At 34.3% G+C, this 72,089-nt stretch overlaps 2 long non-coding RNA genes across 2 annotated transcripts; one reads left to right on the top strand and one right to left on the bottom strand.

Annotated features, from left to right (window-relative positions):
• Positions 1-5,394: 5,394 nt before the first annotated feature.
• LOC127860513 (uncharacterized) lies at positions 5,395-7,563 on the bottom strand. The gene is made up of 3 exons (XR_008039826.1): positions 7,374-7,563; positions 6,706-6,816; positions 5,395-6,086 (listed from the first exon to the last, which is right to left on the bottom strand). It is a non-coding gene; the product is annotated as an uncharacterized LOC127860513 (long non-coding RNA).
• Positions 7,564-17,796: 10,233 nt separating this feature from the next.
• Positions 17,797-31,977, top strand: LOC127861133 (uncharacterized). Its single transcript, XR_008040090.1, has 2 exons — positions 17,797-17,973; positions 31,208-31,977. It is a non-coding gene; the product is annotated as an uncharacterized LOC127861133 (long non-coding RNA).
• Positions 31,978-72,089: the final 40,112 nt, after the last annotated feature.

The following is a 72,089-nucleotide window of genomic DNA, read 5'->3' as shown; positions in this document are numbered from 1 at the left end:
TAATACGATTATAGTACAACAGATCTGCTATTCGAAGTATAATATGATAGCATACACTCATTAGAATAAAAGGTTTCATAAATAACAATTTGAAACATTTTCAATAAATATCGAAATATCTTATACAATATTTATTACACAGCATGAATTATTTGTTAAAAACATAATATAAATACCAAATATGGTGTTCCCCATTTAACGGACCTCGCAAACCAAAAAATGTTTCTTTAAAAAAATCTATGACGGTAAAAAGTGAACGTGCCACATCGCGGAAAATATACTTGACAACGTCATACAATGACGCGACTTTAAACAATTTAAGATTTTAAATTGAATCACATTAATGATTGTAAAAATGAGTTTTGATAATACATTGTATAAATGCCATTTAACAGAAAATTGACATAAATGTAAACATAATTAATTTTTACAAAATAGCCGACAACAACCGATTTAGTGTTAAAATTCCCGGGTATGTTTTAGTATATTTACCGTACCCAGGGTACGAGCCTTACTAACTGTATTATTATTATATCTCACCGACTACCTTTACCTTGTTGTGTTTCAACCTGAAATTTATGTAAAATCCGGCTTTCTTTACTTTTATTTTTCATTCATTTGATTACGCAATTGTTGACGTATCTCGTGGAAAATTATTTGAATCTTTGGATTTTAGTGACGACAAGCTGGAAGTGTCAATTTATTTTTTACAATGAATCTAAGATGTATTTAATTTTTGTGTGTTTGTCATGCATAGTTCAGTGTTTTCCAGAAAAAATTGAGTAGCCAGTTATATGGCCGGCAACTATGCAGTAAAACCAAAGCATTTGTGACATTTACTTGATATATTTGGGAAAAGTAGCCGGCATCAAGAGTTAATGTAACCGGCAAGATCGCTAGCAGCCGGTATTTAAAGAGAACACTGATAATAGTAAACTAAATCTCTACGACGGGATTACAGCTTTGTAAAATTGTTTTTTGGGTGATAATGGTTAGTAATTCATACTAATGTTATTAAAAATATCGGCTTTAAATTTAATTTTGAGAATGCGATGGAAGAACAGAAAATGAAGAGCATACAGGGATGGAAATAAGTGGTTTACCGTGAACCCGGGGCAAGTAGATTTTGGCCTGGGCAACTCAATTTCAAAAGTTGGTAAACTTCTTTTTTTAAAGCTTAAAACAATTCACTGCAATAAAAATTGAAAAACAATTGATCACCATGGATCAATACTAGTTAAATAACATTCATTATTTAGGAATAGGACATGATTCAATTCAGGCTCATAATAAAACATCATGCATTGAACATGTGTTGTCAGCAAATGTATTTAATTATCTATTATTTTATTAAAAGAATGTATAATATTCACATGTTCATATTTCTGGGCTCGTTATTCTTTATCTGGGCAACCAAAATACTAAAGATGGTTGCCCACAATAGTAAACAGTTAGTTTCAATCCCTGGCATATCATTGTATCTCTATTGTTATAAGCATTGCATTAAAGTTGTGATTGAGGTTAGCCTGTTGTTTATGGTATATTTACATTTTAGCTTGACTGTTATATATGAAATATATATAGTCGAGCTATCCTACTCAACCCGGGCGTCGGCTTGCGCATTGGAATGTTTGCGTACCACCTCAAATATATTTCCTATGTCCATTGACATATTGCTTTTATATTTTGCATACTTCATTACCGACATAAACCAATCTATAAACAAGAGCAGACAACTCATTTACTGTATCAAGCATTTTAACAGAATTAGGCCCTTTTTCACTTAGAATAATATGCATATTATTGATAAATCTATGTTAAAGTTTGCATATGACCTCAAATATTTTTTATGTCCCTTGACATATTGCGTTCATACACCATGTATTTTGCTTATTAACCAACATGACCCCAATGTATAAACAAGAGCAGATAACTGTATCAAGCATTTTGTAACAATTATGGCCTTTTTTTCACTTAGAATAAGCATATAATTGATAAATCTATTATTAAGTTTGCGTACCACCTTTAAATTGCCATAACTTGTTTATTATGCTCCCCCCCAAATTTTTAGGGGGAGCATATAGTCGCCGCTTCGTCTGTCCGTCGGTGCACAAATTTGTTTCGTACCCAATTTTTTTTTTACCCAAATTTATATATGTACCCTTTTTTTTCGTACCCAAATAGTTTTTTGTACCCTAATTTTTTCGTTCCCTATAGGTTTTCATAACCAAATTTTTTTTCGTACCCAATTTTTTTTTTACACAAATTTGTTCGAACCCAAATTCCTTTGAACCCATTTGTTCGTACTCAAATTTTTTTCGTACCCAAATTCGTTTTGTTCCCAATTTTTTTTGTACCCAAATTTTTATTTGAACCTTTTTTTCGTACCCAAATAGTTTTTCGTACCCTAATTTTTTTCATAACCAATTTTTTTTTCGTACCCACATTTTTTTGTACCCAATTTTTTCGTACACAAATTTGTTCGTACCCAAATTTCTTCGTACCCATTTGTTCGTACTCATTTTTTTTTTCGTACACAAATTTTTTCGTACCTTATTTTTTATTTGTACCCATTTTTTTCGTACCAAAATAGTTTTTTTCGTTCCCTTATTTTGTTTGTACCCTTTTTATCGTACTCAAATTTGTTTTCGTACCCAAATTTGTTTTTTTTTCCTACCCGCATATTTTTTCGTACCATTTTTTTTTTAGAAATAATCGATTTTCAATTTGATTTCATCTCTCCACTCATTCCATCCCGCGAAACCCTTAAGGTGTCGCAACTCTAGTATGGAATGAGTGATGTATTGGACGTCATCATTGATGACGTTCATTCGAATGAATGATAAAGGGGGCTAAGTTTCGTTAAGTTGAGGCATATAGCCGCGATTTGAGTTTCTTGAAAACTGGCCCAGCACGTTTGCTGAAATTTGACATGTATATGGTCAAGAATGCGATCTACCTGTTGGCGTAGGCGTTATACCTGGCAAAAATCAAGTTTTCGAGTATTTGTGTTTAAATACTTTTATGGGAAAGGGCACGCGCACAGATAAACATTGTGACGTCACTTCACAAACAGCGTTAGACATCCGCCATCTTGTAACGCGACAAAGAAACTCAGTGTTATTAATTCAATAAACACAGAAAATATTATTGTGTTTAATTATCATTAATACAAATGTCTATATTTTGTGCAGCGGATGTTTATTCAGACGGATACGACAGAATTACGTAGTATCATTGTGTACTTTACAGTAGATTTTACTACGGAAGAAATTTATTATATCTCACTCAGTCACTGACAAAATGAGCTTGACACATAAACAACAACCGGATCGGATTTACATCCACATAATATTGTGCGAATCCGATGCAATTCAAATTACTAATGTTTGATAACGTTTGATGAATTCGTTATGTCAATATGCATTAACTTTCAAGGGGAATAATTATAATTGAAATGTGCGATTCAATGACAGTGTTATATTGGGATAATTAGTCGTTAAGCCGTAACAGATAAGTATTTAGTTGTTGTGTTTCATTTTCAACATAGTTTTACCGTTTTTTCCTTAAAGTAAAACAGTTCAGTCGTCATTATATCTTGAATTTTAAATATTGAAATACATGTCGGATATTTTATATTTTCGGACGTTGCTACGTAAGCTAGTTGTCAACATAATTATTAAGATACATATTTATCTTTTACCATACAGTTGTGCAGCTGTTGTCTACTTAATGACGCGCTGTTTAATGTCTATAATGTTTTTCTGCCCGTGATGATAATAAGTCTTCAAATCAACAAACCCCAGCAATGTGAATGGTCTGTCAACATTAGAAAAATATTAGCTAAAGAAACTTCAGCGTACAATTTATATGGTATTGACATACCTGTACTCTGAAGCCAACTCTGTATCGAAAGTCAACCAGAGTCATAACATATTTATGTCACGCTATAAATCAAAGAATACTCATTTTCTTGGATACATTTCTACATATATTGGTGGATGAATATAAATTACTGCATCGAGGAATATTTTAAGGTTTAAATGTTTCAAATGCATCTAACAATAGATGAAAATAACTCTCATCAGTCTGAAATTCACAATTTTGAAGCCATTGTCGCTTTGTCCAAGACTAGTTTTCATTTGGATACTGTCGGATCATCCTTGACATCTTTTGCTGATATTGTAAACATTACCTTTGTTTTCTGAAATCTATTATTTGTGATTAACAACATATGTCTGGTGGATTATAAAACTGATTTCAGTGTGAATCGGGTAGTTTTAAATATTTACTTTGAGTTTGTATTTACACTACAATTTGTTAACCAAACAAGCCAGAATATTCTAAAATACCGGGAAATGTCATTCTGAATTTGAAAACACTTGAGCACATGGTATACAAATATACAAATACAAATTTTATTTTAAGTCAGTTTGTACATAACAAGTATAACATTAACATCTACATTTTCACAACAATAACACGTATACTGAAAGCGCTTGGACAAAGCGGAAAGAATCCGGGTATTTCAGACCAGGGTATTTCCGGGACAGATTTACTCGTTATGCAAAGGAAAAATATGATATGCGTAATCGACAATTTCAATTGGGTTTCGGAACGCATGGTTTTATTTTTCTATGCGTAATCGGCAATTTTACATTGGGTATTTACACAAATGCGCACCTAATCTGTAGCTCTGTTACAGTAATCTGTGAAACAACGTCATTCATAAAACAAAAAAATATGTTTGACCACAACGGTGGCTAATAATGTTTAGGAAAAATACAAACAATATAGATTTATCTATAACATAACATTTTAGAATTTTATCATGCATTTATAATCCCGGGTGTACTTTGTCCAGGGTTTTCCATGGAAATCCATGGAAAATATGAGGCTGGAGTATTCGGACTAAGTTTCCAGCCTTTTCCAGCGTCAATATTTAAAAAAAAGGGTGGAAAATTGTCCATGGTATGTGGAAATAGCCTGGAATAGTTTCCATGGTTTTCCAGGCTCCCTGGAATAATTACCATGGAACAATTTCCAGGGTTTTCCAGCCAGCATGGAATAAATACCGTCCGAATACTCCATGTAATCTGGAAAACCATGGAAAACCATGGATTTTTTTCCAGGGTTTTCCAGATTACATGGAGTATTCGGACGGTATTTTTTCCATGCTGGCTGGAAAACCCTGGAAAATGTTCCAGGTTTTTTCTTTGTTTAATATTCCATGGATGCCTGGTATAACATGGAAAATTGTCCAGCGTTTACCATAGAAAAAGAAATTTCTGGTCTAAAAACAATATTCATGTATTAATGAATACAATACTCACAGCTTAAATAAATCATAATTTAAGGTTAGATTAAAACAAAACAAAAAATCAACATAATGCCTTAGTTTCTTCGATGTATTATTTTGTTCACAATTCATCAAAATATAACATCAGATTACAAATTGTGTTACATTTATTTAACAAATTATTCAGATCAAACAAGTGTTGTTTAATACATGCTTACAAAGCCTCTAGGTCCATTATCATAAATCAGGCCCTTACATAACAGAACAGGCGCTACTTTAAAAGTTAAAAAGTATAATGCAACCTTAACAACATGTATTCAAAGTAACAAAATACAAGCAAGTCAAGTAATATACAGTAACAATTCACGAACCCTGTACAAACGATATACAAGAAACAAAATGAAAAATTTAAGTTATTTTAGCTACTTCATGTTTGTCACAATATATGTAGCTGCCCATGAGAACAATTAAGGATACTATTTTTCTCAGCTACTTTCACTTTAATGCAATTTAGGTGCTCAATTTCATTAAAATACTTTTATATAATTTTATTGTTCAAAGAAATTCAGAACATGAATGCATGTACATGTATTACTTTCCAAGTGACAGTTTAAAATATAATTGCAAGTCTAAAACTTGTGAAGGCAGCTTAGTAAATTATAAGTACCCAGGTGGGATAAAATTACAGTTTTTAAAAACTTTTTTGTTAATTAGCTGGGCTTCAGTAGGTCGTGGATCTTTTATAGAACTTGTACTGCTGTTATACTGTACGGCTCCTGCATGATCTCTGAAAGAAAAACAAAGCAAACAATATTACAAGAAAGTCATAAGTTTTTTACATTCATCTGTAAAAGTAAATGTGCAGCAATCATATGATTGAATATCTATACTTCAATGCTCATTCATATTTTAATCTATTTTAGATATTTCATATCACTGCTCAATTCGGTACATCTGGCTTTTTTGTATTTGAGCGAACATTTACGATCCTAAGTAGTTAGCAGTTATTTCTTTTCCATTTACTGAAATTTATTCTCTTAAAGTTTGCAAGCGGGCTTTAATCTACTTGCAAACAGGCAACCACACAGGAAAACTGAGACTTTCAAGTGAATAAATTGTTGATTTAACTTATATTTTTATATGACTCTCTTTTATTTTGAAATTTATATTGTTGTTTTCTTAAATGCCCCAAAACGGGGTACACTAGCATGTATCTGGAAACTCAAACATATATAGGAATTTTATATTCAGATATTGCTATATGAAAGATATGCTAATTTGCTAATTCATATAAAAATAACCTGTAATTGAAACTAGATCAAAATATTGGATACCAAAAAGACAAAATACTTTCAGGTGGTTAACACTAAATTACTTATATGAGCCCGGGGCATAACAATATTTACCATGAATTTGTGGCCATGTTAGTCCTCTTGGTAAATGCGCCAAAAGAGCCGCTTTGCTGTCTTGGGTTATTTCCCTGCCAAACTCTGCAGTATCTTCCATCAACTGGTCAGCTACAGTTAAAGCACATAATGAAAATGTATATAGAAAATAATTCAAGTATTGTTTTAAATATTTAGTAAAATTGTCTTAAAATAATAACTTACAATGAAGTTAATACATCACAAAGCATAGCATAACAAAATTTGTAGGTATGATTAGTACAAATTTATTATTGCTATAATTAGAATGATGTGTAATTCTATTGGTATGAAAATGTACAGTGAAACCTAAAAAACAATGCTATTGGTTTAATTAATTTATTTATAAACATTAACAGCATTAATGAGCATTGAGTTCTCATCATGCACAGCACATAACTCCCTTAGCCTCAGTTCCCTAGCCATGCATTATAAACTTCCGATACTACATTCAAGCTTATTAATATCTCCACATAGGACTTCCTTTATCAAGCTGCAAACTGCACTTAGTGAAAATGTGTGTGACAGCTGCTTTTAAACTTCTATATTTGCCATACTTTTACCTAAAATGTCACATAAAAAAGGTCTACAATGATGACATAAGAAGAATAAATTTAAAGGAATATTTAGAAATAATGAAAAGCACAAACCTTCAGTTGTTGTTCTATTCCTAGACAGACTTCTGAAACACTTGTATGCATCACTTTTTAACAACATTTCATGTCACTTTCCAAATGATATCCATACATTATTATTTTAAGAAATTCTTGTTAATGGAAAAACTCATTAAGTTAAACTCTACTGTTTGTGAAATTACATTAACTTCATTTTAACAACAAGTTTAACCATCATTTTTTCTTCAATACGCCTTCTCCATAATTTCAATCTAACAGGTAAACTTTCTGTATTTGAACTCAGCCAATCAGAAAAGGCTGTGATATTTTATAACCAATAGATTAGCCGCAGACACATCTGACTCACACACAGGCTTTTCAGATAGTTTGTTAATTGCAAACCTGGACTGTAGTTAAATATTGAGTGTGTATACACCTTGAACAGGGTTAAGGAATTTAAACTTGTAGACATTGCTTTGAAAGTTACTACTTTTACTTCTACTACTAGTACTACTACTACTACTACTACTTCTGCAAAACTACTACTACTATTACAACAGCCACAACAACAACAACAACTACCTACTACTACTACTACTACTACTACTACTACTGCTACTACTACTACTACTACTACTACTTCTACTTCTACTACTACTACTACTACTAAATCTACTACTACTACTACTACTACTACTACTACTACTGCTGCTACTACTGCTACTACTACTACTACTACTACTACTTCAACTACTACTACTGCTTCAACTACTACTACTACTGCTACTGCTGCTGCTACTGCTGCTGCTGCTACTACTCCTGCTGCTGCTGCTACTACTACTACTGCTACTGCTGCTGCTGCTACTATTACAACTCCTGCTGCAGCGACTACTACTACTACTGCTGCTGCTGCTGTTACTACTACTACTACTTCTACCACTACTACTGCTGCTACTTCTACTTCTACTACTACTACTACTACTACTACTACTACTACTACTACTACTACTACTACTAGTACTTTAACTACTACTGCTACTACTACTGCTACTACTACTGATGCTGCTGATGCTGCTACTGCTACTACTGCTGCTGCTGCTACTTCTACTACTACTACTGCTGCTGCTGCTAATGCTACTTCCTTAACTACTACTACTACTGCTGCTACTAGTATTGTTATTATTATTTATACTACTATTGCTACCATTACTGCTACTATTCCTGTAAATGCTAAAACAACAACACAATAGTAACTGCTACTGTCACTTAAATTTGCACCAATAGTATAATTATCAGTAGTTTAACTGCTTGTACAACTTATACAACAACCACTTTTACTTCTACTCCTACAACATATTCTACTGCCAGCACCAGCATTACTACTTCTACTACTACTACTACTACAACTACTACTATTTCTGCCCAAACTATGCACATCGTTTTATGTTTTATTCATATGTTGTGTATATTGTTGAACTCTGATTTACTTTGAATAAAATGTGTTGCATTTTTATAAGTTATTTTCTCCTCTTATAAAGTCTAAGTTTTTTCCAGGGTTAGCTGAAAATGTTAGAGTCTTTTCCATGCTTAAAAAATTCTATGTTCCACTTTCCATGCTATCTGGAAATATTTTCCAGGGTTATCCAGCCTAAATCCAGCGTTTTCCATACCTTTTCCATGCTTTTCCATCCAAGGCTGGAAAATGCTTGGAAAAAAAGTCCACGTTTCATGGACATTTCTAGAACAAAACCCTGGAAAACCCTGGAAACTGTTTCAAATTCCAGGGATTACCATGGAATTCCATGTTATACCATGGATTTCCAGCCTAAGTTCCATGATTACCCTGGACAATGTACACCCGGGATCACTCATAATGAGATTTCAATATACAGTTACATGCATAGACAGTTTTTTTAAGCCAGTGCCTTTTGAATTCAGAAAATAAGCAAGATAAACCATAAAATTGGGAAAAATAGAAAGTAAACCATAAAATGGAGAAAAATGAGGCATTATTAATATGATTATAAATAACAGAATCACAATAATATTGTTTTCAAGTGCATGATTTAGTGCATTTTTAAATTTATATTATAAAATGCTGCTTGAATTTCTTTTTACCTTTCATATGTAAAAAAAGAAATATCATCTGCTAGTGCAAAATATGACTGGTCATTTCGTAGCAAAAGAGAAGAAAATAAGTGCATTAAATAAATGAATTAATATTTTTGTATCTGGAATAGTTGTATTTTAAATCGATCCTCCACCCTATTATGGCCGAATAAGGGCTAAATTGCTTTCCAACTTGAAATGAAAAGGCATATTGGTTGATCGTGTAGCGTTTATGTGCAAAATTTGAGGGCCAATTGATAAAGCTTGTTGATGCCAAAACAGGTAATAATAATAATTTATTATCAGGTACATGTACACAAGCAAATAAGTATATTTAACCCTTTCAGTGCGGGAACCGAATTTTAAAGGCCTTTGAAAACAGTTTGGATCCAGATGAGACGCCACAGAACGTGGCGTCTCATCAGGATTCTAACTGTTTGCTATTTTGATAGTATTCTTTGAAAAAAAATCGAAGAAAATGCTAATTTTAGAAATTCAGCAGACGACATTTTAGCAGACGACAAATTTCCCAGCATGCAAAGGGTTAAGATGCTTAAGGTGTGGAAGACTCATAATCAGGTTTGTTGTCCCTCAAACCCTAAGCGTCTTGTTATTTCTTATGCAGTTTGTATAGATAGTGCCACATCCTGACACGTAAAGCTTGTGCTTTGTTGGCAGCGTTAGTTGGCTGTTAACAGGTTCATTGTGGTTATCTCCACCATCAGTCTGTCCGTCTGTCCTAGCCACTATCTCTTACACCATAAGCACTAGAACCTTGAAACTTAAACACATGGTAGCTATGAGCATTATGTGCGACCCTGCACTATTTGGAATTTTGATCTGACCCCTGGGTCAAAAGTTATAGGGGTTGGGGTGGGGACGGGTCAGAGATTTTCACTCATTTTTAGCTCGACTATTATATATGAAATATATATAATGGAGCTATCCTGATCACGTCGGCGTTACCGTTAGCGTGAACATGTTAACGTTTGTGTACTACCCCAATTATTTTCTTTTTACTTTAACAAATTATTTATATATTTTTTTATGCCCCCCCCCTTCGAAGAAGAGGGGGTATATTGCTTTGCACATGTCGGTCTGTCGGTTGGTCAGTCCGTCCACCAGGTGGTTTCCGGATGATAACTCAAGAACGCTTAGGCCTAGGATCATGAAACTTCATAGGTACATTGATCATGACTCGCAGATGACCCCTATTGATTTATAGGTCACTAGGTCGAAGGTCAAGGTCACTGTGACCCGAAATAGTAAAATGGTTTCCGGATGATAATTCAAGAACGCTTATGCCTAGGATCATGAAACTTGAAATGTAGATTGATCATGACTCGCAGATGACCCCTATAGATTTTCAGGTCACTAGGTCAAAGAGTAAGGTCACGGTAACCCGAAATAGTAAAATGGTTTCCGGATGATAATTCAATAACGCTTATGCCTAGGATCATGAAACTTGATAGGTACATTGATCATGACTCGCAGATGACCCCTATTGATTTTGAGGTCACTAGTTCATACATGTACTTCTTTACCAACATGACCCTAATCTATAATCAAGAGCAGACAACTGTATCAAGCATTTTGACGGAATTATTGCCCCTTTTATACCTAGAATATGCATATTATTGATAAATCTATGTTAAAGTTTGCATACCACCTCAAATATTTTCTTTGTCCTTTGACATATTGCTTTCATATTTTGCATACTTCATAACCAACATGATCCCAATCTATAAACAAGAGCAGACAACTGTATCAAGCATTTTGACAGAATTATTGCCCTTTTATACTTAGAATATGCATATATAATTGATAAATCTATGTTTAAATTTGCATACCACCTCAAATATGTTCTATGTCCTTTGACATATTGCTTTCATATTTTGCATACTTCTTTACCAACATGATCCCAATCTATAAACAAGAACAGACAAATGTATCAAGCATTTGACAGAATTATTGCCCCTTTTATACTTAGATAATTGAACATTTTGCTTAAATTGCCATAACTTCTTTATTTATGATCACATTTGATTCATACTTTGACAAAGCAACACTTACCTGACATACCACAATGCACTGCACCCAAACTATCCCCCATGCCCCACCCCAGAATCCCCCCCCCAATTTTTTTTTTTATTATTATTTTTGAAAGTTCATCTTTTTAATTACCACCAAACCACATAAACCCCCCGCTCTCTATGATGGCTTACAGTAACCTGTCAAGCACTCAAAATCTCTTATGACAATACGATCAATCTCAACCATGCATGGCCGCATTACCAACCCTTGGGGCGCCCCCTGGGTCAAACATGCGGCTTGGGAATACGCGTCGGCCTCTGCCGCACCATTTTTCACTAATTGACCTCAAATTAATACTTAAGATTTCTTATGACAACACAGTCTATCTTGACCATCCATGTTCACATTACCCACCCCAGGGCCCCGCCCACTTTGGTGGTAAAGATCCCAAGCTATTTCAGCATAATTAAAATCCAAGCCATTTTTGTGGTCAAGACCCGAGCTTTCTCACCATAATTAAAATCCAGGCCAGTTTGGTGGCAGAGACCCCGAGCTATTTCAGCATAATTAAAATCCAAGTCAGTTTAGTGGTCAAGATCCTGGACTATTTCGGTATAATTAAAATCCAAGCCAGTTTGGTGGTCAAGACCCCAAGCTTTTTTAGCATAATAAAAATCCAAGTCAGTTTAGTGTTCAAGATCCTGAACTTTTTCGGTATAATTAAAATCCAGGCCAGTTTGGTGGTCAAGACCCCAAGCTTTTTCAGCATAATTAAAATCCTAGCCAGTTTCGTGGGGGAGACCCTGAGCTATTTCAGCATATTTAAAATCAAAGTCAGGTATAATTCGGTATAATTAAAATCAAGGCCAGTTTGGTGGTCAAGAACCCGAGCTTTTTCAGCATAATTTAAACCATAACCAGTTTCATCGCCGAGACCTCGAGCTATTTCCGCATATTTAAAATCCAAGCCAGTTTGGTGGTAAAGATCCTGAACTATTTTGGCATAATTAAAATCCAAGCCAGTTTGGTGGTCAAGATCCTGAGCTATTTCAGAATAATTAAAATGCAAGCCAGTGTGGTGGTCAAGAACCCAAACTATGAGCATAATTCAAATCCAAGCCAGTTTGGTGGTAAAGATCCCGAGCTATTTCAGCATAATTAAAATTCCAAGCCAGTTTGGTGATCAAGACCCCTAGCTTTTTCAGCATAATAAAAATCCAAGCCAGGTTGGTGGTCAACATCCTGAGCTATTTCAGCATAATTTAATTCTAAGCCAGTTTTGTGGTCATGACCCCGAGTTATTTCAGCACAATTAAAATCCAAGCCATTTTGGTGGTCAAGACCCCAAGCTATTGTAGCATATATTGTTTTCGGCATAATTTTTTCTTACCCAATTGTTTTTTTACACACATTTTTTCGTACCCATTTTTTTCTGTTTTTTGACAGAATAATGCCCCCTTTTATAGTTAGAAAATTGAAAATTTGGGTAAATTTTGTGTTCAGGTCTACTCTTATCCTATTTGTGTTAAGGTCTACTCTTATCCTTAAGTATCAAAGCTATATCGTCTACTTAATGTTATAAGTCATGTAAATGACATTTTTATACATTTTATTTCGTTCCCATTTTTGTGTTTTTTATTAAGGTGACATACATCAAATGTTTAATAATATTAAGTCTACCTTTTTGGTAAAAATAATGTTTTTACCAAATTTTCAAAATTGACATTACTGACACATGTCATTTGCTGAATGTAAAAAGTAGCATAACTGTCATTTAGTTAAATTTTCAGGAGAAGGAAAAACTGCTTTATTGAAATAAAATAGGGATACTTACAGAGTAAAACAAACACATGGGATATTTTCAGATTTGAAAACTGGTATTTTACGCATCTTTAGGCAGTTCTGTGTACCAAGGATAAATACAATACTTAAACATTCATGTACAATGCACAATACTAAAAACCTGAATTGTAACTGTAATGTATTTCAGATTCAGAGATGTCTGTTTTGTTTCTAAGGTCATGTGAAAAATTAAGTTTATATGTTTACAGGTTTAAAATTGCAAATTGTCCTCTTACTTGCCCTTGTATTTCAAGATAGAATACTTTCCTTCCCAGAGGAAAGAGATCTGGGTTTGAATCCCAGTGGGGGCTTCAGAGGATGATTCATTTTAAGAAAAATGAATATATTTGCTTTACTTTGTCTCTAACTTAACCAATTAACTCTGACAATGCCTTTAAAAGTATGCAGTTTTTGATAATTCAATTATGCAAAAAAACATGTATAATTTTAGGGTAGACTAAGACAGCAAACTAAGAACGGGCATCCATTTTAGTTTTTTAAGTCAATACAACAATAAATGCATATAGGAACACATATTTAAATTAAAAATGCAACAATTAGAGGACATAATCAATTAAATAGTAAATGACTACTTAAAATATTCTTTAGCACTGTTTGTTTTCCAGAGATTTGTGTATATGCCGTTTTATGTTCTTCTCCTTGAACTAATGCAATATGTGCTACAGTGCTTTGGAACTGGAATCATATAGTGTTGGAAAGCTGGTGTTTCACGTCCAGAGGGTCCTTGCGTCCGGAAGCTGAAAATTGTAAAATATGATCTCCCCACTCATTCCATCCCGCGAAACCCTTAAGGTGTCGCAAGTCTAGTATTTGAGAACTTTGTCAAATATGGAATGAGTGATGTATTGGACGTCATCATTGATGACGTTCAATCGAACGAATGATAAAGGGGGCTAAGTTTCGTTAAGTTGAGGCATATAGTCGCGATTTGGGCGCCTTGAAAACTGGCCGAACACGTTTGCTGAAATTTGACATGTATATGGACCAGAATGCGATCTACCTGTTGGCGTAGGCGTTATACCTGGGAAAAATCTAGTTTTCGAGTATTTTGTGTTTAAATATTTTTTCTGCGAAACACAACGCGCGTAGATAAACATTGTGACGTAACGTCATGAAAAGCGCTTAGGCTAGCTTCCATCTTGTTAAGAAACAAAGAAACTAAGTTATGCGTTATTAATTCAATATATATACAATTAGGCGTTAAATCTATAAACAACGACGTAATAATTGTGTTTGAATATCAATACGAAGTACACATGCATGTCTTTTGTGCAGATCGAGTGTGGTTGTTTAGATATTCATGACATAAATTTATGTTATTTTGTGCTAAGAGTTGAAGAAAGGTTTACACGGCGAGGCTTTCCGAGACGTGTCGGATAAATGTAAGTACACACTGGTATTAACATGGTATTCTATTTATCCGATAATATCTTTAATATACATGATAATCATGAGACAAATAAATTATTAATTTATGGTTTAATTATTGAATCAATCAATAAACGTGAGCAGCAAATCAATTTAGTATAAACAACACGCTTACCTTAATGACGACAATAATCCAATATAATATAACAATTACAATTATGTATGATAAACACACAATCCGAAATACGTTTTTGCATTCGTTTGATGCTTTAAACAAATAAATAACTGTTAAAAACATCCAGAGAATTTAACTTAAAATTGTTTGTTTTGACAAATAAATTACGTCACACAACATACGTCATAAATTGCGCAATCAGTTGCATGCAAAATAAAAGTACGGAAAGCCGGTTTTGAGAAATGTTTATATAGTGGAGCAAAATAGTATGATATAAACAATAACAAACGATAGAGTGGTGACGGACTTCTCAAAATAGCATTAATTGAAATAGTTTCATGTATATTAAAATCTCTGTGATATCTAAGGTTACCATCATCAAATACACAGAAAAAATAAAATACAATGTAAGTATCACGTGTACTTGAATTTGTCCGACGAGTTGAAGAAAGGTTTACACGGCGAGGCTTGCCGTGAGCAACACATCATTAGCAGCATAAAGTGCGTAACAAATAAACTATATAATCAAACATAATTATAATTTCACATAGCACATTAAAATATCTATTGCAACTGACACCGTTTTGTAGCGAAATTTGATGACTCAATTTCAGCTGTAACAAGAGTTATAAAAAAACTTAATTTAGTATAAACGTCACGCTTACCTAAATGACATCGTTAATCCAATGTTTGTAACAATAAGTTGACTACTTTAATCCAAAGTTTATAACAAACAATTTGAAACGATATGCACTTTCACCTTTATTAATCCATGTCTTTATCGAAACTTAGTTCAAACCACACAATTGTATTGTATTCCTATCTATGTTTACATTTATGCATGATGAACACACAATCCGAAATACGTTTTGCATTCGTTCGATGCTTTAAACAAATAGTTTACAGATGAAAAACACAACGACATGTCCTTAAATTCCAGAGAGTGTAAATAAAACCATTGTGTTTCGTCACCGAAATGACGTCACACAATGTACTGCGTAGTACATTTCGTAATATAAAATCAAAGCGCTGATTGCATTGCAAAATGAATTCAACACTATCTTGAACGCAAAGCTATAATAATGTTTCAATCAAATACACAGAATTTTGTAGACAAAGAAAAAGGCTTAATGCTAGTCGATAGTGTTTAAGATGGGGATGTCCGACACACTGCAGTTGTTTGCTCTTTTCACGTTTTTAATATTATAGTCATGGGAATTGAAGTTCTACTTTTTAAGGTAGCTTATCGAACGGCCTCGAAAAAATAAACATGTCTGCGAGTATTATGGTTACTATCAAATGATATGTATATTAATTTTTTGCGAGAACTTTGGTTACAATCATTAAATGCACAAAAAGAAATAGGTTTTCAATTTTATTTCATCTCCCCACTCATTCCATCCCGCGAAACCCTTAAGGTGTCGCAACTCTAGTATTGAAGTTGATTAATTAGTTTCATTTAATTCTTAGAATTTTACATTATGACAATTACTTATTTATTCATGTTAGATTGGATAATTAATTTAATAAAATATTATGGTTTAATTGATAAGAAAACCTTAATTAAAGAATGGAAATTTAATCTGGTTGGAAGCGTGCTATTAATGGGTATTACAATCAAGCAACAACAACAACATAACCTGTATTAAGCTCAAATCACAAATATAGTGACGCATGAGTATACAGTGACAATGCATCTTTTACAAAGAGTTATTAACAATTGTGACATGGTGTTAAACTTTACATAGAAAATAGAAAAGAGAAAGAGAAGTGGAGATGAAAAAAGATATGAGACATTCATTTGAATTGAGTGGGGGAATGATGATGTTGACCTGAGAAATAAACATTTTTTATTCCTTTGGCCTGAATAACCTGTTTGTTTACATGGATTACTGATGCAGACTCAGTCTTCGAAATTAGCTTTGAAGAGTTACATGCCAGTCGGGCCAGTTACTTAAGAATTTTTACATGCCCAACATATTTTTTACATGCCCAAACTTTTTTAACCAAAATTATAACAAATCACAACATTTATACACTTACATGCTACACATAGTAAAGCAGAACATTTGTTTCAATAGTAGTGAATACAACTACATCTAATCAGTCACTAGAATTAAGACGGTCGATCGTTACACCAGTGCTCTTGAAAAGAGCGTTCTCTGGTGTCCTCGTACCATTTCTTGGCTTCCTTTTTCTCTAAATCATTGTCAATTTTCTATTTTGGAAGTGCTTTATCGGGCTTAGCTCCATCAACATACCTAAGATACTTCATAGCCTCTATGTCGACAATGACATTTGTTTACATTGACAAAAACGGAAGCGTATTACTTGATTGAAATGATCGATTCTAAAAGCATCTTCTCGATTAATGTCTAGAGAAACCGTCGATAAGAACCGAATGTGACCGAACTGCATCGGTCAAAAACTATAACGATGACGTGTGCAAGCAGGTGTGTGTTGTTAAACCAATCGAATTTCATTGTTTTACAACTTACGACAAGGTGTTTGTTCGCAAAATTGAAAAATAGATCTGTAAATATCAAGAACCGCTTACGATTTTTTTTATAAACTGTCAATTGGCTTCAATAATTTACATGCCCGGCGGGCCACAAACGTGAATTTTTGTATGTGCCCGGCAGTAATTTTACTCGCCACGGGCGATCGGGCGTGTGCTAATTTCGAAGACTGCAGACTATAGTTATGGTTTTTCCATTCGGTTCTATTTAAAACCCGGTGAATTTGATTGGTTAATTTATTTTTGTCTGCAGCGCTTCGCTGATCTGTGTGTAAACCCTGGAATTAGGTCAGAAATGTGCGTATTGTTTGTGTTTCCTCTATAGAATAATCGTGGAGAGTGTTTCATTTATAGATCGCATATTAACTAAACTTTCAAACGTGACGTATAAATTTACATTTTGTAGACCGAAATTGTCTGATAATGTAATTCTACTTGGGATTAATTGGTGTGTTTAAATTAAGTAATGATCAAATGTGAAGTGACCCATTCACGTGACATTGACCGATGTTGTGTCAGGCCAGATTAACCATGCCCATGTTTGTCCTGTGTCAGTGACCATGTGATTCGTAAGTAAAGGACTTTATGTTATTGTTTCAGCAAGTAGCTTTATAAAATCATGTACTAAATTGTGTCGATTTGACCTGCAGTAGTGAGATTGCATGACAAAAAGTACTTTACTGTACATGTATTTGTGAAGTTGTGTAAGTTTACACATGGCACATGAAATCAATGGTGAAAGGCATGGATGGGTGATGGAGAGGGGGGATGAGTAGAAGTGCTGCAATAAGTAATAAGTGTCAAGTGTCATTGATTAAAAAACATATTCCAGCAAGGTTAACAATAAGTTTGAGATACAAACATACATGTACATTGTTTATAATTTGGCTAGTGCAAGGTTTAAAATATAAATCACAATTTGCTAACAACATTTATGAGTAAATCAGTAATTTCAAATTTGTGACATTGATATTTGTTGCCAGATTGAAAAAACATGCGTAAAAATATTTTAAACATGTGTAGTGAATGAAGTTAGGTATTCAACATGAACTATGATGTAGTAATACCAATATGTAAGATGATTTATTCATCTTATAAAATATTAATTGATTGATTGAGACGAAATGCAAAAAGTACTGCATTAGACATGATTTTGTTCTCTACATAAATAAATTTATCAACGTGTTAGCGTTTAAAGTAATATTTTTTGTGGATATGAATTAGTCTTATGAGGTTTAATTGTTGAAATACATAAAAGATTACAAACATAATATAACATATACACCAAGATAAACTTATCAGCGGGTTAATGTTTGAAATAATACTTTTATGAATTTACATAATTTTTTTATATCCTTTAAGGACCTTGTTGTCAACAATTCTTTAAATTTTAGCGTTTTTGTTCTACAGTAGTAGTATTTTTTATAAACTTCCTTCTATGTTCATTAAAAAAGGGACATATAAGCATGTAGTGAAATTCATCCGCCACATCTCTGCATGTACAATGAAGGCATGTTCTCTCATTTATGTCTTGATTGGTCCATCTACCTGTCTCATTTGGGAAAAAGTGATTACCAGTTCTAAGTTTAATAAATAAAGATGATTCATATTTAGTTAGTGTGATTAAATATTTCTCTAATTCAATCTTATCCTTAAATATTGAATCAAGTTTAAGCCTTTTGTTGAGTTTTGAAGTGAGGTATGCCAGGTTTGCTGGTATTGATCAAGTAATATGCCCTTTATAGTGTACTTTATATTTTTATTTTGGATTTGATCTTGATTTAGCCATATGTAATTTCTGCCAGTTTGTGTGAAGATATTTTTTACATAATTTATCCATTTAGATTCAAAGTTAGGAAGGTTTAACATGTATTTATATATGAGATATGCTAATTTATCCGGTTTCCCAGTTATTAATCTATTCCAGTATGCAATCATTCTGCATTTTATAGTGAGATCTATGGGGTATCTTCCGAATTCTGCGTATATCATATAAAGTGGGGAGCTTTTTCTTAGATTGAAAATTTTTCTCAGAAATTCATTGTGTATTTTCTCTAGTAAATCAATGCTTTCATAGCCCCAAACCTCTGCTGAATATGTCAATATTGGCAGGATAGTGTTATCAAAAAGTTTTAATATCAGATATATTGGTAAATTAAGGTTATTAATTTTTGAATAGAGTACGTGCATTGCTTTCCTTGCTTGTTGTGCAAGATGTTTCTTTGCAGTTAGGAAGCTACCAGATTTTGCTAAAAAAACACCTAGATATTTGTATGAGTTAACAATTTCTAGAGACGTGTTGTCTATTTTAAAAGAGAAGTTTCTATTTTGCCTTGATCCGAAAATAATTACTTTTGTTTTATCCTTATTTATATTTAACTTCCATGTTTTACAGTAATCAGCAAAGTCATTCAGACAGTTTTGTAGTGTTTGGGCATTTTCAGCAATTAAGACTGTGTCGTCTGCATATAATAGTACAATTATTTTGAGAAAAGTAGCAATATCGTTTTCTGGATTTGTAAGTTCTATACTATGGTGGCCTTTAGATTCTAAGTAATTCCCAAGGTCATTTAGGAAAAGGTAAAAGAGGATGGGCGATAAATTTTCTCCCTGACGCACGCCGCAGTTACATGAGAAAAATGAGGAGTTTTGAGTTCCATTAGAGTTACATGATGGTACATGATAAGCATTCACACACCTGACAAGGCTTTATCAAAGTGTCAACACAGATAAACAAAGACTTCAGTTACACACATTGACAAATAATTATGTTGGGCTGGGCAATTCTAAGACCTGGTATTGTATTAAAAAATTCCATTGTTGTTCACCTGATATTTTGATTATTATTTTTATTTAACTGCCTATAAACAAAAGTGTTTCTTTAAAAAAATTATTATTTTTATTCTTATTATCCATTAAGTTGTTGGATTTTCTCTCATTGAAGGATTAGTGATAGAAGTTGTGTTTTGTAATGTAGTGTATTGAAACATATTTTAGTCTGCAATTATCAGTATTCATTTCAAAGCCAGTATCAAATTCACACCATTTTATGTTATAATTTTTTAAAATGCTACTTATACACGAATACCTCATGATTTATTAAATCTACTATAATACCACTAGTATGCTCCTCTTAAAAATGTTTTGAAATGGAATGTACTTTTTACAAAAATTGTACTCAATTCAAGTCCACTTCAATCATACAGCATGTTAACTCATTCCATACTACAGCCTTATCTCTAAGCAACCCCAATCAGTAATAGCCTTATCTACCATTAGATAATCAGTACCCTCATCAGCTCTAAATGCCTGACAGATTATCTGTTTATTGATACCTTTATGGGTGTGAAAAAGGTTGTTTTTTAGGTGTTGTTACTTTGTTGACTGATTATGTGACAAATATTTTATTATTATATTTCCCATTTAAAAATAAATATAGTAATTTTATAAAAATTTCGAATCTTGCATAACTTATCAAATAAAACAATTAGATTATTTCCAAAGAATGTATCCAATACCATTATTATTTATTTATACACTTTTTACAAATATAAACTGTTTTAATGAATAAAATCAATTTTAAATAAAACATAAACACATAATAAATTATTTAATGGCATAAAAACAATAATAAGATATTGTTAATAATAAGATATTGTTAATAACAAAAACAAACATCAATAGATAAAAAGCACAGTTATGTTTCAATTGCAAGTAATTTTATGAAAAAAAGAAAGAAATTCTGAGAACATCTTAATATGCTTTTATTAGAACTTCATAAAAATAAAAAAGAATACAAATACCTATCCTTAGAAAACAGATATTTGTAATTACTAAATCCTAAACAAACAGCAAAAGATAAAAAAAAATTGTCTAGAGAGCAGGGGTGAATTGTCTAGGGGGTGAATTGTCTCCTCGGGGTGAATTGTCTTGGGGGTGAATTGTCTCGCTTCCGGGGGGAAGATCAAGGGCAATAGTTTCACAAGTGAAGAAGCTGGCCTTGTCTTTGGTTTTATTTTCAATGCATGTTGCCTTAGCGCTATGTTATGACACTGACACAAATAGGCGTTCTTGTGTCACTTTCTGTTTTGATGAAATGGATTTGACTGTTTGCTGCCTTTCGGAACTTGAAATTTGGGCAAAAATATATCCCCTTCCCCCTTAACCCTTTGCATGCTGGGAAATTTGTCGTCTGCTAAAATGTCGTCTGCTGAATTTCTAAAATTAGCATTTTCTTTGATTTTTTTCAAAGAATACTATCAGAATAGCAAACAGTTTGGATCCTGATGAGACGCCACGTTTTGTATAGGCCTTTAAAATTCGGTTCCCGCACTGAAAGGGTTAATGAATGTTATCCACTTTTACAATTGATTTTTTTGTTGTTGGTATTGAATGTATTTACTACAACAAAAATTTTGTTGGTCAAATGTTGAAAAAAATCCATTAATTGAACAATGATGAAATTATTCACATACTTAAGTGCAATTCAGTGTCGTTACAGTACTGTAGATTTCGTCTGTGTGGTTAATCAAGTGTATCTACTGTAGATTATTTTAAATTTATTGAACATCATTTTTCACACCTGAGGATGTTTACGTCTGCTGCATCTTTTAGGCTTGAAAGCCAGAGGTTGTGAACAAATGTGTGCATGTGTGCATATATTTTATTTCTTAGTTCCTTCCTCACCTGAATAATTACATGACAGTGTGTAATGATGAATATGTATTATCATGTTTATGACAATGTGTTGACCTGGAGCTCCTGCAGTTAAGACTCAAAATGTGGGAAGAATTTTCAATATTAAGAGCTTAATTCTTTGCATTAATCTCTGACTCACTGAAAAACATATTTTAAAGTTGACATGGTCATGTGCCATGTGGATCAACCAGAGTACCTAATTTAAGCTCCACCTATATCGTATTGTCACCACCAAAACAATTTACATGGACCCTGGTCCCAGAATGGAAATCGAATACTGGTTGCTGGTGTGACTGCACCAAATTGGCCTTTATTATCAGGCGATCAATTACTTGTAAATGAAAATCTACGGTGGAAACTTTTTCGCATTATAATTATTATTAATATTTATTATTGTTACAGTTACATGTAAGTTGTGTCAATACCATCAGTGAATTCGTAGAAATATGGGATATTACGTAACCAAATGCATTGATGGTGTGTACATCACAATTTCAGCAAGAAAAGATTTTTCAGATACCAAATAGACAATTTTATGTGTTAAGATTCTTTTTGATAAATTAATGCAGTTGTTTTTTACTAACAATATAATATCACCACTATTGAATGCCCATAATCTATGAGCTGTTAGTTTGTTAGTTTCCATTTTTATTTAATGTCATTTATTAATATAAAAAATCCAAATAGTGCCTTATGCCCTCTTAAATACATGCATCTAGTCTTATCTTATTTTGTCACCTTAGACCCCTAGAGAGCACAGTCACCCACGGTTTATTAGATTACAATCAGTAACACAGTAACTGATAAGCTGAAGGACACACTCCACACAAATATCTTATTATCTCCAGGTCAAACAATCTTGAGATTTGAGGGTTTTTTATTAATTTTAAATGAATACGAAATAAGTTGTTTTTTTATTGAGGAAAACAAGTATTATAATAGTTGTTTTAAACAATGTGTTGGCATGGTAAATCTATCAGTTGTAATTGATTTAATTATTGAGAACAATGGGCTAATGAATCTGCAGATTAATTTCACAAAGACAATATTATCAGTTTTAAATACATAGTTTTATTTGTTTGTAATATTACTGGCAATCTTCTTAGTTTTTTACTACAAATCCTTACTTTTTGTTTATCCCTTTACCCCTTAGATACGTATTTTGACGCATTTGTAGTCACTTAGAAAGTTATATTTAATTCAAGACCTTTCTTACTAGATCCAAGTTTTAAAGGCTTCATTTCCAACCCTTAGATACTGATGAGCAGCAAACAGCATAAAACCTGAACAGCCTGCGTTTTATTCACAGGCTGTTCTGAAGTTATACTGTTCGCACATAGCCACTTCCACTTTGCTTTTGTGTGGGAAAGGGTTAAACAAGTGTTATATTTTTATGCTGCCCGAAATAAAATTTTGGCGGAGCATATAGTGGTCAGTTTGTCGTTCCTTCCTTACTTACTTCTTTCCGTCACACTTTTGTTACGGTTTCTCATAGCGCCTTCAACACTTTACCGATCTCTTTCATATTTGGCATGTAGGTACCTTGCATGGACCTCTACCTTTTGATGAGGTTTGAGGTCACTGGGTTCAAGGTCAAGGTCACCGAGGCTAATAATAGATTTTCTGTCACGCTTTTGTTACAGTTTCTCATAGGGCCTTCACTACTTTACGGATCTCTTTCATATTTGGCATGTCTAAGGTACCTTGCATAGACCTCTACCTTTTGATGAGGTTTGAGGTCACTGGGTTCAAGGTCAAGGTCACAGAGGCCTTATAATAGATTTTCTGTCACGCTTTTGTTACAGTTTCTTATAGGGCCTTCACTACTTTACTGATCTCTTTCATATTTGGCATGTAGGTACCTTGCATGGACCTCTACCTTTTGATGAGGTTTGAGGTCACTGGGTTCAAGGTCAAGGTCACCGAGGCTAATAATAGATTTTCCGTCACGCTTTTGTTACAGTTTCTTATAGGGCCATCCGCCTTCACTACTTTACCGATCTCTTTCATATTTGGCATGTAGGTACCTTGCATGGACCTCTACCTTTTGATGAGTTTTTAGGTCACTGGGTTAAATGTCAAGGTCACCGAGGCTAATTATATATTTTTCCGTCACACTTTTGTTACAGTTTTTCATAGCGCCTTCAATATTTTACTGATCTCTTACATATTTGGCATGTAGGTACCTTACATATATAGACCTACCTTTTGATGACGCTTGATGTCATTTGGGGTCAAGGTCACCGAGGCTAATAATAGATTTTTTTTAGGTGGTTATTAACACATAGATTGACAAAGCGCATCATCGGGGAGCATCCATCGTTTTCAACGATACTTGTTGTTAGGAGTTTACTAAGGAGTTATAATGCTAGGGTCAAAAATGATTGAAAAAGTACCAAACAAATATTTGTGCAAATGGGGTGTCACTGGGCCAATTGTTGTACTGCTCATTTGACACTTTACAGTTAAACTTATTGTTCAATGTCATAAGTTGGCAGTCATTTAGTCCAGCCCAAAAAAGGGACCTTTTACACAATTCAATATTCAGACTCATAATTTAAGATTCAATGTGACATACTTTCAATTGATTTAAGGGCTTCTAAATGCTCACACCTCACATCAAAGATGATAAATAGTGTCTGGAAAAAACACAATGGGATTTCAATCAGGCAACATTCATTTTAATTTGTTCCCAGCATTTCAAAAGCACTTTTTATATTGATCATTAAATTGTTCATCATAATCCATAAATAAACATTAAAAATGTATTTACAATTTCTTTTGAACATTCTGAGAATCTCCAAATGCTTTGTGACACTATTTCCAATATTCTATCAGAAATTGTGTTTTTGTTTTGTCTCTTTTTAATTCACCCTAGGGTGTGATGAAGATACAAAAAAGTATGTCAAGGGAAGCTCTGATTTTCTCATTAATTATTTCAAGATAAAAGAGTTGTACATTTCATGCAAATTAAATATGCTTCAAAACATTAAGGGTATTGCACATGCTTGATAATAGTTTCTTTGTGTCTCACATCACTGAAGCACAAGCTGCTATCTACTGTTGTGCAAATGTCAAATTTTAAATCTAACTTTCATTTTTACCTGAAGTATTTAGTACAAATACCATTTCATAATTATTTGATGAGTTGATAAAACTTTTTACCTGAGAAATGTGGTTATATTTTCAATAAGTTGCCAGTAGCAGACATGGGGTAATCATAATTGTTAATCTGTTATCATCATGATTATTAATTGATTACTTTTTTCATTAATCATGGATTGATCATTAATTATAGCTTTTGTATTACTTAAATTATAATTTTATAGATTACCTCTACAAGAGGTCATAACTCATTATTATTTTATGATTATGATTACTTTTGACCAAAAAGCAGATTCAATTTCAATTCATGAAGACAAATGACACATTAACAACATCAGATACTTGCCAACTTATCATGTAGTTAATTACTCAAGTGGTGTAGATCTCTGATAGCTCTCGGTCCAAGGGGTATTTCAAGGGATTAAGTCTGAACAATAGTTCTTATTTGGAACTTGCCTACAACTGGTTTTTCCGCTAATTTACATGAGGTACAAATAAAATTGACCTAGATCCACGGGAATGCGTATTGTTATTCCCCCTACAGGTGAAAATGGAGGGGACTTATGGTTTTTGCTCTGTCTGTCAGTCAGTCAGTCACACTTTTCTGGATCCTGTGATAACTTTAAAAGTTCTTCATATTTTTTCATGAAACTTGAAATTATGGATAGATGGCAATATGGAGATTATGCACGTCATTTCATTTTGTTCCTACGTCAAGAATTCTGGTTGCTATGGCAACAAATAGATTAGAAATATTGCTGAAAATAGTGGATCCTGCGATAATTTTAAAAGTTCTACATATTTTTTCATGAAACTTGAAACATGGATAGAAGGCAACAAGGAAATTATGCATGTCAACTCATTGTGTTCCAATGTCAATAATTCTGATTGGTATGGCAACAAATAGACTAGAAATATTGCTGAAAATGGTGGAGTTTCATCGGTATTGGACTTATATTGCTTGGAAATAGTCTTTCAAACTAAGCAAGTACGGTACCAGAATATTCATGTGACACTAGGGTCATAATGGTAAAAAGTTTATTGTACCTAACGATTAGTGGAGTTCCAAATACAGTCTATTGCATTGATGATCTGCATTTATGCAAAAAATAAGTGTTGGAGCTTAATTAGGTATGGGAACAGTAAAGTAATCAGTCAAATAATTGATTTCATGAGAATTTTAGTGAACCATGTTAACCCATGTATACAAGTTACATTTTGAAAAAGCAATTCATGCAACTTCTGCACCAGTGGAGAGACTCTGGCATTTTCTTTCCTTTCTGATAGAAGTTGAATGAGTGACCGCACTTTTCAAATGCCCATGAACATCAAATGCAATAATCGTGCAGTACTATGCATCTTTCTTTTTTGTGCAAGTTAATAGGATAAGAATTAAGGGTGTCACGGTACTGTGTGGGACGGTATATCGTAATAGTCTCCTCTCAGTACAGTGCATGATACGCCTTCGAGTGCGTATGGTACGGTACAGCATTTTTCATATGCGCCAACGCGCCAAGTAAACTTTTAATGTTTGGATGTTGTAACAATACGCGGCAAAAAAGATTCCATTGGCGCAATCAATAAAATATGTGGCACAGTAATTGAATCAATGTTAACGGAAATTCTCCCAATATCATCTCATATCACATTTTTAAATGACAAATTTTGTAATCATGAATTTAAAATAAAATTACATTTTTTACAAATTAAAGAAATGAATGTATGTAGAGGTCTTTAAATAAAATTGAAAAAATGGTTTAAAATGGTTTGTATGTTGTTTCCATCTGACAATACGTATCCCGGTACATATTGTATCGTACACACTGTACCGCGATACGTATAGTAATGAAGGGGAGCGTATCGTGACACCCTTAATAAGAATAGGATTTTTTTTATCGATGAACAGTGGTTGATAAAGGGTCTAGAAGCCCAAATATTAATAAATGCATGAACTAATACATTTGTAATCAATTTGATCACTTTGGTTGAGATTACCAATTAATAATATATCAATGAAAAAAAACATTAATCATGTTAAAAAATAAGTTAAAATCATTAATTTCATTGATTTTTTTTCGAGTAATTGACCACATGTCTGCCCAGTTGCAACTGAGAGTAACATTCTTTTGTGACATAGACATTTTGCTTCTTTTCATTATAAGAGCTATCACACTGCAGTTTATAAATTAACTGATAAGATAAGCTATTGGGGGACATCACCGACCCCAGTAGACAGATTATCTCCAGAGCCAATTAAATATGCAGGTTTTGTTTTTTGCTATAATTAGCACATGCTTAACAGTTACATGTATATGTTTCAATTGTACTTTCTCGTGGAAGCTGCCTAAGCCAGCTTTTCACCTTACCTGACCTTTGTAAGACAGACTGTCCAATAAAATTTCCTGCGGCTAGACACAAATAAAGACACTTCATTTATTTCATTGGCTGATTTGAGCGATATATATATATGGTATGGCAATAAAAGATTCTTATTGTGTTTTCAACAATATCATGAAAATATTATTTTTGATTATTTCACCATATTGACGTTGCCAAATGTGTGGGGAATGCTTGCAAAAAAATAATAATGTTATAATATATTATACATTTTGGGAATTAATTTAAGTATTTCTTTGCATCAATAGAAAATAACATAAAATAATGACCACTTAAACATCAAAATTATTGTAATCCGAACAAGATGTAGCCCCCCCTCCCTAGCAATTTCTGTGAGGGGTAACAAACACCTAGACATTAAACCCGGTGGGGGGTGGGGTGTTCCGCTGAGACTTGCGAAATGTGACCCATTTTTATACTGGAACTCTGATAAAGTAGACCCATTTTGATACAATATTTTTTTTTAAAGCATACCCATTTGTATACGACAACATTGAGAATGTGGACCCATTTCAATACAAGAAGTTTTATAAACTGGACCCATTTAAATACTAGAATTTGATAAAGTGGACACATTTCATACTTGAATTTTAATTTCTGTCATATCAATACAGTATACTTATTGAATTTGCTATTATATCTTTCCCGCTACTGAAATTTACTTTTTGATACCCATTTATATGGTGTGCGGTAAAAATGCCATAGGTAAAAATGCCAGAGGTAAAAATGCCAGCGGTAATAATGCCAGAGGTAAATTGGTAAAAATGCCACAGGTAAAAATGCCATAGGTAAAAATGCCAGACGTTATATAGTAAAACAGATTTTTGAGCAATATTTTTTAAGGATATTGAGTATTGTACGGAAACATTTTTTTTTAATTGAACATGTTGTTAATGGTTGGGAATTTGTGTTTCTTTGATAAATCGGTCATTAAAGAAAACTTGTTAAATTCATTGTAAAAGGATATTGAGTATTGTACGGATACATTTTTTTTAATTAAACATGTTGTTTGAGAATAATGTGTCAGTAATACATGTTATTTTATATTGTATTCTAAAGATTCACATGCTTTTTTTAAGAAATGAAAGATTCAAATGTGTCTTATTCATATTGTTTCTGTGTCTTAAATGTGTCTTATTTATATGTGACTACGTGCTTATATTTTGAAGAAATGAAAGATTCATATGTGTCATATTTGTATTTTATCCATGTCTTAAATGTGTCTTATTTAAGACTACATGCTATACCGCCAGTGCGATGCAATAGATCTTATTTCTTAATCTCCACTTTCACACTTAGCGCTGTCTTTAATAAGGCTACCTCTATTTAAAGGACAGATTACTGAAAACTAAATAAAAAGTACAACGGTGATGTTGATCCATGTTGATGTTGATTCTAGCTAGATCATATTTAAGTAAATAATATTAGTTCGGAATTATACAATTGCGTATGCTATGCTTAGAATATATAGACATTTATTAACATTTATTAACTGTACTGATATCCACATCAAATAATGATTTTACCTGTATTATTTGCCATTGAACGCGTATTTAAAATAATAATGGTAAATAAAACGGACGCTTGCAATAATTGTCATTAACTTTTTCAAACGGTATAAATATAAAACAATGGTAGAGCGTTTACTATTTATTGAAGTTTTTTTAAGGTACTCAACAATTTAGCAATAAATGAAATCAGTTATTTTGGCAGTAAATCCAATTTTTCCAGTACAGTAGCCAGGTGCCTGTGTATTGAGCTAATAAGATAGTGATCAACACAGCAGGTTGCTAATACACAGTGTAGACTTCCCCTGACTTTGATTCGAGCACAATAAATCCCAATATTATAAAATTAACAGAACAGAACAGCGAGTTCATTTGCGACATAAGCATATACAGCTAAACATCAAACTACCATAATAATAAATACACAATACACATGCATCAAAATAACACCAAAAATATGTTTATGCATTTTGTACAAATATATGACTTGTGAGAATGTATGATGTAAGAGAAAGCTCTTTCTGTTTTAACAAAGTTAAGTGAATTTTTAAAATCCGCAATTGATAAAGAAAAAAATACAGTTAGATGTTATGTACAAAATTTTAGTTGTGGGGGGAAAATTTACTCTCTAAAAAATCTTTATATTATCTGCTCTAAGTTTAAATGCTGTAGTTATCAAGACGTATCAATACATGCCTCATTTAATAATCAATCTATAATATATTATGCATTTATATATAAGCAAATTTCTGATTTCAATAGTTATATGGTTTCCCATAGTTATGCCCCCTTCAAAGAAGAGGGGGTAGATTTTTTGGACATGTCGGTCAGTCCGTCTGTCCACCGAATGGTGATGTATATCATTTGATGTATATAAAAGTTATAATGGCAGACACAGTATGGTGCCAGATAAGAGATTAGCCCTCCCCAATTAAATCAACTTTTTATAATAATTTAAACATTTATAATTTGACTTCATTCTCATTCACAATCTTACTTTGTGTAAATAAGTATAAATAATGGTTTGTTTATTTTGTGTAGTTAAAATCATCGAAGAATGTGCTTAATTAAAAAAGTGCTTCAGTTTTATAAGTTAAGGAAAGTTTTAATAAATTGATCATTTAATATATGATTTAATTTATAAATTTAGTTTTGAAACAAGAGTCATTTAATAATTAAGATAAGAATTTAATTAATAATTTAATTTTAATCCATTGATCAAGGAATATTAAATCTAAGAATTTAATTTAAAACAGGTGCTTGTTGATCAATTTATAATACAGGAAGATAATTTAATAAGGTGTCTTAGCTCAGGTAATATTAAATACCACACAATACCTGGAAATAAGACAGCATTTTGTCTTATTACCAGTTTTTGTGTGGTGTAAATGGTGGATTGGTTGTTTATTGTCTTTCTGTGTTCATTTGCTGAAATATGACAATGAATTTATAAAAATGAAGCTCATTCTATTACAAGAAAAGGAATTTTGTATAATGCAAGAGTTTTTAAGTTACAATATTCATGTAACACAAATAAATCCTATTTTAAAGGTAACTGGCCGTCAACTGCAGTAGTCTGTTATATCTTATGGAGAAATTGCCATTATTACATTATGCAGTAACAAGTCAACTAAACAGCCTGAATGTTGTTGGGTTAAAATGGTTAAAATGCTGATAGAAAGAAAAAGAATTCACATATGAAACATTATAAATTGCATGCTTATGTGCCTTCTTTATTAATTCCATGAGGCCTTTATATTTTATGCCCCCGGTAGGGTGGCATATAGCAGTTGAACTGTCAGTATGTCAGTCTGTCCGTCCGTCCGAAAAAAAATTAACGTTGGCCATAACTTTTGCAATATTGAAGATAGCAACTTGATATTTGGCATGCATGTGTATCTCATGAATCCGCACATTTTGAGTGGTGGAAGTTCAAGGTCAAGGTCATTCTTCAAGGTCAAAGGTCAAATTGCGGCGCAGTAGGGGGCATTGTGTCTCTGATGAACACATCTCTTGTTTTATCTAAATTTAGAATAGCATATAATACATTTCATATTATTTGGTGTTCATCTGATATGCTCATTTGTATTTTCAGTTTGGCCATGCCCAGGAGGGAGTGACTGAGTTATGGGGTGCAGAAGAAGCACAAGCCATCTCGACATGATGAATCATCCCCAACAGCGCTTGAGGATGGTTTCCTGCTCAATGAGGATGAATCCATAACTGAGAACTGAGGATGATACTTCTCTCAACACTGCATTGTATGAAGACAAAGCAACTCAGTGTGGTTAGTCATCGTCAACAACAGAACCAGACTAAGCTGACGTTGGAGACTGTCAAGTTGAGATCACTGTGCCTATCAGGGTTGAGTGTTACATACTGAACGAAGTGATCCAAAGCAATTTATTGTCAATACGCACGCTAGAGACCTGGACATTCGCTTTTTACATTCAGATCAAAGCATGGCAAAACATATTTAAGGATGAAAGTATGTGTTAATGAAGCAGGACACACTACTGAACATGTTCATGGTTAGGAAGTTGCCCAGAACCATTTTTTGTGGGAACAAATTTCTAGTGATTATCTTTTTGCCCTTTAGCTCACCTGAGCACAATGTGCTAATGGTGAGCTTTTTTGATCGCCTTTTGGCAGTCGTGGAGTGCGTGTTGTGTGGCGTCAACATTTGCCTTGTAAACAATCTTGAGGCCACATTAATTGTCCAAACTTCATGAAATTTGGTCAGAACATTTTTCCAAATGAAATCTTGGACAAGTTAAAAAATTGTTCCGGTTTATTGTCCGTCATCATGAAACTTGGTCAGAAGATTTGTCAAAATGATATCTTGGGCAAGTTCAAAAATGGTTCCGGTTGGTTCAAAAACATGGGCACCAGGGGGTGGGGCATTTTTCCTTATATGTCTATATATAGCTATAGAAAAACCTGGTATCCGGACAATTGCTCCTACAGACAATCGCTCCTACGCTAAATTTGACAGGGCGGACGGTCGCTCCTACGATGTTTTGACAGGGCGGACAGTCGCTCCTACGATGTTTTGACAGGGCGGACAGTCGCTCCTACGATGTTTTGACAGGGTGGACAGTCGCTCCTACATTATTTTGCCAACCCGGACAATCGCTCCTACATTTTTTTGTCAACCCGGACAGTCGCTCCTACATTATTTTGACTCCACGGCAAAATGTGGTGTACGCCGATCAAAGGCTAACACCTATGATTAACCGACAATTAAAATTGCCAACTTGTGTCGAAAAATGCGAAATAAGCCAGATATTTAAATTTGAAATCGAAAATGTCTGTACATTTGAATTCGCCAGCATGTTGCATTTCATGAATTTTGTATTCAATGTATAATTGTTCTTGTCTATTTTGTGTTATTGTAACATATACATATAACATTTTATCAATATATTACAATTCAACACATACAAAAATCGTTCAGCATTTTAATAATCATAGAAATGCCGATTAAGAAATTGTTCAGTGTCATATCAATCAATGGGTCAAATGTGTAAACAATGACCTAGCCAATTGTTTACTAACCTTAATTCACTTTAAAGGGATCTTTTGACGGTTTGGTAAATTGACAAAATTGAGAAAAGTTGTTTCAGATTCGCAAATTTTCGGTTTAGTTATGATATTTGTGAGGAAACAGTATTACTGAACATTTGCCATGGTCTAATATAGTCATTATATGCATCGATTGACGATTTAAAAACCTAAAAAATATTAAGCGTTGCAACGCGAAGCGATTGAATAATTTGGAAAGTTCTAGTGATGTCGTTTAAATTTGTGAAACTACGATGATATAAGGTATAAAATACGCATTTTATGTTTCCTTGGCAGGATAGCTCAGTTGGCTAATGCGTTTTTACTTAGAGTCCTGCTGCGGGCTACTTTTGTTTTACTTTTTTAAATTTTATTTTTGATTTTTTACTGGAGCTTTTAAAATTTAATGTTTACATTTATCAATATAAAGCATTTAATGACAAACTTCAAAACATGCCAAAATCTGTGAAAAGGCCCCTTTTATGTGACGCCATTCTGTAATCTTTATGCACGGTTCGCTCATCATAGGTGTCAAAGTGGTCATTATCAATTGATACTTAACCATTGTTGTTATAGCAATTATTTATTTAATGCGGTTTTTATGTTTATTCCATTCGCAAAATGGCACTTATTCCAATAAATGTAATATCGGAACGAATGTCCCTGATAGGAATAATGTAGGAACCATTGTCCAAAGTGCCCTTATAACTACCTTATATTTACAGAATCGACAAACTGTAACATAGTTTGTCAGTAAGTAAATTAATTAATTAAAATCAAATTGATTGGCTCATGTTAAATTGGCTTTCTGTTAACAGGTTGGCAATTTTAATTGTTGGTCAATTAAAGGTGTAAGCCTTTGATCAGCGAATAATATGTTTTGCAGTGGAGTCAAAAATAATGTAGGAGCGATTGTCCGGGTTGACAAAATAATGTAGGAGTGATTGTCCGGGTTGGCAAAATAATGTAGGAGCGACTGTCCGCCCTGTCAAAACATCGTAGGAGCGACTTTCCGCCCTGTCAAAACATCGTAGGAGCGACTGTTCGCCCTGTCAAAACATCGTAGGAGCGACTGTCCGCCTTGTCAAATTTAGCGTAGGAGCGATTGTCCGTAGGAGCGATTGTCCGGGATTCGAAAAACCTTTTTAACACTCTATAGAGTGTCCCAATGATATCATGAAAAACATGGCCACCAAGGGGCGGGGCTTTTTTCCTTACATGACTATGGTAAAAACATGTTAACACTCTCAGTCGCATTTATAGTCCAATCTCCATGATGAAAAATTCTTATGTGATTATGAATTTTCTTCAGCAACATTAATACCCTGCCCCATACGATAATGGCTCTTATGCTTACATGTTTGTTGCCTGCATCACTGCAGAATATTAGCTGTTTTCTCCCGATATGTTATTAATTTTGTAATATCAACAACTTGCTTAATACGTGTAATAAATTGCTTATTTTTTATGCCAGGTGTATTGATATGTGTTTATGAATTATGAAGTTTTGATGAAATATCATTAAATTGTAAAAACTATGTTCATGCATTCTTTTATTGCACAGACTAAAATTGTTACTACAGAGGTTTACTTAGAGACTGTATCACATAAATGGTTGCATAAGCTCCTCTGTAGAAGCCGGAACACATTTCATTTAGTTTATCATTATGTACATAAGGGGACATACTTTTAAAGTTTTGATTGTGCTTTTTAACAACACATGGAATCCATATGTTCTTTTCATTAACGTTTTGCATTCTGGGCACTCATACACAACGGACTGATTAATGTCCTCAACAAATTCACTATCACAATGTTCATCCTCGTCACCCCATGACACAAAATCCGCCTAAGACATGTTGAAGAAAAACAGAAAAGTCACTTAATAACTTGATCGATATGCTAAATATCGGAGAATGGCACAGTATACAGGTCTGAAGATTTCTATACATATACTCTAGGTTGTAATGTTATTTATTATTGGTAAAATTGTGCATTGAATTGAGCGGTAATTTAAGAGAGCAAAGAACACAAACAGCAGATTAGAGCAGACCAAGAACAGATTCTCTCCATAAGAAGAAAAACTTGTTCAGAGCTTTATTCAAATTATACTACAGGTAAATGGCATTCGGATTATTCAAATTTGAAAAATGCAATTAAAATGAAAAACAAAAACCTAATTAAAACAACCTATTATTAGTTGTTTGTCGTAAGATTCTTATCGCTCATTTATCTCATTACAAAGGCCATCTTTATATACCGGTAAGCATTGTTTTTTTTTCAAACTGGAGCCAGATAAAATCGCTTAATAAAACAATGCGGCATGTGATTTATTTTAATTGACACATTACCGTTGAGTGATAATACCGCATACATTCTCATTTTAATAATACATAACATATTTGTTTCAAATCGCAAAAACTGGAATGCGAAAGCGAGTTTTAGAAATGTTGATAAGCGTGTTTACTACCGTTGCAACCGTCAAACAGTTGCGCGTTTAAACCTATCTCGCCAAAACCACTGGATGTGCGAGAGTTTGCCGATATTTGGCGAGCTGCCTATCTCTGTTATCTATGTCTCTGATAAAACGAATTACTGCTGTGTTGTTTTTTTCATCCTTTCCATTTGTCTCTTTTATATGTCTGTCAAATACAGGGCATATTAAGGCTCGATTGGTCATTGTCGGCTCGGGTACTACTTACATGTACCCCGGGTACTCTTAAGTATACTTACATGTACCCCGGGTACGGTAAATATACTAAAACGTACGCGGGAAATTTAAAGCTGAATCGGTCGTTGTCGGCTTTTTTTATGTCCCCCACTATAGTAGTGGGGGACATATTGTTTTTGCCCTGTCTATTGGTCTGTCTGTTGGTCTGTCTGTTTGCGCCAACTTAAACATTTTGCAATAACTTTTGCTATATTGAAGATAGCAACTTCATATTTGGCATGCTTGTGTATCTCATGAAGCTGCACATTTTGAGTGGTGAAAGGTCAAGGTCATCCTTTAAAGTCAGAGGTCAAATATATGTGGCCAAAATCGCTCATTTTATGAATACTTTTGCATTATTGAAGATAGCAACTTGATATTTGGCATGCATGTGTATCTCATAGAGCTGCACATTTTGAGTGGTGAAATGTCAAGGTCATCCTTCAACTTCAGAGGTCAAATATATGAGGCTTAAATCGCTTATTTTATAAATACTTTTGCAATATTGAAGATAGCAATTTGATATTTGGCATGCATGTGTATCTCATGGAGCTGCACATTTTGAGTGGTGAAAGGTCAAGGTCAAGGTCATCCTTCAAGGTCAGAGGTCAAATATATGTGGCCCAAATCGCTTATTTTATGAATACTTTTGCAATATTGAAGATAGCAACTTGATATTTGGCATGCATGTGTATCTCATGAAGCTTCACATTTTGAGTGGTGAAAGGTCAAGGTCATCCTTCACAAGGTCAAGGTCATCCTTCAAGGTCAAACGTCATATAGGGGGACATTGTGTTTCACGAAGATAGCAACTTGATATTTTGCATGCATGTGTATCTCATGGAGCTGCACATTTTGAGTGGTGAAAGGTCAAGGTCATCCTTCACAAGGTCAAGCTCATCCTTCAAGGTCAAACGTCATATAGGGGGGCATTGTGTTTCACAAACACATCTTGTTTTTAATTAAATATATTCACATTTATGTCAATTTTCTGTAAAATGGCCTCTATATTATCGAAACTCATACTCACAAAGCATGTTGAGGCAGTTTTTTTTAAATAGAAGTTTGTTTAAGATAATCGGTAGCGCGTTTTACGACATAGGATTTTAGGCGGGAATACAACTCGAGTACAGTCTAATATCGACCGGGTACGATTTAGTATATTTACCGTACCCGGGGTACATGTTAGTATACTTAAGAGTACCCGGGGTACACGTAAGTAGTACCTGAGTCGACAATGATCAATGGAGTCCATATTAAGGGATTAATTATGTCATGCCTGGGGTCGGGCAGCTTCCAGTACTTTGTCCGGAGTATTAGTCTTTAACTATATCACCTATTCACATGAAACATCATATATGCATATATGGATAGATCTCACTGATGAGAAGTTCAGTGCACAAGAACTATAGCTATAGCCCCTTCATTACTTTATTTATCTCACTTTTTTATTGTCCGGGTCATAACGTAATTACAATAAGACCCATTTACATCAAACTTCGAACAAAGGTAGGTTGTGGTGTATAGAAGTGCAGCGTTCAACAATCATAAGTCGAGAACTCTGGCTTGCATATTTCACAATTCTATGCCTTTGTTGGTTTCACATTTTTTCTTGGTTTCCTGTTTTCCTGAAACTACTAGTTCATGATTGAAAATTAAGTTTGTATTACATTTAGAAAGGAAATCATACTGCTTATATGGGTTATATCAAATATTTCAGTTGTGTGTGGTATTTTGTATTTTATACACAATAATGAAAAGTGATATAAGTCCTTGGTGTTATATGTCTGTTTGTTTAGAGGGAAAAAGACAGCACAGGAACTAACGTCTGTGATATCATATCCTTATCAGAAAACAAAACAGTTAATAACTGAAACTGCAAATATAACTCAAATGTATTTAAACATCATCGATTCTATTGGAGAAGTGGTGTTGTGTCCCATATTTGAAACTAGCCAGTACAGTATGTTTCAAGAAGACTCCCGCATGTCTCTGCTAATAACGCTACCAGTGCACGGTGTTGTTAAAGATAAAAAACAAACAACTACAATAACAAAACAATGAACCTAACACACTGCCCTATTCAGGCATTTTGTGTAAAAAAAACAACTTGTGGAATGTAACCGGTACACTAAGGTACGACATTGCACCGAAAATGTTTGCAAGCTAAATTTCTAGGAAAAAAAATCCAAAACTGTTACACGGGAATAAACAGCAAAAGAAATACAATTCCGAATGACAATAATTATGCCTCCAATGTTATTGTCTTTCTGGATTGTATATATCATCACAGTAATGGATAAAAGCAACGTTTGGGTTATCAAAAGGTAAATGCAATATATTTTCGAGACAAGTCACTTTATATATACAGTGAGTGTTGCAAAATTATGGTCGGAACGTTTTATATTCATCTATACAGAAATATCGGGGTCTAATCTTTTACCAAAAGGACATTATATTCAACGTAAATTTTGGTACTGATTTATGAAAACTCAAAAATTATTATTTGATTCCGACAAAAAGAAAACATCAATTATTTAATAAAGTTTGGTGTCTTTATACAATGTAATATATTGCTATGTGTATTAACTGTTAAATGAATTGTGATTCCTACCCCCCCCCGTAAAAGTCCCATTGGAGTTCTTTTTAAATGGGAGTTAGATGGGGGTCCCCCGTCAAACGCCCGTTGGGATTTATTGACAATGGGGGATTGACGGGGTCCCCCGTCAAACCTCCCACGGATGTTTAATGGAAATGGGAGTTTCACGGGAGCTCCCGTAAAACTCCAACGGGGGAAGAAAATCTACAAACACTTTATTTTCTTATTTAAGTACTTATTTCTTACAATTATGACTTCAGCATGTGTATTTGTAAACATTTAAACAGAAAATAAAGCATAACATTTAAATGACATTTTTTGTAAAATATAGGTAAAATTCTCCCGTCTGGAAAAATCTCCCGTTGGAAAATTGCAATTCTTAACGGGGGAACCAAAACTCCGTTGGGATCCCACGGGGGATGGCAACTTTATCATCAAATAACTCTACTTTCCTAAAACATTTTAACTCTTTTTTTTCAATTATATGTATTTACACAATGCCCCCTACAATTATGCAAAATTTCATAACAATTGTTCAATAAATAAAAAAAATAAGTTTGCAAATAACATGGATTTGCAAACTTAATATGGATACTGTTAGATTAAAATTTGTAAACAATAAATGTCTGTAAAACAATACTTATTTCATCTTGTTTAAACTTTAAACACCTTTACTGCATCTGTACACACCAACTGCATGCCCATATTTGGAAATTTGAATGAATTATGGAACTTTTATATACCCCAGGGGTGAAAATAAACTGGTCAAAAGCCGAGCGTGAGGGTGGTTTTGAAAAAATCGGTTTATTTTTTTTTAAGCATGGAAAGCCTACCTACAAATGTGCATGTAGTTTAGTGAAATGATGCTGATTAGGAAAATAATTAATTAAATTATATTTGGATATGTGCCCATTAGAGGTGTGCAAGCTAAAAAATGCAATAAGTTCATAAGCGCACCCAGTCGGCAGTGATTGGTATTACCTTAGTTGTTCACAAAGTGAAATAAAAATAAAATTAAATTAAATTCTTTTAGGATAGTGATAAATTCACAGGTGATTGTTGCAATTGAATTACCGTACATATCCTAAAAGAGCAACAATTGAATATATAATAAAAGTAAATTACAATAATTAATTGAATTGTTCTATACAATTGAATTAATTCAACTTCAATGTGAAATGTCGTTTTGAATGATAGTTCAGTTTAAATTCAATAAAACTGTAATTGACATTTTGATTAATTGCAAGACAGAGTAGTTTAAATTTAATTAAATTGTAATTGACAATTTGATTAATAGCAAGACAGATTAGTTTAAATTTAATTAAATTGTAGATGACAATTTGATTAATTGCAAAACACACAATAAATAGATTCAACATTATTAATTAAATTGTAGTTGACAATTTGATTAATTCAGGGCTCGCGCTGTCGTTCGCCACTTGAGCCATTTGCGAAAATATTGAGAATTTGGCTCATGAAAAATCCGATTTGCGAAAATGTAAAATTTCGTAAAATTTCATTGAAAACAGCCGCCAATTTATCCCGAAACTGGTTTTCTATATTTTTCTCTTTGTTTCAATGAAAGTATTCGCAATTTGAACCGAGTCATCGCTTGACCTTATTGTTATTGAAGGAACATGGTAGCTGGCCAATCAAAACTGAGCTCGCTTACACATGAAATGACGTTGTTGAATGAAACGTAAAAATGGGTGGAGCTTTGAATACACAGTTAATATTGTCGTCTGCAAACAAAATAGCGGCCGGTCGCAAATGTCGTATTATAAGATTAAACATGAAAATAAGCGTGACAATAAATTAATTATTTCCAAGCTGACTATCGATCTAAATTAAAGAGTGATAATTAAATAATTAGTTCTATGTCGTTGATGTTACAACTTTCTGCCGATTTTCGATTGAAATGAAAAGGTGATAATTGATTTGATCGTTTTACTCACACACTATGCTAACTAACAGCGGCGTATTTTAATCAAAGGAAAGCGTGAAAAACACGCGCGGTTTAATTGCAATTAAAGTTTAATTAAAGTTACGAATTTGTAACACATAGGAAGAGTAACTCATATCGTCTACAATATAAATGGAAGTAACCACTTTGTCCGAACAGTCGCTAACAGTCGTGAACGGACGTTTACATAACGATCAAAATATAGGTAAAATAACGTGCTATACACATAATGGTGAAAGCTTAGTTGATTATTTATTAACTGCGCACACCAATTTTACGGACATTTTAGATTTTACCGTTAACGATTTCACGGAATTCTCGAACCATGCGCCGCTGACATTTGCTCTCCGCACGAATAACGCTGTTTCAACTAGTAATATTAATCCGATTGTTTATTTTAAATGGAAACCCGAGAACAAATGCGACTTTCTTCGTGATGTTTCGTGCGATGTACATAATCTGGAACACATGTTATTATCACAAATTGATTCAAACTCTGATCCGGATATCCTAGTGGGAGAATTTTCGAACTACTTAAATTCTAAAGGAGAAAAGTATTTTAAGCGCAATATAAATCTTGAAAGTAAAGGGTTTATAGATAATGATAAAAATAAACAAAAGTGGTTTAACGAAGAATGTAAAACCAAACAATCTCAATGTACCAGAGCTATATACGAGTTTAATCTTAACAAAAACGAGCGTACACGAGAACAAATGATTGCATCGAAAAAGGATTATAAGTATACTTGTAGAAAAACTAAATTAAAGTACAACACTGATCTAAGCAAGCATATGAACACTATGAGAAGGAAATCACCCCGTGAGTTTTGGAAATTATTTAAACGTAAAACTACATCACAAAACTCAAATACGATACCGTTAATCGAATTCCACGATTATTTCAGTAAATTAGCGGACGAAGGTGACCTAAATATAAACTCGTTTGATTCCGATACTTTTTTACATGAATTTGACAATAGGTTAAACACAGAACCCTCCTACCCCGAACTCGATAATCCTATATCGACAGAAGAAATTATAAGGGCAACCAAACGGTTGAAAAACAATAAAGCTCATGCGCATGACAATATTATATATGAATATTTTACTGAAACAATCGATGTAATCGTCAGGCCGTTAGAAATATTGTTTAACTACATACTTGATAAAAAGCGTTTTCCGCGCAGCTGGTCATCTGGTATTATAATACCAATTCATAAACGTGGGGACATATCAGATCCAAATAACTATCGGGGAATTACTTTAATAAGTTGTTTTGCGAAATTGTTTACAAGCATATTAAATGAACGGCTTAAACAATGGGCAGAAACGAATGACATTCTAACGGATGCACAATTCGGCTTTAAACCAAACTGTAGCACGGTCGATGCAATATTTATTCTTAATGCACTTATAGAAAAACAGTTTCAGAATAAAGGTAAGCTATACTGTTGTTATATTGACTACCGGAAAGCATATGACGTCATCAATCGCGGCCAATTATGGAGTAAGATGATTAATGTGGGCATCGACGGTAAACTATTAACACTTATTCGATCCATGTACGATGAAGTGAAATTACAGGTTAAACACATGGGTAAATTATCAGACGTATTTAATAGTAACGTCGGCTTATTTCAGGGGGAGATAACCTCGCCCATATTGTTTTCCCTCTTTATTAACGACATCGAATTCGGTTTGCAAAATGGATTAAACGCCGGAATTACCCTAGATCAAATATCGATATATCTATTATTATTCGCTGACGACGCGGCTTTATTTTCTGAAACACCGGAGGGTCTTCAAGAATCATTAAACAATTTAGAAACCTACTGCGATAAGTGGAATTTAACGGTAAACATTGAAAAAACAAAGGTCATGGTATTCCGAAAAGGTGGCACAATTAGTAAAACATTAATATGGACATATAAAGGTCAAGAAATAGAAATTGTTAACAATTTTAATTACCTTGGAATTGTCATGTCAAGCGGTGGATCTTTTGCGTCCGCAACAAATACATTGTATGGCAAAGCTTTAAAAGCGATGCATTCTTTGTTCACTCTCACAAAAGACATGAACGTACCTATACATATCATGTTAAATTTATTTAACGCATATGTATCATCAATTTTAAACTATAACTGTGAGGTATGGGGATTTATGAAAGCGGAAAACATTGAGCGCGTCCATCGTAAATTTTGTAAAAGAATATTGAATGTTAAGATGTCAACAAACTCATTATCGCTATATGCCGAAGTTGGTCGATTCCCCTTGTATTTAGACAGATATGTCAGGATCGTGAAATACTTTTTGAAATTATATACTGTAAAAGAGGGTAATTGTATTCTTAAACACATTTTATTATCACAGAGATTAGAAATTGAACGCAAAAATAACACAAACAATTGGTCATCGAAAGTAAGGAATATTCTAAACCAAACCGGTTTTAACGATGTATGGCTATTCCCCGAATCTGTGAACTCTAATCAATTAATACCGCTACTTAAAACCAGATTACGAGACCAGTATATCACTAACTGGAATACAAGTGTCACATCATCTAGTTCAATGATTTTATATAAAGAATTGAAACCAATATTCGAAAGATCTGCGTATCTTGATATTGTTGAAAATAAAAAACATAGGAATATTATTGCTAAATTACGTTGGTCGTCTCACAAATTATTAATTGAAACGGGTAGACACCAGAACATTGTCAGAGATCAACGCAAATGTGTTTTATGCAACCTCAATGATATCGAGGATGAATATCACTTTGTTATTAAATGTCCTTATTATGCCGATATTAGGAATACATTAATTCCAAAGTATTACAGATCACGACCTAGTATGTTCAAGTTTATCGAACTACTTAATTGTTCAAACAAAATAGTGTTAAGAAAACTTGCCGTTTTTTGTTTAAAATGCTTTAAGCTACGAGAAGATGTGCTATATGTGTAGTATAAATGATATATCTTCCACAAAGACATTAAGCTTAGAATAATGTTGTATGTGTAACAATTATTAAATTTCGTGTTAACATTACATGATCACTTTGTATTAACCCCATCCATGTGACATTCTCACTAAAACATGTTGTATGTCATTACTTTTTAAATTGATCTTTCCTCAAAAGGATGTATGTTTTGTATATAATTGTCACGCATGCTGTTATTGCATATGTATGTTTATGGCGATGAGCTGTATGCTTAAGCTAAAATAAAATATTCTGTTCTGTTCTGTTCTGCTAACATGGCTTCTTTAACCTTAAAGCGTCCTTTGGACGAATAGTCTGAACAAACAAAAATAAAAAATAAAACACAAAAAACTAGATCATTCCAAGAGTCATGGAAAGTTGATAATAATTGGCTTCGCTATCAGAATAAATCAAAATCAATGAACTGTGACCTATGCATTAAGGTGCAGAATTCCAACACGTTCACTGTAGGTTGCAATATCCTTAAAAAAGACTCGGTAACGAAACATGCAAAGTCTAAAGGTAAGATTTTGAAGACGAGAGGAATTTTAATTTGAAATTACTTTAAAATGCTATAGTCTAACTATATGTATATATGCAGATATTATTATTTTATTATTTTTTTCAGATCACACTCATGCCGTTTGACTGTACAAAATTTGGAACATCTCATGAAAATCTCAATTGAAGGAAAAGACTGCAAAGATGTAGACTTTAAAGTGATCTACAAACTGTGGGCTGGTAATAAACAGCGCAGAATAATAATAAAATAATAATGATACGTGTCATGACTTTGTTCTCTGTATATAGCAGGATTTGTTTGCAATGTATTTTGTGAATGAAATGTATGCTTGTATTTTACATGCCATTCATCATGTTGTTAAAAATGTGCTGTATGAAAATATCTACTATTACTATGAAAATTGTGATGTAATGTATATTATGATATGTGACATGTGCTTGTTGTCATTAAAAGAAATATGAAAAATCAATAGTATATATTGTTATTTGAAACAAACGAAAACTGGTTGTCAATAGGCCCAAAACACACCAAGTTTCATGAAAATCGGTCAATAGATGTGGCCTTTAGAGTGTAAACAATGTTTTACAAAAGCCATATATACCCATGAAAGGAAAAATGCCCCGCCTCCTAGTGACCATGCTCTTCAGCAAACCAGAACCAATTTCGAAGCCATGCACGATGTCATTGGGACGTAGCTATCTTCTGACCAAGTTTCATGAAGATTTGATTATAAATGTGGCCTCTAGGCTGTTAGCACGGTTTTACTATAACCAAATAAGGCAAAATGCCCCGACCCCTGGCAACCATTTTTTCAACCAACATTTTTTTGACTCGTCCAAGATATCTATGGGACAAAACATTTGATCAAGTTTCATTGAGATTGGAAATCAATGTTGCCTCTAGAGTGTTAACAAGGTATTTCTATAGTAATATACAGCATATAACTGTACCCGAGTGGTTTTTAACCCTATTTTACTTATGTGTAACCTATTTCTTGTGATCAGTTCTCTTACTATTGGGAATGGTTTTGTCAGTCTTTGGAGGGAAACTGTTGAACAAAGACAGAAGTTTTCTTCGTGTAATATTTTGAGTAATACATGGTTAATCAGGACTTCTACTGGTTAGTATGTTGTATTTGATTGTATTGAACTGCATTCAATCTATTGTTACTGTTTTAATTGTATTTAAAGAAGGATTTGACATGTTGTTAATGTTGAGTCATATATTTTCGCGGTTGTTGAAATGTTTGCACAATGAATACAATTCTTTCTTTTGATATTTTAATATCTTGAATTGTTTTAACTCATTACTAATAAATGCACTTAATAATGTTTGTGCATGATTAACTTGCAGCAGTCACAGAAAGCGTGGGAAGAAGGAGCAAGGGAGTGAAATCCATTCAGTTCCACAAATTGGTAATAAAACTGTGTGTTGTGTACTATGCAATGTTCTTGTCATGTGATATATGTTTGTTGCTGTGTATGTTTGTTATTATTTGTATTGCAAAATAATGTTTAAGGTTCAGGTGCAATTGAAAAAGCCACTAGAACAAGACATATTATAAATGTTATTATTAATTCAAGGATATTTATATTAATAATAATATTATAGAAATTAGTATTAATCATATGTCTTAATATGTGTATTTGTATATTTGACAGATTGGAGCCTTGACGTTTGATGCTCTTGAGTTATCTGTGAATCAAATATTCTAATTATATCGAAACGTAAAACTAGACAGTCTTGAGTTATCTTCCTCCTGTGTGGTTAGGTAGCGAAATAACCACAAAGTTATATAACGAAAAATGCCCCGGCCCATTGCGGCCATGTTTTTCAAGCAATCGGAACTATTTTCGAACTAGTCCAAGATATCATCAGAACAAATGTTCTGACCAAGTTTCATAAAGATTGGACAATTAATGTGACTTTTAAAGTGTAAACTAGTTTTTACTTAAGCCATATCAGTAACTAAAGGGTCCGAAAGGCCCAAGTCTCACCTTAGATACAACCTGAGACGTGTTTCAATAGACCCTATCCATTTTTTTACACATCCAAGATATCGTTAAAACAAATGTTCTGACCTAGTTTCATGAAGATTGGACAATAAATGTGACTTTCAGAGTGTTAACAAGTTTTCACTATAGATATATGGAAAATGCCCCCTGGTGGCAATGTTTTTCAATCAACCGAAACCACTTCTGAACACATCCAAGATACCATAGAGACAAATCTTCAGACAAAGTTTCATGAAGATCCGACAATGAATCAGGCCTCTACAATGCTAACAAAGCAACTTTTCATGTCGCACAACAGCAGACAGACACTGGAAAAAATGTGATCACAAAAGATCACTATGAGCAAACAATATAGTATTAAAACAAATGTTCTGAACAAGTGTTATGAAGATTGGACAATAAATGTGACTCTTAAGAGTCATCGCGCCCGATGCCCAATGGCGGCCATGTTTTGTCAATCAACTGCAACCATTTTCGAACTCGTCCAAGATATAATTGGGACAAATCTTGTGACAAAATTTCATGAAGATCGGACAATTAATGTGGGGTCAAGAGTGTTAACAAGGTTTTACTACAGCCATAAAAGGCAAAATGCCCCGTTCCCTGGTTGCCATATTTTTCAACCAACTGGAACCATTTTCGAATTTTTCCAAGATATAATTGGGACAAATCTTAACAAAATTCATGATTATAGCAGAAAACATGTTACCTCTTTTACAAATCTGCCGAGATATCATTAGGACAAATCTTGTGACCAAGTTTCATGAAAATCGGACGATTAATTTGGCTTCAAGAGAGGTTTAACTCAAGCCCTTTAAGGACCAAGAGGGCCTAAATGCCCAAAGTCGCTCACCTGAGATTCAAAGGAACTGACCTTTTCTGTGCAGCCCAAGATGTCATTAGAACAAATGTTCTAACCAACTTTTATGAATAGTGGACACCCTGGTGGCCACGTTTTTCAACAGACTGGATACATTTAGTACACATCCAAAATATCATCAAAACAAATATTCTGACCAAGTTTCGTGAAGATTGGACAATACAAGTGACATAAAGAGTGTTAATAAGTATGTATAATATCCATATAAGGAGAAATGCCCCGTACCCTGTTAGCCATGTTATTCAACCACCTGGCACAATTTTTTAAAATCGTCCAAGATATCATTGGGACAATTCTTGTGACAAAATTTCATGAAGATCAGACAATAAATGTGGCCTCTCGAGTGTTAACAAGGTTTTAGTATCGCCATGTAGCCATATAATGAAAAATGCCCATATTTTTCAACAAACCGGAACTATTTGTCAACTCATCTAAGATATCATCGAGACAAAACTTCTGACCAAGTTTCATGATGATTGGATAATAAATGTGGCCTCTATAATGCAAACAAGGTTTCACTATAGCCATATAATAAAAAATGCCCCGCCCTCTGGTGGCAATGTTTTTCAACCAACCCATATACTTTTAAAACTGATCAAAGAGATAATTCGGAACCATTTTCGACCTCGTTCAAGATATCATTGGGGTAAATCTTCTGAACAAGTTTCATGATTATCGGACAAGAAATGTTGCCTCTAGAGCTTTAGCAAGGTTTTACTATAGCAATATAAGGAAAAATGCCCGCCCCCTGGGGGCCATGTTTTTCAACCAACCCATACCATTTTCAAACTCGTCCAAGATATAATTCGGAACCATTTTCGAACTCATGCAAGATATCGTTGGGACGAATCTTCTGACCAAGTTTCATGATGATCGGACAATACACGCGGCCTCTAGAGTTACCAATGAATATTGTTAAGCCGCACTTTACGCCAGACAGACAAAAGGCAATCACAAAAGCTATCCATGAGTCCATTGTGCTCAGGTGTCGTCACTTCAAACATCCTGCACACCAATTCACATTGGCATTACTACATATTGCAAAGGAGTTAACTATAAAGTTAACAAGGAATATAAGTTTATTTATCAGGTATGTACAAGAATACACAATATATTTTCATAACATATATGGTAACATTATGCAGGTAAAACATTTTGACGCAAATGCAATACAAATTTAGGCAAAAGTTCCGCTGTCGGAGACATATGTCCCCAAACAGGGCTTGAACACTTTTACTAGTGACCCCAACATCATTAGGGGTCATATACTTTCCAAGTCCAATGCACATGTTTAGTATCAAGCCAACAATTTTCACTCTTATTGTGTCACTGATCATGACCTTTGACCCCAATTTCAATATGGGTCATCGACTGTCCTAGGTCAATGCACACGTGAAGTATCATGCCAATAGTTCAATTCATTGACAAGTTATTGATCGGAAACATACTGGTCTACCGACAGACAGACCAACCGACATCCAGCAAAACAATATATCCCGTCTGCTTCGAATGGGGGGAATTAAAATAACATTAACAAGGGCTGTTTGTAAAACATGCATGCCCCCTATATGGGCTCTCCGTTGAAGTGACAGCCATTGTGTGAATATGTTTTTTGTCACTGTGACCTTGACCTTTGACCTAGTGACTGAAAATCAATAGGGGTCATCTGCAAGTCATGATCAATGTACCTATGAAGTTTCATGATCCTAGCCATAAGCGTTCTTGAGTTATCATCCGGACACCATTTTACTATTTCGGGTCACCGTGAACTTGACCTTTATCCTAGTGACTGAAAATCAATAGGGGTCATCTGCAAGTCATGATCAATGTACCTATAAAGTTTCATGATCATAGCCATTAGCGTTCTTGCGTTATCATCCGGAAACCATTTTACTATTTCAGGTCACCTTGACCTTTTATAAAGTGACCTGAAAATCAATAGGGGTCATCTGCCAGCCATTATCAATCTACCTACGAAGTTTCATGATCCAAGGCATAAGCGTTCTTGCGTTATCATCCGGAAACCATTTTACTATTTCAGGTCACCTTGACCTTTTATAAAGTGACCTGAAAATCAATAGGGGTCATCTGCGAGTCATGATCAATCTACCTATCAAGTTTCATGATTCTAGGCTCAAGCGTTCTTGAGTTATCATCCAGAAACCATTTTACTATTTCGGGTCACTGTGACCTGAAAGTCAATAGGGGTCATCTGCGAGTCATGATCAATCTACCTAGGTCGAAGCGTTCTTGAGTTATCATCCGAAACCATTTTACTATTTCGGGTCACCGTGACCTTGACCTTTGACCTAGTGATATCAAAATCAATAGGGATCATCTGCGAGTCATGATCAATGTACCTTTGAAGTTTCATGATTCTAGGCCCAAGCGTTCTTGAGTTATCATCCGGAAAACCACCTGGTGGACGGACCGACAGACCGACCGACATGTGAAAAGCAATATACCCCCTCTTCTTGGAAGGGTGGCATAACAAGCAAATGATGCTAGAATATTAGTTAACCAGTTAATAAAGTTCATGATTTCATAGAACAACACGATTCTTTATCCATTTAAGGACCATACATTATCTTGAATATGAAGCACTACAAATGTATGAACAATTACACCTTAACAGTGAGCAACAGTTATATATCCATGTACATCGACATACATAACCTGAAAGGGCATAATAAAGGACCACAAAGAGTTTCTTTTCTAGTAACACAGCTTTTTACGTTTCACATAAAATACATTTTCACTGACTAATAATCTATCATTATGGCATGTAACATTTATATTTGTAGTTAAAAAAATATCATTGATTTTTTTTAGACATTGTAAATTCTGCACACCAACCTGCCAAGGAGACTGATGTTAAAAGGGCATATTGGTGGCATCTCCCCTTCGTGTACATGTATTAAAACAATAAATATTTCTTCTTTTCAAGAAGGTCTGAATTTAGTAATAATGTTATAGAACAAACATATAACAAATATATCAAATGCATACAAATATTTTGCGATACACACTTTTTGAAATCACGCTTACAAAAGAAGTCTACTTTTATGAAATTTTTACAATACTTAAAGCGAGATTATACGATTTTTATATGTGTTGAATTGTAATATATTGATACAAATATGCTATAATAACACACATCATTCTATATCCAATAAATTCATCCAATCGGCATTCTTCATATGTACCACGTGACCGTCCAATATATTCCGGTATTGGATCCAAAAAGTCTGTATTTTTTCCATATTGGACAGTTGAGTACAAGTGCACTAAGCAATTGTTTTATAACGATAAAATCCGTTACCGCGAAAAAGTATCCAAATGTACGATAATCGACACACACGGGCGCTTGTCTTGAAAATAGCATAGATGAAATTAAAGCATTTTAAAGTAAAAATTAAAATGAAACAAAGACCTGAAGAAAGGGATATAGAATAAAAAGCTTATTAGACGTTTGAATTGTACAATACGTGATATATTTGGACTCGCACACAGTTTGAAGTCGTATTGAACTCGCCTAACGGCTCGACCAATATGGCGTCAAACTGTGTGCTTGTTCAAATATATCTCCTTATTGTACAGTGAAACGTCTAATAACCTGTAAATATGCAAGAAAAATGATACATTTAAGACAAATTTAATAAAATGCAGCAAATACAAATTAGCGCCCGAGCCGATGGTGACGAAGATAATTCGTACATATTTTCCTACAATAACCTATGCATTTGTGTTTTTAATAAGTGTTCGTGTCTCATATGAATCGATATCACTGCAGGAATTTCAAATGAACCGTTAAAACTAAATTCAAATTCACATCGTACATGTATGATATTCATGCTGGCAAATTTTGCTGAACAGCCCTTTTCGATTTTAGAATTGAATATCTTTTTTTTTTTTGACATTTTTCGACACATGTTCTTCTTAACTTTTATTTAATTTTATATTGAAATATATGTATAATACGTTTTTATACATTCTATATTAATTAATAAATATTTGCCAAGATCGTATATACTTGCTTTAAGTTGTATTATCCTTAAAGCAAGAGTGTCACGGGGACTCCTTTGTTTTATCATGAAAATGAATCATTGGGATAGGGTCATTGGGATAAATCTTCTGACAAAGTTTAATGAAAATAAGACTATAAATGTGGCCTCTAGAGTGCTGACAAGGTATAAATATAGCCATATAAGGAAAAATGCCCCGCCACCTGCTGATCGTGTTTTTAAAACAATCAAAACAATTTTGGTACTCGTCCAAGGTATCATGCGGACAAATCTTCTGACCACGTTTCATGATGATCTGACAATAAATGTGACCTCTAGAGTGTTAACAAGGTTTTACTGAAGCCATATAAGGAAAAAGGCCCCGCCCCGTTGGCAACTATGTTTTTCAACCAACCAGAATCATTTTCGAACCCGTCCAGGATATCATTGGCATGAATCTTCTAAGTTTCATGAAGATCAGACCATAAAGTTTGGTTTAAGAGTGTCAACAAGGTTTTACTATAGCCATATTTGGAAAAATGATCCATCCCCTTGTGGCCATTTGTTTCAAGCATCTGTGATAATATTTAAATTTGTCGAAGATATCATTGAGACAAATCTTCTGACCAAATTTCATGAAGATTGGACAATCAACGCGGCCTCTAGAGTTAACAATGAAAATTGTTAAGCCGCACTATACGCAAGACAGACAAAAGGCAATCACAAAAGCTATCCATGAGTCCATGTGCTCAGGTGAGCTAAAAAAAGGTCACTGAAAATCCTTATTATTCCCTTGATAATTATACCAACTGCAGGATCCAGTTACACAGACAGACTAATAATTATATCAATTGCAGGATCAAGTTTTAGACAGGCCAACAGACTGACTGATGGACAGATGGGTTTTAAGGAGAGTCCTATGCCATGAAACCTAGTTTACAATTAATTATGAAAAAGTAGTTGTATTATCGTTAAAGCATGAGTGTCACGGGGACACCTTTGTTTAATCATAAAAATGAATCATTGGGATAGGGTCATTGGGATAAATCTTCTGACGAAGTTTCATGAAAATAAAACTATAAATGTGGCCTCTAGAGTTCTAACAAGGTATTACTATAGCCAAATATAGCCATATAAGGAAAAATGCCCCGCCATCTGCTGACCGTAATTTTCAACCAATCATAACCATTTTGGTACTCGTCCAAGATATCATGCGGACAAATCTTCTGACCACGTTTCATGATGATCAGACAATAAATTTCACCTCAAGAGTGTTAACAAGGTTTTACTATAGCCATATAAGGAAAAATGCCCCGCCCCCTTGGCAGCCATGTTTTTCAACCAACCAGAATCATTTTCGAACTCGTCCAGGATATCATTGGCATTAAATCTTATCAAGTGTCATGAAGATCAGACAATACATTTTGGTATCAGAGTATTAACAAGGTTTTAATATAGCCATATTTGAAAAAATGATCCGCCCCCTTGTGACAATGTTTTTCAAGCAACTGACAATTTTTTTTATTTGTCCAAGATAGCATTGAGACGATTCTTCTGACCATTTTTCATCAAGATTGGACAATACATGTGGCCTCTAGAGTGTTAACAAGGAAAATTTTAAAGCCGCACTATACGCAAGACAGACAAAAGGCGATCACAAAAGCTGTCTATTGTGCTCAGGTGAGATAAAATAGGGTCAGGGAAAATCCTAACTATTCCCTTGATAATTATACCGATTGCAGGATCCAGTTTCACAGACAGACTGATAATTATATCAATTGCAGGATCAAGTTTTTCAGACAGGCCAACAGACTGACTGATGGACAGATGGGTTTAAAGGAGAGTCCTATGCCATGAAACCTAGTTTACAATTAATTATGAAAAAGTAGTCACACATCTTTAAATATAGGATGGTTATCTTGTTTTCCTTTTGTGACTCGTTGCTGGGAAATAAAAGCAGTTTCTTGCAGCACAGATTCTGGAAAAGAAACATGCACAATGACCACAAAGTTTTGTCAATAGTCAGATTGTCTTGAACAAGTTATTCCTTTTTTTTTCTTCAGTATCACTGTCAGGTAGTGGATCTGCTTTTTTTGTCAGGTCTACTTCAGCATATTCAGTCATGTTGTCAAGCCCGTGAATGACCAACCGCTTCTGACCTTTTGGAGGATTAACAAATTCAAGCTCAGCATATTCAAGGCCATCGTGGTTTAAGGTTTTCTGAAAAACAATCAATGCTTATTAAAGTACCCGCATTAATTCTTTTTAATTAGGACATACACATCAGTTTATATACAGCAGTAGTTTTAAAGCTGTATATAAGAGTTTGGAGAAATTTTGGTATTCCTCTGAAGTCCAGGTCATTTGCAGGGGCAAAAGGCCCCTTACAGAGATATTCAGATTCTATATGAACTTCATGAATTATGTCATACAAATAACAAAGCATTGTGGGGTAGTAAGTTTTTTTTAATCTGATGTTAATTCTGTCAGGAGTATTTTTAAACAAGAGTGCCAAACTGTCACAAGATACGCACGTTTGAAGGTTTAAGACACCATGTTCAATGCTTGAAATGCACTAAGTGACATAGTGACCTAGTTTTTGACCTGGCATGACCCATATTTGACTTGACCTAGATATCATTTAGACACAACTTCTGACAAAATTTGAAAAAGATCGGATGAAAACTACTTCAATTAAAGAGCGGACACCATGCCAAATCCTTGAAATGCACTTAGTGACCCCGTGACCTAGTTTTTGACCTGGCATGACCCATATTCAAACTTGACCTAAATATTGTCTAGATACAACTTCTCCCAAATTTGGTGAAGATTGGATGAAAACTACTTCAATTAGAGAGAGGACAAATGCCTAATGCTTGAAATGCACTAAGTGACCTTGTGACCTAGTTTTTGACCCAGCATGACCTCTAGTTGAACTTGACCTAGATATCATTTAGACACAACTTCTGACCAAATTTGGTGAAGATCGGTTGAAAACTACTTCGATTAGAGAGCGGACACAATGCTAAATCCTTGAAATGCACTTAGTGACCCCGTGACCTAGTTTTTGACCCAGCATGACCCATATTCAAACTTGGCCTAGATATTGTCTTGATACAATTTCTGACAGAGTATGGTGATGATTGGATGAAAACTATTTAGAGAGCGGACACTGCTGTGGACGCCAGCGCCGCCCGCCCGCCGTCCGCCAAGGTGAAACTATAATACATCCCGTTTTTTTCAAAACGGGCGAATAATAAATCTGATTGAAAACTATATCTTTGGCATTTTAGCACATTGAAGTTTTGCAGACACAAATAAAAAACTAGAGCATTGTCACAGACGTGACAAATACCCCCACATGCTGCATTGACACAGAATATTTTGCATGTTGTCGTTACAAAAAAAAGCGGACACCATCCTCAATGTTTAAAAAGTAACCCTGTGACCTAGGTTTTGACGTGGCATGGTCCATGTTTGAATTTCACCTACTCATCATCTATATACAATTTCTGACCACGTGTGGTTAAGATCCAATGAAAACTACTTGAATTAGAGAGCGGACACCAAGCTCAATGTGTTAAACGTACTAAGTGACCCCGTGACCTATTTTTTTATCTGGCATGGCCCATGTTGGAACTTAACCTCAAGAACATCTAAATTAAACTTCTGACCAAGTTTGGTGAAGATCGGATAAAAACTACTTGAATTAGAGAGCGGACACCATGCTGAATGTTAAAAAAGGCACTAATTGACAATCTAACCGAGTTTTTTGCCCGGCATGGCCGATGTTCAAATTTGGCATCGAGATCATCTAGATAAAACTTCTGACCAAGTTTGGTGAAGATATTGGATTAAAGAGCGGACAACATGCTGAATGTTTAAAATGGACTCAGTGACCCAATGACCTAGTTTTTTGCCCGGCATGACCCATATTAAACCTTGACCTAGATATCATCTAGATACAACTTCTGACCAAGTTTGGTGAAGATCAGATGACAACTACTTAATTTAGAGAGCAGACACCATGCTCACTGTTTAAAACGCACTAAGTGACCCTGAGACATAGTTTTTGATCAAGCATGACCCATATTTGAACTTGACCTAGACATCATCAAGATACAACATCTGACCAAGTTTGGTGAAGATAGGATGAAAACAACTTGAATTAGAGAGCGGACACTTATACGGACTGACCGACAGACCGACCGACAGAGAGACAAGTTTACTCCTATATACCCCCCTAAACTTCGTTTGTGGGGGTATAATAATAAGTTGTGTTGCTGCAATTGCCCAATGCCACCGAAAGTATTGACACAAAACTCAGATCTTGACCTTTACAGTTTTGAAAAACGGACAACAAGTTTACTTTATTATTTGGAAAACAGAAATCAAAATTTATATTACAAGTAATGCTTTTCTAAAGAAAATTGAACAACTAAATAAATATATTTAGAACAAGAGATGTGTTTGTCAGAAACACAATGCCCCCTTTTGCGCCACTTTGAAATAAAATTCAATATTTCATTTGGCAGGATTAGAAAGTATCTCCCTTTTAAAGCTTATTACTTGCCTTGTATTGTATTTATGACTTTTGACCTTGAAGGATGACCTTGACCTTTCACAAATGTGCAGCTTCATGAGATGCACATGCATGCCAAATATCGAGTTGCTATCTTCAATATTCAAAAAGTTATGACCAAACTTTAACAAAGGTTAAAGTTTTGGGACACACACAATGAATGACAGACAGACAGACAGACGGACAGACAAACAGACAGGCCAAAAATAATATGCACCCGATCTTTCGATCCGGGGGCATAAAAATGTTATGGTTCTTGTACAAAGCGCTTCTCATTTAAAGTCTTCAATCACTAAGCACTTACCCTAAATGATCTGCTATATTATTGGTCACATTAAAGAGCCATGGCCAGTGGCTTAATGTAATTACCCTAAAGATATGGGTTTAAATTGAATATTATACTTGTTAAAACAATCAATCATTGCTGCTGGACAACTTTATCCTTAATGTTCTAATGCATAGAAAACATCTTCCTTCTTTTTCTTCCTTCAACAAGAGTTCAGCTGTGAGAATAACACACACAGATTAATTAAGTATTTCTGACAGCAAAGACAGGAGAAAGTCTCAACTGAATTTTTCAATTTGACTTCAAAGCGTTGAACTAAAATTATGAAATTGATCTTAAGTGTAAATATCTAGTTATTGAGCGCCCTTCTTAGTCTCAGTATGTTTGTCATGTCATGTTTGAAAATCTTTGTTATGCCCAAGACTATGTTTTGAGCACCTTAAGTTGGAGTATGAGCTTGATTCTTGCACAACTCTGTTAAACAATCATACTTAAATCTGAACTTACATGGGTACATAAACCATGAACCTATATGCCTGGTTTATTCAAATTACATTCCATTTAACTATGCTTTTACTTTATTTCACAACAATGTTCAAAAGAATGCTGATCATTTGTTATTTTGAAATTTCATTTATGCTGCATAAAGTTATTTTCTGAAAAAAGTGCTTTCGTAATTCAATTTTATTTGTCATTTGACCTTGAATTGTGACCTTGATCATGGCCCTACAGGCCAGATTCTTGCAAATGACCCTCAATCTTGTACTTTTTGTGACTTCTACAAGTATGTTTGACAATATATCCATGGCAAACAAAAAACGTGATCCAGACAATGCAAGTTCTGACCAGAACCTAAACTGCACGCTTGCTTTTTGCTTAAAGTGAATAATCGAAATTAATTTATCGATTTGTTATCAAAAACAAAATTGTTTCATCATTGGTTTTGTTGTTATCATGACATGTGGTTAACACATGTTTGAGAATATTCTAAATGCATTTCCATTTGTCAAGTATAATAACTCACATTGGAATGTTGTTTCTGATGTAAAAAAATGCAAATTTTCTTACATTTGCAATGCAAGGAAAAACATAAAACATTATTGTTTCAGAGAGATCCAATTATCCTTTACCAATAAAATTCTAAAATCCACTGGAAAGCCTATTGATAGATAATTTAACATATGAATTTTTAATTCGGAACCTAAATTAGTTCCACATTCTTATTGGATTTTATGGTTGTTAAGACACCAAACAAGGGCTGTTTGTAAAACATGCCTGCCCCCCAAATGGGCTGTCAGTTGTAGTGGCAGCCATTAAGTGAATACGTTTTTTTGTCACTGTGATCTTGACCTAGTGACCTGACAATCAATAGGAGTCATCTGCCAGTCATGATTAATGTACCTATGAAGTTTCATGATCCTAGGCCTAATTATTCTTGAGTTATCATCAGGAAACCATTTTACTGTTTCCAATCACTGTGACCTTGACCTTTGACCTAGTGGCCTTGAAATCAAGAGGGGTCATCTGCCAGTCATGATCAATGTACCAATGTTGTTTTAAGATCCTAGGCGTAAGCATTCTTGAGTTATCATCCGGAAACCATTTTACTATTTCGAGTCACTGTGACCTTTGACTTTTGACCTAATGACCTGAACATCAATAGGGGTCATCTGCCAGTCGTGATCAATGTACCTATCAAGTTTCATGCTCCTAGTCATAAGCGTTCTTGAGTTATCATCCGCAAACCATTTTACTATTTCGGGTCACCGTGACCTTGACCTTTGACCTAGTGACCTAAAAATCAATAGGGATCATCTGTGAGTCATGATCAATCTACCTATCAAGTTTCATGATTCTAGGAATAAGCGTTCTTGAGTTATCATCCGGAAACGATTTTACTATTTCGGGTCACCGTGACCTTAACCTTTGACCTAGTGACCTCAAAATCAATAGGGGTCATCTGCGAGTCATGATCAATGCACCTATGGAGTTTCATGATCCTAGCCCAAGCGTTCTTGAGTTATCATCCGGAAACCACCTGGTGGACGGACCGACCGACAGACAGACCGACCGACAGACCGACATGTGCAAAGCAATATTCCCCCTCTTCTTCGAAGGGGGCCATAATTATTACCAAAGTTCACTTATTAGATCGATTTTGCATTTTGGATGGTAAGATGACCACAATAAGCCATTTCAGCAAAGTTAGGTTCTTTCGTAGAATTTATGATTTTAACAAGATGAATTGTTCAGTAAAGGTAATTATCTAAATACTGGCCAAACAACACAGAAATGATAATTATGAATGTCATAAATAAGATAATATGTGTCATGTATGTAACATGATGGCCCTTAAATGCTCACCTGGGATCAAGGACACCAACCATTAAAAAACTGACAAGGTGATCAAGTTTTTAACCCCACCCTACCCGGATTCAAACATTGCCTTCATAGTGCACAGATTACCATTTTGACCAAGTTTCATTAAGACTGAGTCATAAATGTTTCCCTTGAGACCCAACTTAACAAGATTCAAACTTGGCTAAACTAGTGTCCAGTTTGTCATTCTGACTAATTTTCATAAAGATTGAGTCATATTTATTTTTTTTGTCTTGTTGATCTCGTGTTTTGGATTCACACGATCAAGATTCGAAATGGGCCTAAAAAGTGTCAAGATACACACTTCAACCACAGTTTATCAAGATTTTGTCATACATGTGGCATCAAAAGCAGTAACAAGATTTTTCTAACATTTTACCTGGTGTCCTTGTTTATGAACATACACGACCAAGATTCCATTTGGGCCTGGATTTAGTCAAGATAAACATTCTTTTTTAATTTAGATTGAGTCATAAATGTGGCCTCCGGAGAATCAAACCCGCCCGTGATATTGGCTAGACAAACATTCTGACAAGGTTTTATCAAGTTTACATGAACAATTCAGTCTCCAGTGTGGTAACACGACTAAAATTTACAATATTATACACCACACAGCAACAGACTGTGGACATATGGTGATCACAATAGGTCACCTAGAGCACTTTGTGCTTTGTGATCAGATGAGCTAAAAACTGTCATTTTTTATCAGTTCAAGCAAGGTAACATTGTTGTCCTAGAAAGATATTACAATATTTACACTTCATCTAAATAGAACTGTCAAGCAGTTAATGACCTGATTCAGAAACAATGCACATGTTCTACCTTTGGTAGTTTTGGGCTGTTATTTTCAGGAACAAATCCTTTGTTGTCTTGAGCCTTCATTCTTTGACCTGGCGCTGAATTCTCAAAAACGTCTGTAAATCAAATGCATTTATTTAAAACACAAAGAAATTAATTGATAATGAGTACATGCTTCCACTTAATACATTAACATTTAGAGTGTAACATAAGAAAAACAAGCAAATTCGTTGAATTGATACCCCCGCCAATATGGTTCTGGATACTCATACCAAGTTTCAATAAAATCCGCCAAAAGCACTTTCAAGATATGGCTCCAGACACACAAAAAAGCATTTTTTCAAGATACAAAGGGCCATAACTCTGTTATAAACAGATGGTGTACAATGCTATTTGGCGTGCATCATCCTATTATCCATATATATATATACTCATACCAAGTTTCAATGAAATTCGCAAAAGCACTTCCAAGATATGGCTCCAGACAGACGGACGGACGGAAGAACGGACAATATCCCTCCGCCTATGGCGCGGGATAACTATTTCTAGCTTACACAAAAATAACCTATTAAGATCATGAGTTCACGAGGCACAATTAAGAGCCTTTCTGAAAATTCTTCACATGCCATTTGTCAAGCAATTTGTACATGAAGTTTATAATGCTATGGTGGTTGCTATTAAATATTGATGCCCCACTGTACATTATTAAATGCAGAGCATACATGTAAAACACTAAACTTGTAGTTATAGTCGTTCAAAAATGTATGAGATTTACTTACCACCATCATCAATGGATGCATTCTTCTTTCCTAAAACACAAAATCATATTTTTTTATTTCAACTTATATTTTTTATTTAATTAGTATTATAAAAATCAAAATGTAAATGGGATTGCACAAAATGTTCATACATATAAACTTTTGTAGGTAAAGCAGAAGCTATAGTTGTTGTAACAAATATAATGGCCCAAAGCAGTCATCCATGTACAAACAATGAAATTGAAAAGCTTGCAGGGATGTATTTGAATAGATGACAAGATGTTCTAGCTCTGTTGAAACATCAAGACAGTAAATGTTTAAAGCAAAGCTCAAGACATTTTTAAGAAGACAAAATAGGACTTCTAGCCCACAACAACTGACATTTTGTCTTAAGCATCAGTTTTGGTTATCATTACTACAGTCACATACAGATTTAGATCTTGACAAAAGAGTGTTGTATTGTGGCCTAGACCTTTTCAATTTATGGACACATACTCTATTTATGAGTAAACATGTAAGAAAAATGAAACTAAACAAGAGCTGTCTCCATCGGAAGACATATGCCCCCAAAAAACGCGTTTTCGAAACCTAAACAAAGCTTTCGAAACCTAAACGCGGAAGTTCAAGGTCAAAGGGGTAAAAATTTGTGTGCGTATGGAAAGGTCTTGTCTATATACACATGCATACCAAATATGAAGGTTACACATAAAGATAAACATAAGTTATGAGCATTTTTCGAAACCTGAACGCAAAAGTGCGAAGGACAGATCTAGTGACCTAGTTTTTGACCCCAGATGACCCAATTACAATCCCAATCCAGATTTCATCAAGATAAACATTTTGACCAAATTTCATAACGATTGGATGAAAACTGTGACCTCTATTTTCTACACAAAGTTGTCCCATTATTTGACCTAGTGACCTAGTTTTTGACCCCAGATGACCCAAATACAATCCCAACCCAGATTTCATCAAGAGGAACATTCTGACCAAATTTCATAAAGATTGGATGAAAACTGTGACCTCTACTGTCTACTCAAAGTTTTTCTATTATTTGAACTTCTGACCTAGTTTGTGACCCCAGTGGGCCCTAACTCAACAGTGTCTTATTCAAGTTGGCTGATTGACCTAGATGTTATGACCTTACACATCTTCATGAAGTGTGGCAGAGATCCTATGACATTTGCTCGAGTTATTGAGTGAAAACGAGAAAAAAAAGTATTTTTTTTATGATTCAAGGGCCGTAACTCAGGAGTATCTGGGTCAATTCGGCCAATTATCGAACTTGACCTAGATGTTATTGCCTTACACATTTTTATGAAGTTTGGCAAAGATCCTATGTTATTTGCTCGAGTTATTGAGCTGAAACGAGAAAAAATAAATTTACGATGATTCAAGGGCCGTAACTCAGAAGTGTCCAAGTCAATTTGACCGATTCTGGAACTTGACCAAGATGTTATTGCTTTATACATTTTCATGACATTTGGTGATGATCTGATGACAATTGCTAGAGTTATTGAGCGGAAACGATAACCAAATTACGATGATTCAAGGGCTGAAACTCAAGTGTGTCTGAGTCAATTTGGCTGATTATCGAACTTGACCTAGATGTTATTGCCTTACACATTTTCATGAAGTTTGGTGAAGATCTGATGACAATTGCTTGACCTATTAAGGGGAAACTAATCCAGACAGACTAACTGACTGACTGACTAACGGACGGTGCGATTTTAATATGCCCCCAGAGCCTATGTTGAACATTTAGGACAATACATTTTTTTAAATATGGATAAATTGTTATGGCTCTTTTGCACTGCAATAAAAACTATTTGCATATCATGTTTCAACAGAGCAGAAACCAATAATTGGAAAGAATGTTTAAATTCTTACGTGCTTTTTACAGTTATGGAACATAATATATAAATAGTGATCATTCATCATTTACCTTGAATATTAACCTTGCAAGTATATGACAAACAAGCATGTGCACAACACCTTGAAAATAATTATCTGGTGTTTAATTTAAAATTGTCAGGCATTACAAAGTAATTGATAAATTCCTCAATCGACTTATGTGTCTGAAATAGCACACACACACACATTCACACACATGCCGCTTTGTTAGAGTGCATTGATAGTTGAATTTAAAGAATTGTTTTCTAATCCAAATATCACCACAAAATGGCAAGGGAAATAATGTGTTTACTAACTAAATTATGAGAAGGGAGTTATGATTCTAGATAACTTTTTAATGAAATATATCAAAGTTTAAAGTTAAAACCTGTTGTAGCGTTCAACATATGACCCATACAACAATCAAACATTAGATTTACCGTAACACATTGTCACTCGCAGAATTCCAGAACGAGTCTGAACGTGAAACCATCTAAGATAGAACCACGCAACACCTCATCTTCTTTCGACCCTCCACTCTTTTGAACATTCAGCCTCGTAATGATATTGTCACAAGATTACATTTCCAGAATTAGTAGTTATATATACTCCCCCTTTGAAGTTTTAATACAGTAAATAAATTTTATTGATTTAAGTACTTGCTTGTATTAAATTTTGTGCACACATATTTACGCACACATTTTGACACTCTTTGTTCGAGCATTTTTATCGCAATTAATCTCTTGGTTTATTGATATATCTGTGGTTTTATTGCCAGTTAGTTCAGCATGAAACTATGAGCTCGTTATGATCAGTTACTGTGCCGAAAAATACTAAATAACAAAAATGTGTCATAAATAACATGTGACAAATGTCTGGTAATTAAACTAATTTTATGATACCTCCAATGTCTTCTCGTGGAAGTAGATTGTCAGAAACTGTATAGATATTAGCCACTTTAACCATAAGAATAGAGTGAATGCCAGACAATCGTTCCAACGGAAAATCATTCCTACCCTAATTTTGACACAGTTGGAAATTCGTTCCTATGTTGTTTTGACAGCCCGGGGCATTCGTTCCCATGTTATTTTGACAATGCGGTCAATGGTTCATACATTATTTTGACAAGCCGAAAATTTGTTCCTAGGTAATTTTGACAATGCGAACAATGGTTCAAACAATATTTTGACAGCCCAGACATTTGTTCCTACGGTATTTTGACAACCCTGAGATTCGTTCCTACATTATATTGACAAGACGGCCTTAAAAGCCCAAAGTCGCTCACCTGAGATAACAAGATATTATTGGGACAAATCTTCTGACCAAGTTTCATGAAGATCGGAAAATAAATGTGGCCTTGTTAACAAGGTTTTACTATAGCAATATAAGGAAAAATGCTCCGCCCCCTGGCAGCCATGTTTTTTAACTCGTCCAAGATAATATTGGGATGAATCTTCTGACCAGGTTTCATAAAGATTGGACAGTAAATGTGGCCTCTAGAGTGTTAACAAGATTTTACTATAGCCATATATAGCCATATAAGGAAAAATTCCCCACCCCTGGTGGCCTTGTTTTCAAAGCAACCAAAACCATTTTCGAACTCATCCAAGATATCATTGAGACAAATCTTCTGACCAAGTTTCATGATGATCGAAAAATAAGTGTGACCTCTAGAGTGTTAACAAGGTTTTACTATAGCCATATGACTTAAGTAAAAATGCCCCGCCTCCGTGGTGGCCTTTTATTTCAACAACCGGCATCATTTTTGAACTCGTCCAAGATATTATAGGAATGACTCTTCTGACTAAGTTTCATGGAGATCGGACTATAAATGTTGCCTCTTGATTGTTAACAAGATTTTACTATAGCCATATATAGCCACATAAGGAAAAATGCCCCGCCCCTTGACAGCCATGTTTTTCAAGCAAACCTAACCATTATGGAACTCATCCAAGATATCAATAAGAAAAAATTTCTGACCAAATTTCATGAAGATTGGACGTAAATGTTGCCTCTAGAGTGGTAACAAGGTTTCACTATAGCCATATAAGCAAAAATGCCCCGCCACTGGCGGCCATGTCTTTCAACCAACCGGCATCATTTTCGAACTCGTCCAATATATTATTAAGATGAATCTTCTGACCAAGTTTCATGAAATTTGGAAATAAATGTGGCATCTATAGTGTTAACAAAATTTTACTAGAGCCATATATAGCCATATAAGGAAAAATGCCCCGCCCCTTAGCAGCCATGTTTTTTCAAGCAAAGGTTACCATTTTTTAACTCATCCTGATATCATTTGGACAAATCTTCTGAACAAGTTTCATGAAAATCAGAAAATAAACGTGGCCTCTAGAGTGTTAACAAGGTTTCTACAATAGCCATATAAGGAACAAGAGCTGTCTCCATAGTATTCAAATGCACTAAGTGACTCCGTGACCAGGTGTTTGACGAGGCATGACCCATAATCGAACTTGACCTAGATATTGTCTAGATACAACTTCTGGCCAAGTTTGGTAAAGATCGGATGCAAACTATTTGAATTAGAAAGGGCACATAAAAAATGGTAATTGAAATGCACTAAGTGACCCCGTGACCTACTTTTACGACCCGGCATGACTCATATTCAAACTTGAACTAGATATTGTCTAGATACAACTTCTGACCAAGTTTGGTAAAGATCGGATGAAAACTATTTGAATTTGAGAGCGGACATGATAAATGGTTTTTAAAATGCACTAAGTGACCCCGTGACCTATTTTTTGACCCGGCATGACCCATATTCGAACTTGACCTAGATATTGTCTAGATACAACTTCTGACCAAGTTTGGTAAAGATCGAATGAAAATTATTTCAATTAGAGAGCGACTTACAGACAGACGGACAGACTGATGGACAGTGCGAAAACTATTTACCCCTTTTTCTTTGATAGGGGGCATAAAAATGCTCGGCCCCCTGGCGGCCATGTTTTTCAACCAACCGGAATCATTTTCTAACTCGTCTAAGGTATTATTGGGATAAATCTTCTGACCAAGTTTCATGAAGATCAGACAATAGATGTGGTCTCTAGAGTGTTAACAAGATTTTACTAAAGCCATATATAGCCATATAAGGAAAAATGCCCTGCCCCTTGGCAGCCATGTTTTTCAAGCAAACGTAACTATTTTAAAACTTATCCAAGATATCCTTGAGACCAATCTTCTGACCGAAGTTCATGAAGATTGGAAATAAATGTGGCCTCTAGAGAGCCAACAAGGCAAATGTTGACGTCGCACACCGCACGACGGACAACAGGCGATCACAAAAGCTCACCATGAGCCCTTTGTGCTCAGGTAAGTTAAAAACCTGAAAATTGGTTCTTTCATTATTGCTTTCCTGGTCATTATTTTAACATTTGATGCAAATTTAGTTTTATAGGAACGTACATCTGGTCTGTCCTGTTTGTCAAAACAACAAAGGAGCGAATGGCACTGAGAATGAACATCCGGTTACCTAATAAAGTGCTAAATATCTTTAAGTTTTAAAAATTAAAATTTAATGCTAAACATTTAACGTATTTAGCAGGTAGCAAAAAAATAAAACTCCTTCATTATGTTGTCATATACAGAGAGTATGTTAGTGTACAGAAACACATCATTAAACCAAGCATTTTTGTTGACTACAACAGGGTAAAAAATGTTTTCGAAAAATATAATCAATGGGAGATTTTTTTATATAAACAAGGATATCAGTAAAACTGGTTGATTCTCCCCAATGATGCTTTGTCGATATATGGTTTGTGTGGTACTAAGTGTGACCTTGAGAAAACATTATTAATAGCCTCAGTGACCTTGACCCCAGTGAACTCAAACCTCATCAAAAAGGAAGAGGTCCATGCAAGGTACCTACATCCCAAATATATATTAGACCGATCAAATTTTATAGGCGCTATGAGAAACTGTAACCAAAGTGTGACCTTGAGAAAATCTATTATTAACCTCGGTGACCTTGACCGTGACCCCAGTGACCTCACACCTCATAACAAGGTAGAGGTCCATGCAAGGTACCTACATGCCAAATATGTTAGAGATCAGTAAAATATTGAAGGCGCTATGAGAAACTGTAACAAAATTGTGACGGAAAAATGTATTTTTAGCCTTGGTGACCTTGACCCCAGTAGCCTCAAACCTCATCAAAAGGTAGAGGTCCATGCAAGGTACCTACATACCAAATATGTAAGAGAACGGTTAAAATATGGAAGGAGCTATGAGAAACTGTAAAAAATTGTGACTAGTTACATTAATATGCTGCATGTTGACACGATAATAAATAGCGTCTCAACAAACAAAGTAGCACAGGAAATCAGTACCTTAATAGATACAAACAAGGGGTACGTTTTGATAATATGCAATATTGTATTCTTGTACTCGTGAAAATTAGAAAAGACATAATTGACATATGTATCTAACCGCTATAAAAATCTGTTGAGACATTGATGGCTTTTTTCGATGTATTGTTAACCACTACCCAAAACAGATTGCTCATAAAAAATATAGCGTTTATAAGTTGTTTTTTTCAAGAATTGCATTCGTAGTTATAAAAAAGATTGAGTTAACTTCGTATTTGTTTTATCAAAAATTAATAATATTATTACAAATTTACTTCACTTACAATGCCACCACTACCTTCTCAGTTTCTGAGGCAAGTTTTATTTAAGAAAGCAATTTATTAAACTCATTTATTGAATTATCATCCATTAAAAAGTTATTTAACAAAATAAAATCATTAAATTTAGTATTTGTGAAGTAAAGTTGCTCTGTACGGTACGTTTACAAACATGCGCGTGAATTGTCAACCCGATGGTGACCCCTTGACATGTTGGTGTGAAAATAAACAATATTTCCCAACAATAAAGCATGTGGTCCAGAAAGCTTTCGACTTCCAAGCCATGAAAGCGTATATTCTCGAAACAGGTCGTAATGTTACCAAGGCTGACAGCATCAGACACAAGCTAATAGACAAAGTCATTTTCTTGACCAATGAACACTGTTGTTGTTGTCATGTTCTGCAAGTATGTTTGCTGATTTGTTTGAACTGCGCGATCGTGTTGCACTAGTTTTACAATTATTTAACAAGAGTTCCAAACTGTCAAAAGATACGCCCGTTTGAAGACTTTGGACAACTTGATAACTTTACCATTTGAGTGGCAAACTGATATATTTGAACTTGACCTAGATATCATAAAGACACCACATCTGACCAAATTTGGTGAAGATCTGATAAAAAGTACTTCAATTAGAGAGCGGACAACATGCTTAATGCTTGAAATGCACTAAGCGATCTCGAGACTTAGTTTTTGACCCAGCATGACCCATATTTAAACTTGACCTAGATATCATTTAGACACAACTTCTGACCAAATTTTGTAAAGATCTGACGAAAACTTCTCCAATTATAGAGCAGACATCATGCTTAATCCTTGAAATGCACTTAGTGACCTGATGAAAACTTTTTCAATTAGAGAGCAGACATCATGCTTAATCCTTGAAATGCACTAAGTGACCCCATGACCTAGCTTTTTACCCGACATGACACATATTCAAACTTTACCTAGATATTGTCTAGATACAACTTCGACCAAGTGTGGTGAAGATAGGATGAAAACTACTTCAGTTAGAGAGCGGACACTGCTGTGGATGCCGCCTGCCCGCCGCTGCCCACCAAGGGTGATCTTATACTACGTCCCGTTTGAACAGGCGTATAAAAACACTTTTATATTTAGTTAATTTTAGACAAAAACATTAACAGAATGAACAAAGAAACACAACATTATTGTGAGCGAAATTTCACAAACGTAATAGTTGCTGCCCAACCAAAAATATAATAATGACATCGTGAACATTAACATTAAGTAGTTCTTATAACTTTTAAAGCGGGTATATACGATCTTGTCAAATATTTAGTAATAAATATAAAATGTGTAAAAAACTTATTATACATATACATTAACATTAAGAAGTTCTTATAACTTTTAACATACATGCTTTAAGACAGGAAAAAATTAATACACAATATGCTCCTACTACTAAATCATTAAAATACAATGATATTAAACATTTTCATTAAGAAACTGAAATTATATCAAAGCAAGTGTTCTCACATTACTTTTGTTTCTATTGAGTACATGTGCAAGCAAAATGACATAACGTATACTTAAACATTTTTACTACTAAATGCTTTTCGGTTAACTGGTTAATAACAATAACCGGTTATGGCAAAAGTTCAACTGTTTTATGTCGTTTGTAACCTCTTGCATCCAAAATATATACAAAACACCAACACCCATACCTTTGTGAATTATAGTTATATTTTGCTATAGTATTGTATTATGTGGCTAATGTATATCTTTGTTTTGTGCAATTATCTATGTTAAGTCTTGAGATCACATTTACTTTGATGTTAATGGGTCACTTGTATTTTTATGAAGAAGAAATATAATTTATAATATTCACTTATGGCACTTTCTATTATGTCAATGAATAATTATTCAGGTGTTAGAATGTTTATTTTATAATTAATTTATCTTTTTCAATTTATTGACTCTACACATACCTGTATTCATATGTTTGACTTTATTGATAGATATGTCAGTGCTCATGAAAAAAAAGAAATCATGAAAATAATAACAATGACCTGGTTTATTATAATATATATTCTCCACCAAAGAAAGCTGTATGTTTAACATCGTTATGATATTCGACGCGTCACCTGATATCTTCACCAGGGCATATAGTTTTAAAATAACACTTGATCCAGATTCAACCACAGCCTTCATATTGTTAAAATAAACATTCTGACTAAGTTTCACCAGGACTGTGTCATAAATGTGGCCCAAAAATATATTATTTTTTTACCTGGTTATCTATGTTTTGGGCGCATGATAGCAAACTCATCCTAGTTAATGTAAAAGTCAAGATTTTGACCATGGTTCATCAAGATTGAGTCATAAATGTGTCTTCTAGATTGGTTAACAAAGTTTTTTTAAGATCGCCCCTGGAAACTGAAGTTTTCCAAAGATTCATGTGACCAAGATTCGAACGTCAATATAGTCAAGATAAACATTTTGTATAAGCTCCATAAAGATGGATGAACAAGAGATGTGTTTGTCAGAAACACAATGCCCCCTTCTGCGCCGCTTTGAAGCCATATATATGACCTTTGACCTTGAAGGATGACCTTGACCTTTCACCACTGAAAATGTGCAACTCCACGAGATACACATGCATGCAAAATATCAAGTTGCTAACTTCAATATTGCAAAAGGTATGACCAATGTTAACATTTTCTAACAGACGGACAGACTGACTGACGGAGAGAAAGACAGACGGACGGACTGACGGACAGTTCAAAAACTATATGCCACCATTCGGGGGCATAAAAATGTTGTCTCTAGACAAAGGATGCTGGCACAGACTGACCATAATAGCTAATAGTGTGCCATTTGTGCTGAGGTGAGTTAAAAATATGACTGATTATTGTAACATACCTTTTTTGTTCTTCTTAATTTCCGTTCTTGTCGACAACAGCATATACATCTGATGAAGCTACAGTTGGTTTTGGTTTATTGACAGTTGTGTACAAAACATCACTGGGCAAACCACCTCTTGAAATATCTGAGGCTGGTATGTACATCATATTTTCAACTTCAACTGAAAGATTGGAATCATGAATTGAATCATTAAATACTTTTTGTTTCTTTCTGTAAAGACCAGATTATTTCCATGGTACTACACTGAGTACGTTATACCCAAGGATGCTCCAATTAAAACCCAAGAGTCATAATATGAACACACATGGTAGGTAGATTTTCTAGAATGCTTTGAGCTTTTATGAGTTCATATGTATAGCTCAAAGTTCTTTCTGGTAACGGTAAACACATGTAACAAATATATATCCCACATGTGTCTTTAAACTCTAGTCAACCAACCTTATACATCGTAACAAACACAATACCTTTTGCCATCGACAACAAATTACATGGCATTTGTTGAAAAATGCTCAAAACAACACGAGGCCCCAGAGGGCCCTGGGGTTCTCACCTGAGAAACTAAGATGTAAAGAAACAAAGATTAAAACTCTTCAGCAAATATTTCAAATTATTGGCATGACAAGACTGACTTTAAAAATAAGGTGTTCCAAAGTATTCACAATAGGCCTATATAGAAAATTACCCGTTCTGACCAAATTTCATGAAGATTGGACAAAAAATGTGTCTTCTAGACTGTTCACATGTTTTCACTATACACATATAGAGAAAACTGCCCCACCCCCTGGTGGCCATGTTTTTCCACCGATCATGACCATTTTCAATTTCGTCTGAGTATAAAATAGATATTTAGACTAAATTTCAAGATGATTAGTCAAAACAAGTGACTTCTAGGGTGTTCAAAAGCTTTTTTTACAATATAAATATAAGCAAAATGACTCCCCCCCCCGGCGGCAATGTTGTTTTACCGATCCGAACCATTTTCGAAGACAACCGCCGTCTTCAGGACACACATATTCTGACCAAATTTCATGAAGATTGAACCAAAAATGTGACTTCTAGAGTGTTCACATTTTTCACTATATACATATAGAGAAAACTGCCCCATTCCCTGGCAGCCATGTTTTTTCAACGATCTGGACCATTTTCGAACTCGTCCGAGACACAAGTTTCATGATGATTGGGCAAAAATTGTGACTTCTAGAGTGTTCACAACGTTTATCTATAGCCATATAAGGAATACTTCTCCGCTCCCTGGGGGCTATGTTTTTCAACGGACTGGAACCGTTTTTTAACTCGACCAACATATCATTAAGACAAACATTTTGAATAAGTAACATGAAGATTGGGCATCCAATGTGAGTTCTACAGTGTTCATAAGGTTTATCTTTTTTGACCTAGTGACATAGTTTATGACCCAGCATGACCAAGTTTCGAACTCGGTCAAGGTATCATTGGGACAAATGTTCTGACCAAGTTTCATATGGCCTCTAGAGTGTTCACAAGGCAAAATGTTGACGACGAACGACGGAAAAAAAAGGTGATTCAATAAGCTCACCATGAGCACGTTGTGCTCAGGTGAGCTAAAAAACATTGAAAGCATAAGTTCTGAATTGATAATTATTACAAAGGACAGGAAAATTTTAAACTGCACTATGTTCTCACCCTAGCATCTAATGGTCTGGCCTTATGCTGGCAGTTGAAAGTTTATTGTTTATAACAGTGTTGTTTGAATTAGGACACATTCTTTTGGCAGGGCTATTGTCGCAATTGGATAAGTGGCATGTTCCATTATCAAGTTGAATAATATAAGGCTTAGGTTTGTATTCAAAACAAGTTGTTATTAAATGAAAGGTATAATATGGGGTTGATGTAAGTTTTACTATCATTCAATGTTAACAAGATGTTTTAGTATTGAAATGCTTTTAAAATGAGAAAACATATTTATTGAACATGTGCCACATATATTTGAGGAAATTTAGCTAGATTTATAAAGAAATAACAAAAATTTAACAAGAGCTCTGCGGTCGGTGACAGATGACCCCTAAACAGGGCCTTGACGCAGGATTTGCTGGAGTCGTTGCTGAGTTACCCATGGAAATTGTGCAAGGGCAATGTATCTGCAAACATCGAGCCGATTGGTCAATCCACTAACGAGTTATCGATTGGGCATGATTTCCACATTCAATTTCATAGTGATTTTAATGATTGACCTAAATGTCAATGGGATTATCTACTGTTTAAGGTCAGTGCATCTGCAAAGTATGAGGCCCATCACTCAAGCCTTTGGTGACATATCATACTGAAACCAATTTAACACTGAATGTCACAGAGACCTTTGATTTAGTTACCACAATTTCAATAGGGGGTCATATACTGTCCAAGGCCAAGGCACATGGGAGGTATCAAGCTAATTGGTCAATCTGTTCACAAATTATTGATCGGAAACAAACTGGACTACTGACAGACTGATCAACATCAAGAACAACAATACCCCCTTTTTTCGATGGGGGTCATAATAAAATGTTAAAACATCATATATGTATAAAACATGTAAAGTGACTTTTTAATTTAATAAAAATAAGATTTTCTATCCCCATTTTCTAACATCAATCAATGTTTGCCATCCCCTGTAAAAAAAATCCAAGAAAATAATGGCACCAGCATAATTGTTTTTATCAGAGATCGAATCTTGATAGATTCAGAACTAAAACCATTTTAGACTAATTAATACATTCTTTATTATTTTTAGTGCATTATTGGTATTGAATTTATTCTATGTTATTTGACTAAAAAGTAAATATTATAAAAGGACTCAACTTTTACAGTGACTAGCTTGTGAATTTATACTATACCCTTGTTTCGTTGTTCTATGTTGCGTCTTCACACAAAACTACGCTACATTTAACTTAACTATCGGTAATATACCCTGCCATACAGTACTCTCGCAGTACTAAAGAAATAATCATTCACCTATAAACACCATGTTTATATATCAGATAAATTATTAAATATAAAATCATAGTTTGACCTTACTTCATTTCAGAAATATACTTTTTTATAACAAAATAACTTAAATTATATATATATATAGTGTCACCAAAAAAAAACACACCACTGTCCATCATTATTATTTTTTTCCGTTCAATATAATTTATTATCCTCGTAAATAGGTGTGTGAGGGTTGCGGCATCCGACTCCACACTGTACTATGATTTGCAAGCAATGTATATATTATAACACATTTTAAACATTTGATAATTAATAGCTTCTACATAATAATACAAACAATATTGGTTTAGCAAATAATTGACAATATCTAACCTTTAACAACAATGAACCTAATCTGATTGGCTTAGAGCGGTCATGTGCCCATGAAGTATTTCCCATACACCCTGAGTAATTTCCATACCCACCGAGTAATCGGTGGAAATATAATCATCACACTGTTAGTAACTGACAGTGTATGGGATATACACCCTCAGTAATTTAATACCATACTCAAGCTTCGCTCGGTATG

The sequence above is a fragment of the Dreissena polymorpha genome, chromosome 15 (genome assembly GCF_020536995.1).
Source record: "Dreissena polymorpha isolate Duluth1 chromosome 15, UMN_Dpol_1.0, whole genome shotgun sequence".
Lineage (NCBI taxonomy): Eukaryota > Metazoa > Mollusca > Bivalvia > Myida > Dreissenidae > Dreissena > Dreissena polymorpha.
This window is presented reverse-complemented; position numbering and strand designations above follow the sequence as displayed.